The sequence below is a fragment of the Ixodes scapularis genome, unplaced genomic scaffold (genome assembly GCF_016920785.2).
Source record: "Ixodes scapularis isolate PalLabHiFi unplaced genomic scaffold, ASM1692078v2 PGA_scaffold10__122_contigs__length_95168666, whole genome shotgun sequence".
Lineage (NCBI taxonomy): Eukaryota > Metazoa > Arthropoda > Arachnida > Ixodida > Ixodidae > Ixodes > Ixodes scapularis.
Genome location: NW_024609836.1, coordinates 68,405,452 through 68,477,540, shown reverse-complemented (window position 1 = coordinate 68,477,540; position 72,089 = coordinate 68,405,452). Strand labels below are relative to the sequence as shown.

At 45.5% G+C, this 72,089-nt stretch overlaps 1 protein-coding gene and 1 long non-coding RNA gene across 2 annotated transcripts; both read left to right on the top strand.

Annotated features, from left to right (window-relative positions):
- The first annotated feature begins 34,269 nt into the window (after positions 1 to 34,269).
- On the top strand, positions 34,270 to 46,624 carry LOC121834859. The gene is made up of 3 exons (XR_006077362.1): positions 34,270 to 34,350; positions 37,817 to 37,997; positions 46,543 to 46,624. It is a non-coding gene; the product is annotated as an uncharacterized LOC121834859 (long non-coding RNA).
- A 706-nt stretch (positions 46,625 to 47,330) lies between these two features.
- LOC8039253 (probable glutamate carboxypeptidase LAMP1) lies at positions 47,331 to 65,684 on the top strand. Its single transcript, XM_040205738.3, has 7 exons — positions 47,331 to 47,391; positions 49,045 to 49,130; positions 53,163 to 53,365; positions 55,531 to 55,594; positions 57,605 to 57,669; positions 61,707 to 61,771; positions 65,558 to 65,684. Coding segments are annotated over exons 1-7 (612 nt in total). The 5' UTR covers positions 47,331 to 47,389.
- The last annotated feature ends 6,405 nt before the right edge of the window (positions 65,685 to 72,089 follow it).

The window sequence follows — 72,089 nt, the reverse complement described above, 5'->3', positions numbered from 1 at the left end:
TCAAGCAGACGACACGAAGGTTCTCTCTTCGTCGCGCCATTCTTGACGGGACGCCAGTGTTGCTTCAACACTTCCTAGATAAGAAAGCCTAAGTGCTCAATTTTCCCGTTTTCCGTGCCAGTAATGTTTGAAAACAAGTCTCTCAAGCAGACGACACGAAGGTTCTCTCTTCGTTGAGCCATTCTTGGCGGGACACCAGGGTTGCCCCAACACCTCCTAGATAAGAAAGCCTAAGTGCTTAATTTGCCCCTGTCACTAAAGAACGTCACCGTAGGGTAGAGATTGGACACGACTACGGCGTCAGCGTTCAGTCAGGAGTAGTGTCCAATCAGTGAGAACAGGGCGCCTAGCCGAACGCTGACGCCGCTCGTGTCAAATCTCTGCCCTACTCTGGTATTCTTTAGTGACGCAGGAAAACTTAGCACTTGGGCTTTCTTGTTTAGGAAGTGTTGGCTGCCCTCTTCGCTCTCTTCGCACGGCACGGCGGACGAGAATTCTCGAACTCCCTCTCCTCGCGCCAAGAGGAGAGGAAAAAATGGTATTTTTCTATTTTTCGCATATGCAGCGACGGCAACCCACTAGGTCGAAATCTCTCCAAAGAGTCGCCTGTAAAGCTATCACTTTAAAGGGACACTGACACCCTCCAAAAATATTTATTTATATTTTGCCTGGCGATCGCTTATGGTGTCTGAAAACTACCCAATCAATATTTTTCCGCAGCAATATTTTAATGAACTAAAAAAGAAGGCTCGAGTTACACCTAAGCACTTCTTATGAGTTGCGAATGCGAAAGCACGCACGCCGCTCTTCACTCCCTTCTTTAATATGCCGTATACAACGCGCTCACCTTGGGCGTGGAACGGTGGAGCCGCAACCGCGCGGACACGCAGCGCCATCGGGTGAACGATCGTTTAAACTTTCGTGTGCCTTGCGGCGCGAGGAAGGAACAGACAGCAACGTCGTTCCCAGCAGAATGAACCCCTTGGTCTATTCCATGCGCCGTATATATTGCCACGCGCCGCACAACCGATAAGGCGAGCGAACCGCGTGATCAGTGATAACACAACAGTGTGATAACAGAGTCAGGATGACCCCACGCAAACTGACGCGTAGTGGCCAATGGGAGCCTTGTCGACTCCCGCCAGCCAATGGGACCGAAGTGTAAAAGGTGCCGCTGGCTAGCTTTGCGCGTGGTCTCATTAAGGTGCTGGTTTGCATGGTTTCAAAAATGATGACGTCGGCTGGCTCCATGAGACAGTTAATGCTTTCGCATTGAAAAACGACACTGCTCGAAACCTAGACCGAAACTTGACTGGTTCGGAAGAAAAAACATTGGGGAGAAGAAAGTTACAAAAAATCACGTGGCTCTGCAACTTTTTTTTTTTTCAGTCAACGTATTTGCAGCATTTTAGAAGCCACAAAAATGGGTATCATATTGTTTGTCTATTTTTAGAATTGGGTTTGTGCCTTCGATGACACACGACTTTGATTATCTTTGGTGGTTCTGTCTAAATCATTGAAAAAGGCTCGTGACTACGCGTAGAAGACAGTGAGCGCGACTCATATCGGCCAGTTCTCGATCGGCGGTTTCCGGGCAGAAAGAAGATGAATTTCGAGCCGCAAATTGTGTTCTGGGTAGTTGGGCTCTCATATTTCATGTAACAATAAAAAAAAATCTTGGCAAGCATAAACTCCTTCTCAGTGTCCCTTTAAAAGGGTGGTGGCTTGCTCCCGCCACTATTGTACACGTTTTTTCATAACCGGAACGAAAACTCGTTTTTTGTTCCTTCCCCTTTTTTGAACGAGTTTGCGTTAGAAGTTCCAGTGGTTCAAAAGAAAAGTGTTTCCGTTACTTTTCGGCTAAAACGAGTTGTTACATTAGTGTCACATTTGCATGTTTAATAAAACACTGTGCTGATTCAAAGGCTGGTTCAAACCATCGTTTTTCTATACGTTTTCTAACGTTGAGTTGTCACAATCACATTTGGTCCAGTTATTTGATTTTGACTATCCCTGGGACACTTTCCCACCCCTTCAAAGTTGGAGGTTGAAACAATCGCTATTGAAAACCTAAATGCCTACTAAATGGGGGTGAAATTGCAAGAATCGCCGGTCCTACCGCCGTCCTTTCGAAAACGAATGTGAGTTCCCGGTCCAGTTGCACCGACGCAAAATTGAACGGCGGCGTTTGTCGGTTTCTCATTACAGGGAACACGGTCCAGGAACGTCGTCCCTTGGGAACAACGTTCTGCACAGCACTGGTTCGCGCTAGCAGTGCCGGCGAGTGTACTATGGGTTCAGCTGAAATGCCAACAGCGGAGTGTTTGGCCGCTGGTACATATGCTGCGCCTCCTGGAGGCCTCTTGGAACTGATAAAGCTTCTGGTTGGAGGGCAGGGCACTGCGAGGGCGTCCGTCCTACTCCGATGTGCTTGACCCTCGCCCAGAACAACCCAAGCATCGACGCTGCGCCAATGGTGCCCGCTGGAAGTTCCGTCACATCCACTTTCATTGGCTCGGCATGAGCCATGCCAGGAATCTGGCCCCCTTGGAGCAGGAGCAGGCTGCTTGCGCACGCGCCTCGCACGCGTGTCCGAGGAGAATTACTGCAGCGTCATGCTCCCTCTTCACTTGCGCAGTTTTTTATCCCCTAATACGCGTTGTTATTTTCCTATTAGCAGTATAGCAGAAGATCTGCGAAATCCGAAAAAGAATAACAAGAGGGGTCCCAGGACGGCTGCTAACGCCTATGTGTAGTCAATTACTTGGCACACTTGTATGTGTCAGCTCCCAGCGCTCGCCCTGTATCCCCTTTAGTTCTCCTGTCTCGTGTGTGGCACTGGAATTGACAAAATGTAGGTCCGCCTGCTCCCGCATTCATGAAACGTTTTAACGAAATCCAGTAACTTTATTATTGACGTTTTGCACGCAGCCAGAATGTCGTACAGCACGATTATTAGATAATCGTCCAGTGTGTCAGAAGTGTTAAATAAAAGTTAGAGCAGTTCGATCGTGTACGGAAGACCTGTGGAGCATGATTGACGTCAGTTATCAGAAGCACACAGACGTCCTCGTGAAGGACCTAGAGCGCATGGCTCTTGCGAAATGGTGAGACAGCATGGACGGGAAATGGCATATTTTGCTGGTAAGGACCATTGGTACGAACAGAAATAATGAACAACAAGGGAACACGAATGCCGCAACTGGCAAGGGCTGACACCTCAGGCAGCGCCGCAGCAGTACCTGTCTGGGCCGTCTTGCCTTGGTTGTTGTATTTCAGTAAGTTGGCCTTAGTGAGGAGACGATTAATACTTCGTGAAGTTGCCTTCAGTGTGTACAACGACAGCCGTCCGCCGAGGTAGGCTTTCAATCAGGCGGGATACCAGGGGGACACCTGGCGAAAAATTTGGCTAGAAATTCGGCGGTCTTGATTGGCCGGCGCAAAGGTTAAGCGCGGCCCGGCCATCACGGTCCCCGGATTTCTTGCCGACTTCTTCGCCAAGTGTTCAGACTAGAGCCTCAGGTCCCAAGCTCGCAGCAGCTCCAACTCAGCCTCGACCACCGTGACAACGAGTATTAAAAGAGAAAAAAAAAAGAAAAAAAAAAACTCGCCGAAGACATTTAAGATTGTTTACGTGTAGGAATGCGGAAGTATTCGTACACGCAGCGCATTCCTACAAGCAGCGCGCTACGTCTTCCTTTCGCACATGGCACTCCGGCCGTGACATCACGCTCACCCACTACGCAGGCGCAGCGAACCCAGTCGGCTTCACGACGGCTTCCGTGACGAAGCATCTGCGTCGCTGTGCTTTTATTTGTGTTTTATTTCCGAGGCGCGCCCGCTTTGACCTTGAGCGCCCCCGCCGGCTTCCATGACGAATCATCTGCGTTGCTGTGCTTTTCTTTGTGTTTTATTTCTGAGGCGTGTACTTGATAACGTATGTGTGTGGCCATCTTTCCGGCACAACGCCGCTGCTTCTTCGCGTAATAAAACAAATAAAACTTTCGCAAAAAAAAAAAAATGCGCAAGTTTGGAGGTAGCGTGACACTACAACAATGCTTTACGGACGCGTGCGCGGGGCGCGTGCGCTGGCAGTTTGCTCCTACTCCAAGGGGTCCGAATTCCTCATATGGCTCATGTCGAGCCAACGAAAGGGGCTTTGACAGAACTTCGAGCGCATCACTGGCGCAGCGTCGAAGCTTGGGTTGTGCGGGGAGAGGGTCAAACACATTTGAGTAGGACGCACATCCTCGCAGCGCCCTTCTCTCCAACCCGCAGTTTTTGTTAGTTTTAAGAGGCCTCCAGGAGGAACAGCACGTACCGGCAGCCAAGCACGCTCCGCTGTTCGCATTTTATTTGAACCGGATAGCACATATGTTGGCGGAACGGACTAATAACACATCGCTCGGGCGCACAACTGCACCGCGGTACAGGTAGCATGACGTTCGCTTCGCAAATACCAGCTGCCGCAATATACAGAGACCTAGCGTACTGTTTTCGGGGTAAAAGAACAAAACAAAAAGCAGCCCGTGCTGCTTGTAGTCGATGCTTTACTGTATTTACTAGACGTGGGTGAAAGAGCGTGGATTCAATTTGTTTCAAAGTGAACCAGAGCTGGGTAGCTATTTTTTGGTCTAGTTTTGGACCAATCGACCGACGTACCAGCGCCCATCCTCGACGAAGGTAAGTCCGACGGCACACTTCAAGAAAACAAAACTTCCTTTTCGAGTTCCCGGTTTTCACAACCGCATTGCTATAAACCGTGCGCGATTTTTGCTCGTGGGTTTCTGTGGGGCGTCGATACGCCATCTACAGGCTGCATTTTAAGACTATGTTTTTCCTTAGAGTATTCTATGTATTCCATAGAGAACATCTAGACGCTGTACTTCAAAGAAATTCTGCATTCTGTAGAATACAAGGTAGTTACCATAACAGCCGTCATCAAAACGGTGGCGCGTTTAATGCCGGGAGGATACCTTGGGGAGCGAGGGGGTACTGCTCGTGAAGACGGCAGCTATGGGCTGTTACGTAACTGAGTTGATCTAGCAACATTCATCGGCGCCCAATGTACGGAACCTCACGTGCACGCATAGCTGTGCCTCCATTGGCATAGAAAGTTATCCCCAAGTATAATGGTCTCAGATTTATCCTTTTGTCGCTAGAGCAGGGGTCTCAAGCATGCGGCCCGCGACCCGCTGGAACGCGGCCCGCAGGAAACCGGCTATGAGTCCCAGTTCCCATGTCTCGAGCGCTAGAAATGGCACGAACCATAGTGATCTCATCTCGCCGATTCATTGTTGCTCGAGATGTAGCTCTGCTCTTTTCATGTATTCACATAGTTCATAACTATCTGTGTTCATTTTTCCTTCGTTTCACTCTATTTTTCGCTTCCAAGCTTTTGGTCACGTGCAGCAGTTCCACTACTCGGCTGCAAACGGGAGCTTTTCTTTGAAGGACACACATGGGCTGCACGAACTCTCGATCAGCAGAAGAAACTGCCAAAGATCATCTCAAATCTTTATTTTCCACAAAAACTGGAGGGATCGCGAGACGAAATGCTGTTAAAAAAAAACATCTTGAGTGGGTCTGGGATTCCTTTACATTGGCAGCAGCTTTCACACTCAAAAGCACATGCTACTTAAAAAAATAAAAAGAAAAAAGTACAACAATAGCATGAAAAATAAAAATCACACTAAGCGAAGCTACAGATAATAGAAGCGGAGGTCTTTCTTTTATTTAACGAGTATATACTTATGTAGCTTGCGATATACTTGTTTAATAAGCATGGTCCATTTTGAAGGTTTTTTGTGGTTGTAGCCCACACGAGATGACAATAGATTAAATTAGACTGATAGATAATTGTAAATTTGTAGCTTAATGTTGTGGGTAAAACACTTCTACAACGAGCGACTATACCAACAATTCGAGAAAGCTTATCAACTAGATAGCTGACATGAGATTCCTACGTCAAGTGCTCCGAAAAAAATAACCGTAAGTTTTATGTTTTTTTACCAGTTTAATTGCCGAAGTGCCAAGTTGGATTTATAATTTTCCGCGTTTGATTTATTTGTAGCCCGGAATAAGATAGCCTTGTATTTTTTTGCGTTTACGTTGAGCCAATTTACCTCATATTACATAAAAAAACGTCCTTAGAAGAGAGTTTGCATTGCGTAATATTTAATTAGCATAATCACCAGAGAGAAATAGGCTTGTGTCGTCTGCATAAATAATAAACTGCGCTTCAGTATTAATGTTCAATATATCATTGACCAAGACATTACATAAAAGAGGTCCTAATATATTTGCTTGTGATAACGCCTTGTATATTTCAAAAAGAAAAGTAATGACCATCATTAACAACACACTGTTTCCTATGTTATAAATATGATTTCTGGAAAGCAAGTGTACACCACGAACGTCATAACGACTTACATTCGCAAGCACAATTTCGTGATTTAAGACATCAATAGCTTTGCTAAAATCGATGAATACACCTAACGTAATAAGTATCTTTGTTACGTTCTGTAATATAATTTTCTTTTGAAATAACAATGCCCTTTTAGTTGATTTACCTTTAGAAGGACCACACTGATTGTCTCTTTACACATAGTGTTTTACAGAAGAGTTATCGAGACGTGTAAGAATAATTGTCTCGAGTGCTGTAGAGAAAACAGGTACCACGGATATGGGGCTTTTTACCATGTTTTTACATGACCTGTGTATATGATTGAAGCTTTAGCAAACTTTATACTTGCGGGGAACATCCCGGAAGATAATAATACGTTGTATATATCCGCTAGGCATGGTGGAATAATGTCCATTAAAACATAACTAGTTTTATTTCTAGCTTGTCGATATCAGTACTCTTGTTGCTTCGGAGACCTAAGAATATATTAAAAACTTCTTTCTTGTCGGTGGTATTAAAAAAAATGTGTCATAGACATGCCTGACATAACGAATGACACTGTCGTCGTAGGCAGTATTTTGTGCATTTGTGAAGTGGACGTTAAAACAATCTGCCAGGAACGCTCCCAATATAGTTCGACCTTCTAGCGTTAGCTCCCCTGTGCATGAAGACAACTTATTGAGATTAAAAATTTGGTTTATAACTTGGCGAACAACCTTAGGGCGCTGTTTTGTAGTGTCATAAAATTTTTGCTTATAGTATGACGATTTTGCTTTTATCAGTTCTGACGTTAATATGTTTCTAAATATTTTAAAACAAAATAACTTGTCCTGATTTCATAAAGTTACAAACTCTCTATATTAGCGATTTATCTTTTGCTTCATTTTTATATGCAGAGGTGTCGCCCACTGTTTCCTTATGTTCCTGTTTACGGTTACTGTTCTGAACGGGAAATGTAACTCATAAAGTGCATTGAAAATATGTAAGAATATTAGATTCATCCGCATCTAGCGTAGAGCAAATAGGGGTCCAATCACAGTTTAAGACCGCGTCCCTAAATGCTAGTAGGCAATTATCTGACAGTTGCTGAATGCAGAGAGTTCGAAGGTGGTGTTAGCCTTCGAACTCTCTGCATTTCGGGGATATATAAAGAAATAAAAATTGAAATATGATCGCTGATATCGCTGCTAATGGTTCCAGCGACTTTGACTTCGGTAGAAGTATTTGTAATAAAAAGATAAATTGCATTTGATGAGGATAATGTGACTCTATACTCGGCGACAACTTTTCTTGGCAATGCAGTGGAAGTTGACGAGAGCCCGCGCACAGCCTTATCCAGTGCTCAAAATGGGATAGGGAACACGTGCCTGTACCCTTCACTGCATTGCCAAGAAAAGTTGTCGCCGAGTATAGTCGTGGATGTGATAACGTTTTGAAAGCCCTTAGAGTGTAGCGTATTAGTGAGCGTTCTTGTTTGAATGGAATCCTCTAATATGTTTACATTAACATCACACCGTATGACCGAGCGATAGTTGTTTACAAAAAAAAAACGTGATCCAAAAGTCTATTCAAGAAAATAAATGAAATTTCGAAAATTACCGAAGGTGGACGGTACAAAAGAGTAACAATACTGTTTTCACATTTTAGACTTCATAACCACTTGTAGCTTGAGAAAAGGCTTGCATCAACTCATATTTAATAGAACTTTTCACGTGAATAACGACGCCACCACAACGTCGTTCTTTGCGGTTTAACAATAAATGTTTGTAACCCTGTATTATCTGCATATCAGTTACCTGCTGATACCTCGTTTCCGTAAGCATTATTAGGTCAAAGTAAATTCGACACTGATCTAGAACGAATATTATGGAATCATGTTTATTTGTTACCGAACGATCATTTGAGTGAAAGATGTGAGCACAATCTTTAGGAGAAAAATACTGATTGACGCTTTCGGGCAAAATAAGTTCTAAGTATTTCATTGAAAGGAATGAAGGAAGAGTAAAACTACTAAAACAACTTAGCGAATCTTTCCAATGCCTTCCTCAATGATAATTAGAACCAGCGACGCATTCACGGTTTGACAAGCGAAAATCCTGCCTTTTGACACCCAGACATAACTCCAGTTGCATTGGCGCTTTTTTCGCAATCGCTCTACCAAAATCACGTTTCAGTGTTGGGCAGAGATGTTCATTAATGAGAATAAGCTAATTCGTGTCATGACCAAAAATCAACATTTGAGAAACGCTTTTTTTTTTTTTTGCCTTATCAAGAACAGTATTTTTTTCCTCGGTTCACAAACTGCACAATAATGTTAGTTTTTCCTGCATCTCCAGGTCGGCACGCGATGACAATCAGCAATATCAGCTCGAGCAATCGGTTCACCAATAACATCCGCTATCTTTTCCATCAAATCTGGAAGCACTTCACGGTCGCGTTTCCCGACCCTCTTGGTTTCTAAGTTGACATTGCGCGAGTATTGTTCAGACTCCGTCAGGGGGCCGTTCGCGGCAGGCCTTTATACGCCTTTTCATTTCGTCGCATTCCTTTGACAGATAAAGCTACAAGCACGGGATTCTCGCCTCTAAAAAAATATCACCATTAAAATACAAACATTTGCTCAGGGTGTTGTAATAAAAATCGTGACGAAAGCAAAAACTGTCAAATTACCTGATAGTTTTTTTTAAGGCGTTTTGAGCTTGTTTTAATTCCTGAATGAATGAGCGCCTGTCCTGTCGTCCGTGTTTCTTTATTGTCCTCGTTTGTTCGCGCTTTTTAACCTTTTATTCAGAATTAATCAACATGAACGACAGTGTACAGACTCCAGATTTTTTTTAACAATCGCGCGAACGCTTATCGGCCGGTATATCAGCACCCTATCGCGGCGCGAAACAGCAAGTCAGCGAGACTACGCGCGTGCGGCAGAAGGCACAGGCCTAGCCTTCCTATCACATCAGCTCAGGAACCAAAGTAGCTATATAAACTAATGAAATCTAAAAACGTAACTGGAAAAACTGTGAGTTTAGAAAAAGTATACTGCACGAGGCCTTTTTTTTATGCTTCGAAGCCCCTACCCCCCTCCACCCGCCGGAAGGTCGAGGGACCTACATTGCCTCTCGACCTTCCGACGTGCTATCTGGCTCCCACACCCAGAAGTGTTTGAGTCGACTGCGCTAGGAGCTTCGGTTGCCGAGTTGTTTTAGGGCACCACAGATCGGAGCCCTTGGAGCCAAACATCTTGCTGCAGAACCCATGGGTATCCTAGGTTTAATCCTCATGCCTGGCTATTTCAATCTGGATACGCATTGAAACAGCGTGCGGTCGTGTATCGCTACTGCGCGATGCACGTTAAATACTTTAGGCTGGCGGTCGTACTGCACTGGCCAAATTTCGCATGGACGGAGGAGACACCCGACGCCCATTTGTGCTAGCTAATTTCCCGCTGCCTGAAGTATGCACACAGCACCAATACTTTCGTCGATTTCAAAAGTTTCCGGGCCGTTCTGAGTTGGTCAGCTTCCGCAATTTTAAAATATTGTTTGCCACAATTTAAGGCGTATTTTTATTGGATAATTTCTTTTTATTTCTTAGGGGCACACATGTGTGCAAATAGAAAATGGGGAAATAATCTATTTTTGCTTGTTCGGAAGCGCCCGGCAACAGCGTCGAGAAGTAGTGGAGTGGTTATTTTCCCCCTCTCTGGCGGGTGACGTCATTCTTCGCTATATATAACTCAAGAGCTTTGAGCGTATGCTATTTTGTAGCGAAAACTTTTCTCTATCCAACGGCATGTGCCCAACCTTTTTCCGTACAGATACTTTCGTAGCAGAAAGCCCGAACCTGCGTTACGGCAAATTATAACAGTCGAGCAGTCAAATTGTTAGTAACCCAACATGAAAGCGAAAAACGTAATTTCACCTACATAAGAAGATAGAACAGAGGAGCGGGTATTTCATTGCGCATAAACAAGCTTCTGTTTTTTTGTTTTTTGTTTTTTTACTTTTTTTTAGATAGATTTTGCTTTGCAGTCATCCCAACCTTTTTTGGACACCAACGCCTCGGCGCCTGAACAACAACAAGCATCGTAATGCTCCTCGGGAATAATTTGGAAGAGAGTCATAATATATAAATAAGCAGTAACTAAACTTTTGAACCAGTATAATTTTTTTTCCCACGACCTAAATTTTTTTTTTCAATGCATTTTTTTAACATTTGCCAAATTATTTATTTCTGCTTTTCTTGTCAACTAAACGTAATATTCACAAGGACTATAATTTCCCGGGCATCGTAGAACGCAAATCAGTTATAATTCTTACATATATTCGAACACATTTTATGCCGCGTAATGTCCTGGAGAGTTGGCCACGATTAGTTTAATGCTTATCCGAATTAATTGAACTCTGGAGTCCCTCTCATATTTTCTTCACGTCGGGTATATTTCGTATATTTCGGTGCTTTACATTTTTCAAGCCACCATGAAGGCTTTGAAGTGTGTTTGCCAGGCTGCTCGCACTCATTCTCAAAAAACCTTAAAAAATAGCCTCCCTGGAAAATAAATTAAATATAAATAAAATCTACAAACGCACACATCTTGCGCCAATTAACCGTTCAATTAGTTTCAAACCCGGTCAGGTATCGCCCATACCCTTCAAAGGACGCTGCAATATTTCGTTGGAATTTTCTTTCTTTATACAAGCCTATTGGCACCACTGTGACCCAAATGTGCTCACGGTGAGCGACACTCCACAACTTCTTAGTCATAGAGTAATATCAGAAATGGAAATTTGGTATTTATTTTAGTCTCCTTCACAAAGCTCGATGAATTAATCACGGGTATTATCCGTTGTTTACGATAGTTCAGTTCGATTCATAAATGGGACACGAGCACAGCGTGAGCAGTCGACTTAGACCCGTGAGAACTGATGCTTCGGCGAACATTCAGGTAGTGGCTCGAGGCTAACCGCTGCACTGACGAGAATAGCCAAACTGTAGCAACGACAATGAGTTCAGCACGTGCCCCGTGTTTTGCCAAACTTAGCGCGTGGTTATGATGAACACTGGGGGCATATGATGTCAATAAGATCACGGGCCACTTGGTCCGGCTGCGAGTTGAGAAAGGGATCTTCAGTTCGCAATTCTTAATTGTTTCAGCGAGTTACGCTGTGTGAAGAGAGGAATTAATCGGTGTCTTTTTAGATATAAACGTCACAAAGTAATTATAATCGGTTGGTATTTAATTTAGAAAATCGTGTAATGCTTCTTGAAATGTTTGCTGATGTACTTTCCATGACTACAAATAAAGAAAGGAATTATGAACAAGCAACAAGTTAAAGTAGATGAATCACTACCAAACTTCTGAGAAGAAATTACATTCTTTCTGCGACACCATCCAAACAAGTAATGTTGAGGGTTTGGAAGTGGAAGTAATCTTTAAAACATAGTAAGCATTTTTATTACCCGCAATTCCCATGGAGATAACTGAAGTGAAGTGGTCAATGGTTCTTTTTTCAATTTATTCTTAAACGTTGAACAATGTTTGCGTTTTCTACGCAAACTATATCAGATGGAATACTGGATGTGCCCCTTCACAAAGCTTGTGGTCTATACAGACATTTTTTGGTTTATTTGTGAAAAAGTTCAGATACTCGGACCTACGCTTCGCGTTTGAGCCATAACCTGAACAAGAGTTTTCTTTGTTTTTTTTCAAACAGAGTCAGGCATGCGAAAGAAACATAGCGAAAGGTTTACAATAGCATACACTGATGTTCTACCACACAGTGAAAAATAAATTTTAAAGTATGGCATGCACTTCAACTAACAAAACGTGATTGCTTCAGAATAACTGTACAGAACTCGGTTTACATTACGGTAAGAAATAAAGTTCTACCGACTAATTGTTTTTAAGCTAAACTTGATTCGTCAGAATTTAATTAAATATTCGTTGCCCGTCGTTCAATTATGTCATCGCAGTTGTTCAAAATCAGGAACCTAAACTGCATTTTTTCCCGCGTTATTCAATGGCCAAGGCAGGCTGCCTATAGACCGTTTGTTCGTATCGGCCGCGATGTTAAGCTTTTCAGTAGGTGAGTTAGCCCTAAAAAGGGAGTCACCTTATTTCCCGATTGGAAGGTGCTATAATCGAAAGAATTCATGCGAATAGCCCTACCTTTCTCTTGACTATACTTATTTTTATTGCAGTTACACTTATACTATTTACTTTAGCTTTTGCCGCCAAACCCAACTACGTCATGTTTAGACGTGGCAACCGTGGCACGAAAACGGTCTATGGAGTTCGCCCCACTGAAGCAAAGAGAAACACAGCACCAAAATCTGCGCATCCCAGAAGACGTCAGAATCAGGTGCGAGTTTCCTGGGACCAAGTGACCTCTAGATAAGGCGACACTATCTGATCAACTTGCAAGAGAGAGTTTTAGCAAGCGCCGTGCGCTTGCGGTAACGTTTTGTGCCCCACGCGGTGTATTCGCGTCGTCGATGCGCCAATCCAAGACGCACAGTGCTTTTCCGTCGGAGGCTGATCCGTCGCTCCCAAGTGGGATTCGCATTGTGTTAGTTTGGGTAGCGCAGTTTCTCTGCGATTCAGATTTGTCAGATAATAGGGCGAAGCATAATTACTTATCTGAATAGAGCCTCTAGAAAAAGAGCTGCCGCGCTAATCATCCGAGTCTGATATTGTTGTTGGAGCACGTATACTCTGAGCACGCATCGGGCACGAAGACTGCTTAAGCTTTCGGCGTAAACTGACTGCGGAGAGAAAGTCGTCTGCTTCTAGCACAGGAGTTTCGGTGACGTCAGAACGACGCGAAACTCCGATTGGCTTTGATTAAAAGTATAATGGGTAGACTTTAATGCTAGATGCCTTGATGTCTACCCACTATCTTTTTTTCAATAAGCCAATAAGAGCTCGGCGTTCTGACACCATCACAACCCCTGGGCAAGAAACAGACAAACTTGCGCTCCACATTGAACCAATCAAACAGCATCAAAACCGGAAATCACTAGGCCTTCCCTGTGCATGCTTGGCCCGTCAATGACAAAACATCTACATAACACGACAAACACCTTGGTGATGAGCTTTTGACGTTGTCTGATTGGTCCCATCAGCTCGTAGCTTCGGCTGCGTCTGGACCTAAATTGAAACAGGGTATGCATGTTTGTAAGAATGGCTCCTGTGCGCTACCATTCTGAGCAATCCTGGCGCCGCGTAACGCTTCCGCCATGTTGGGGTGCGCTAGAGGCCCGTCATTGGGGTGGGCGATGACAAGATGGCCGCGTCCGGTGTATCGCCGACGTCCCAGCGTTAGCGACACACTAACGGTTTCGGAACGCAGGAGGAGCTATCCACAAGGAATCGTAGAATCAAATATTGTGGGTGAGGGAATGTTCAACAGTTGGAACTGACTTCATAACGATCGCAGTCTTTGCTCCAGCGCGTTGTGAAAGCCAGAGCCGCCGCGAGCCAACACCACCTAGACAGAAGGCCTCCGCATGGTTTCCTCTTCCTCTATGAAACGTCATCACAGTCGGATCGCGCTCGGTCGGCTATTGGACCCGAGTCCGACCTTCGACGCGCTGATTGGCCACGAGCCACAGCCGAACGCTGACGCAGCACTCGTGCCCAATCTCTCGCCTCGATAGATCTGACTATGATGACGCGTGTGGAGGCCTTCTGTCTAGGTGGTGTTGCGCGAGCGCGCCCATCGTTGATGCGATGGTAATGCGGCTTCTGGCCGATTCTAAGAAGCACTTTGAGACTTTAGATATTTAATATAATTTTTCGATGTGTTACTGACTTAGGTATTTTATTTATTTGTTTGTGCTTTTTCGCGCTCGAAGACAACACCTGTATTTTTTTAGAAACAATGGTTCAGTCTCTTTTTTCTGCACTCGGTGGTGAATGCTTCAGCATTAGGCGCTTCATTGAACGACAAGCAGCGAACGTCGTCGCTGGAGGTTAGGTCCGCCTCACCTCGAATGTGTATAAGGTCAAATTTAAATCGGGAACGAGCGCTGCGTCAACGTATTCGAGTCCTCGGTTCCAATCCTACGTTCTCTGTCCAAGAAATGGCAGCAGCCAATGTTACTCTATGGAGCTTTTGAAAGTGGTCTATTTCTCATTTGATTAGACCCTTGCAAAAAGTAGCTGCTGCTCCAAATATTTGAAAGTGCCATTATTTGGGCCTGTGCACATCGCATTGATCATGGATTCGACAAGAAGGTTGCGTCAGAGCTCGGTGTTAGCTCGTTTCAGCTCGTATCGAAGACGAGTGCTTCGTGAGTGTTCGGAGAGGACTCGGACCTAACCACATTCATCGTGCCCAAGAATGGCACCCGCCAATGTCGCTTAATAGGGTTTTGAAAAGGGTCTACTCCAACGACAGTTATGGCTTTTACTCTGGAGAAGGGCGACACATTCCTAATCGCGTATCATGAAAACTAACGGCGAACATTTCAAATGCTGATTAGTGGATTCTTGATGTTTCATTCGGTAATTGTAAGTGTACAGCGTAACCTGACGCCCGTCATGATCGATAATGCTATCTAACGAAGAAATATTTTTTTTAACTAGAGTTTTCTTCTTTTTTTTCTTTTTGGAGTTATTGATACAAATGTTAGTTAACATTTTTGGTAAAATCCAGTTGCGTCCGAAAGCAAAAACCCACGTGAAAACAGACACCGTGCTCCCCCCCCCCCCCCCCCCCAATCGCCGTCGCTCTTTACACAACCACTTCGCCCATGGCAAGAAGCACTATCGCTGTCTATTTCTCTCATACCGACCCCTCTCTCTCGCCGCCGCTATACAGAGCAGCAGCTGCTAAACCACTGTCACTGCCGCCGCCACCGCCTATTCCGGGTTCTGGAAGCATTTCCCGGTGCAACAACGATAAGCAGTTTACCAAAACTACTTTTATGTAAGAGTATTTCAACCAAAAAGAAATAAAATAGTTAAAAAAACACGTCTGAGTGTTCTTTTCTTGCCAAAAGCACATTTCGTAAAAGCGTCCGCCGAAATCATTTATCTCCTGAAGCACATCTCCTACAACCGGGGTGGAGAACAAAAATGGAGATGATTTAAATCGTGATTTAAATGGCGCCGATTTCAGTATAATAATTTAAATCAAACACTTTTCTCCAAAAACTATTCCAGAATTATATTTTATTTGCTCTTTGTTTATGGTTTGCACTTTTCGATGGGCGTTTATTTTACAAGAAAAGAAGGATACAATAACAAAAATGTATACCGGGAGTCAACTTTCCGAGGGGAAGGGGCCCGGTTAGGATGGTGACGACCGATGATGGTGTTCGCCCGATGGTAGTCCCTCGGGAAGTCGAATAAGAAAAAAAAACTAAAAGTTGTTCGATCCCGCTGGACATATTACGACGTTGGTAGGTTTACGGTGGCCAGTGTGGCCACGTTTATTTGAAAAAAAAAAACGACAAGTCAACGGTAATAACCAAACTTCCAAAATTAAAACCCCATATTTTAGTCCCCAGTCTCAAGAGCCAAATTCCCCTGATCTCAAAAGCTGAATCCCCGAAATCCTCTCGGCAGCCCTTTTCTAGACTCGTAGGGGCCTCCTTTCCCTCCAGAGACGGACCAATCATTTCAAATTCCACCACTCCCACGTGGTACACTGTCGTCCAATGGTCGGCGAGCTGTCATCCTGGCGCTCCAACCGCCAAACCTAAATTCCTCGTAGAGTTGTTCTCTGCAATTTTCCCACTCTGACTGGCGCCAACCGCTAAGTTATTGCATCGGGCAAAAAGCGGCAATTTTACACTAAGCGGCAAAACCCTCTATATACAGGCACATTCGGCTAAAAGCCACAACCAGCTGCAAGAAGGGATCTATCCGAGCAGACTCCCGAAAGCCGAGACGTTTCTTAACGACCGCGGGGGAGCCGTTCCCACCTCCCGGCCGCTCTGCCCACGCGAATGCTCCCTCCAAAACGCCGACACTCACAAAGAAAGCTAAAAAAACGATGCCGACGCAACTGTAGAAAGATAGACTTTTCCAAAACAAATCTTACTTATTTCTAACAAAATCCTTCATTACTTAACGCCGGGCATGCATTTTTAGGTACATATTTCGGAACAAAAAGTCGCTAGGTCTTTTAGCTGATGTGACCTAAATCACATAGATCTGATATGTTTTAAAAAATATTTCCCCCTACCTACAACTAATATACTAAAAATAAAGCTCCCGAAGCAAACATCCTAAAGCACATCGAACAAAAGCACATCTTTTTAAGTACATTTTTCATCATCGCAACAGCTGCCTCTGTCACTCGCAGCCCACTTTTGCGTGGTCGTTTGAAATACAAACAAGTATAGTTTCTATCGTTGGCGAAACACCTTCTGCCACCCTCTGACACGCAGAAGGTGTTCAAGGTGAACATCGCCTGAGCACACGGAAGGTAACCACCTCCCGTGCAGAAGGTGAAACACCTTTTGTGTGTTGAATGGTGAAACACCCTTTAGCACAAGGCGAATACCGGACTATGTTGGCTGCAACCCTCAAAGTGTACTTTCTCGTTCAGTATACTGGTGGCGCCGCACAGCAGGGTTCTTTGGCGCAAACTAAAAGCTTTGTTGCATATTTTGATTAAACCATCTCATACCAACAGTATGCACAGAACCACCTGTTATGTTGCTCCGAAGGTGCGTGTAGTTACAATCCCGAAATAAAGCCCCTACAAAACCTATATCGTTGTACGATGCCATCCTTTGAGCTCTGGATGTTTCCAATTATCTGCCTAGTTTGCCATCACAGTCACGCTTGTATTTGCGTCCCCTGTACGAACACAGCTTTGTTGCTCAAAAATAGGTCTTAAAATAGGGTAAAAAACTTCGTTCTACTGCACCTACGCCGACGTTCGCAGGAAAACGGAATGATTTGCTGAAACCGAAACGGCAGCTGCTGTCCTCAGATAAGGCCCTCCATGCGCGCTCGCATTGACTATTTACAGCATGCCCGCATTTTCCGAGCAATGAACAGTGTAAAACCATGATAAAACTTTTCAGGCATATAAAAACAAGATGCGAGACCCATGTGTTGTTGCGCGGCGGTATTTTTTTCTGGCAAATGACCCTGTCAGCGTTCCCCCCCCCCCCCCCCCCCCCCCGCGCTCCTGCCCCTCTTGTGAAGGTACACCATAAACGGCAGGAGCAACGTAGACCGTAATTTGTAGAAGACACAGACTCCACGGACATCATGTCGCTCCGTGCTTTAATTCCGAAGATAGCAATGCCTGACTTTACGAGCGCTAATATGGAAAGAAGATTCCTTGTCCGCACAGTGTACAGAAGGGGTTCCAACGTACCCGGTAAGGTCTTTAGAAAAAGTTCTACGCCCACTGCCGCTAGTTAGGTACTTTTCGTAGATCATTTTCTCCGTCCAGCTACGGTGTCTGCGACACACTACGACATTCGGAACTCTGCATGCGAGGCTATAGAGGCGCGCATGCGCGATAGCGGCGTCTACGTTGTGGAGCAAGCTGGAGGGGGAGAAAAACGGTCTACGGAAATATACCATTGGCGAGATTTTGGAGCCTATCGCCGGGTGTGTTTCTGGGTCGGGTCGTGGCGCGCCGCTTAATTTATCGAAAACATCTTCCCCGCTATATTAGGCTCATAAAAGTTTCTCGCTAAACTTAGCAGAAAAATAGTGTATTCCTCTAGCAGACTCAGTTCCCTGTGAAATTGAGCGGAAAGTTTTGTTTCCCCCGGGAATAGAGAAGAAAATTTCTCCTTCTAAATTTAGCGGGGAAATGCACAAAATACAACAATGTGGTCCGTGCGCAGTGAGCAGGCTCTAGTCGCAGTTCAGCTTGCAAAACACGGCTAGAGGCGTGTTTGTTGTTTTTTCTTGATTTTTTTTTTTAATCCGCACGCACTCCCTTCAGGTGCTCTAAAAAATAGTTGGGATCCCTCTGTCTGGTGGCATGGTCTTAATCTACAAAATGTCCCAAAAAAAATGTTGAGCTTTTTTTTTTGCGTTTTAAATAGGCATTGCCGAATGCTTATTCTCCGTCCTTGTGTAGCGATATCGGTCCGCACCAGAGGCCAGATTCTCAAAACTAACTCTTACCTTATCAAAACGTTGTGATTTTCTGAAATTTTCAACGGGGAAATGGCGGCCAACGGAGCACTTGAACACTTCGAACTCAGTTGGGACCAGTTACCGAAAACAACGTCTGAACAATATAATGGCTAATTCTGGAACTCTGGCATTTGGTCCGGACCACTAGGGTTACGTTTGGTCGCAAAACGAAATTTCAACAATGCCCAATCTTTTTTTTTTTTTTCTTTGGAGAAGGAAATCAAAAGGACGCTCCCATTTTTTTTTTTTGGGGGGGGGGGGAGGAAGGAGGAGAGGCATGCAGTAAGTAAATCGCAGAACCTAAAACGTCGCAAATTACCCCTACGCGACTACGACCTCTATGTACAAAGCGCAGCGTGCAAAAGCAAGGGTTAAAAAACAAATTGGTCACTATCGAACGTTAAAGCTGTGCCATGTGTCAATAAACAAAAAAAAAAGCGACGAAACACACTCCCTCAACGGAAAAGTGAAGTCATTCAAGGGCAGTGCTCAAAGTAATGGACTCAAATCGGTTATGAGCCGTCCGCTTCTGCGCCTTCTTTAAACTGTTCCACCTCATTGGTTGCAGCGTTGGCTTACACTTGGTTGTATCTTAAGAATGCAACCATGTGTAAGGCAGACACAGGAATGTGGACACAATAATGCTGCATTCAGACTGGCGTCAGAATCGCAACCGCGAAGTAGGTCCTCTCATTACCATTATCCAATCCGTGTGAAACAGCACTGAATATTTAAGTAACCGCGTTCGCAATCGCTTCGCGATTTCGGTTCATTCGCCAGTGAATGAGGCGTAAGACTTCTTCTGCCTTAGCATTTTTGCAATGCTCTACAAAGAGCCAGTCAATCCGGAAAGAGCTAGGCGAATAGAAATGCACAGAAAACGGTTCGATATAGAAATGTAATTTGTTACAGTGAGCATCGTGTAGATATAGAACCAGCTGAGGCGTTTGAAGATGAATACATAGAAAAAGGCAAAGAAGCGCTGGTCCTTGCCTTTTTCTTTTTTTTTTCTTCTTCAGCGTTTCTTTTCCTTTCCTTCTAGTTATCTTCAAACGTTTATTTCACCTTGATATATCTCCAATCCTGACCCAACTAGCTCAACGCCAACCCGTCGTTATCTTAATGTAGGTTTTGGGGAACGTGTTCTTTTCGTTTCGCCCTACTCGAAGCCTAATCTGTACACTGTTGTGATTGGGATGTTAAAGGGGTACGGAAATGAAATGACGTGGCCCGCGAGCTCTCTACCTCTCGCTGTAAAATCGGGCAGCGAAAAACGCAATGCGTATCGCGTTCGTGACTTCAATGACACCTGCATGGCCATGGGCACTGTAGTTGCCAGCGTTGCCGCTTGGTGGCATCAACGTGTGACAATCTCGCCTAGTAGAAATAGCAGAGGACTGTACGCCCTATGGCGAACGTTATATAATTACCTCAGTTGTGGAACTCCCGCGGGAGTTCCACAACTGCAACACCCGCGGGAGTTCCACAACTTCAAACGCCTCCCGTCGTTCGAAGCGGCATCTAGGGTATGCGCGTCAAAACGCTTGTATTATTTAATAAGGCTTTCCAGAGAGGGCGCTGACTCTGTCCAGCTGCCAGATGAGGCAAATGGATGGAAAGCAATGGGCACGAAAGGTTTTCAGCTATTTATGCATGAGGAGTATAGACACAAAGTGGAGACAGCGCACTAGGAAATTAAGAGGAAAGTTTTCAGGCTATAGTGGAGTTACGGAAGAGCAGGTCTCAGTTAAGAAGAAAGTTAAGGCCACAGAAAGAGATGGGTGGCTAGAGGGAATGCAGACAAAGACGGCTCTGGAAAGCTATAGATTAAGCAAAACAGCTATTGCCAAAGAGAGCATTTATGACAATTCTACGTGAAGCTCACTGTTGTTTGATGCAAGGACAGGTGTTTTGCGAACCAGAACATACAGAGCGAAGTACCAGAAAATGAATACAGTGTGTGCTGCTTGTGGAGAGGAAAACGAGACGGCTGAGCAGTTGATACCCTACTGTAAAGGGCTTCACCCTATGCCTACCGAAGACAGCATAGATTTAATAAAGTCATTGGGTTTTCGAGTCAGCGAAAGAAAAATAGATTTCAAGACAGTAGAGATTACCAAGCAAAGATTAAGTGAATGGTGGCATAAAGCGAGAGAAAACTAGGTATTTTCTTATTAACTGATGGCAAGGGGGTTTTATAGCCTCACTTTCTTTTCAGTGCGTAGTGAATATAGTTTTCACATATAAATATCCTAAGCTTAAATGGTAAAACAAAATGGCTAGGTGGCGTAAGCTACCGCCCGATCCAAAGGGCTCAGCCGGATTCATCTATCTATCCATCCATGCCTGTTGTAAAGGGAAAAGTCACATCATCATCAGCACGCCCTTGGAGATCCTACATTTAAGAGAGGGAGCAACTCAAGCCATGGGGAGCGTCGGCAATTTAATAGCGGACTTCTCGGATGCAAATTCATTGCTCATGCGTATGCGTCAGTTGGCGTGCAGAAAGAAAGAAAGCGGACATTGAGGCTAAGCAAAGTCAGTCTCGAGCGCCTGGTGAGGGCTCCCTGCCTGCCCAAATTGCCGACGAGCCGAGCGAATTTCCGGTGACAGAGGGAGTGCAGCACCCCCGTGGTGAAGCTTCAGGGGTTAGCCTCGATGTTGGCCGGGCAGCGGTCTTTGCGAAAGCGGGCCTTGATGTCTCCCAGCTTACGGTCGAGCTTGTAACCGAGCAGCTTGAGTACCCTGTTGATCGAAGCCAGGGTGAGTGCCACTGGCCCGGCTGGCTCCCTGACGATGGAAAAGACGTGACTTAAACCCAGTTGGCTTCCTCTTTTCGCGGTTCTTTTCCCGGCGCCGATATATGCACTTACATCTTTACCTAGTCTTGTTCTTGTCATGAGCGACCCGTCGTGTCCTCACGGTTCCCGAAATGCCATAGAGGAGCGAGATGACGACGATCCCGACGGACCTCACCGTACAGCATTACGTACTCCATATCCAAGTATAATCACTACAACGGCCGCGTCTAAAACAATGGCGCCTCGAACGACGAGAGGCGAACTGCGGTGAGAGAGGTGGGGTACTGCTGGTACAAGCAGTTTCTAGGAGTAGTTCTGTAACTGAGTTAATCTAATAACGTTGCCTATGGCCTCCCTATACGTAGCTTGCCTGTAACGTCATTCGCGGCCATGCTGGTATTTCATGCGCCACGAACGTTCGACTCACCGTGTTAGTTTCACACCGCAACTCGAGAGAGCGAGCAACTAGAAAGGACCACTTGTACCCACCAATGGCGACATCTGCAAACAATGTACATAAGACTTCTTTTACTGTTTACAAACATAAACAGCTGCCTGCGTCATAAGCGACTTCCGGTCACTCGTCTTCGCGGGACAATTGAGCTTGTTTATGTCACCAATACTAGAAAGCATATATGCTACATGGACAGTTTGAGATTTAATTGGGGCCTTCGGCTGTGCAATTTAACGTCTGGGAAGAAGACAGTTGGTTTGCAAGAATATTCCAAAATTTTAACAGATCTCGCGCTTCTTCGTTCTTCGTTCTTCTGTCTTTCACGTGGAAAACTGGTGGTTAAACGTTTCATTGGCAACGTGGCAGCTTTGCCGTAGTGCGCTGTAGTGTGTGTTAGTTTTATACGCATTTCATGCAGCGGTGTTAAGGTAAGCTTTGTTCGTTCTTTTTTACGAACCAGAGGTTCTCTGTGACGTCAAAGACTGAAGCACCGCCTGGTGGCGTTTGCCATGAAAAAACTCTATTTAAGTTATTTACTGGGTGTCATATTTGAGCGCGTTGTTCACAGCGCACCCCCGGGGTGCGGGGTGAGTGGTAAGTTTAGCCGGGAAGAGGTCCTCGAATTCTCCAGAACTGGCTCCTACCTACCATCTGCAAAGGACGTCCAATTAGATGGTGTCGAATTCACTTTGCGGAAGCACTGTTGAAGTTAACACGTATGACGTGGTTAGCATGCTCCGCCAAGTCATATTTGTGACTAAGTAACTCCACGAGAGAGGCATACTGCCGAGAAATTGCGCTGCTTTTTAGAGGCCGATGACGTGGGCGGCATTCCAGCGAAACTTCACAGTCCGCCACCAGGCGCAATCTTGAAATATGTTTATTCGTTTTAGAATTAGGTTTCCTGACTTTTCTGCCGGCCGCCCAGAAACAATAATCTAGATTAGTGTATTTGGGCTGCCGCCACAGCAGAGGCCATATCTAAACAAAGAATTAAGAGCAAATATTACGTTTCCGTGCCCCTTTAGGTGCCCTTCAAAACAATTAAAAAACAACACCTCTTTTTTTAGGTAAGAAGTTTTTTAGCGTCTACTTTCCGCAGAGCATTCAAGAAGTCAGTGACACAATGATAAAAAAAAAACTATCATTCTTAATGCGACGCTGGAGCGTCGTGTTAACTCTACTGTCGTTAAACAGGCGCTTCAAAGTAACGACAGTCGATTCCTCTCGGTGTTTAAAATCACTGTTGACAGTAATCTGCAACTTTTTCTGAACTCTCAGGGAATGCCTTTCTGTCCTCCAGAAACGTTACAACATTCCCTGACAAAACATATTGATGCCGCCTGAGGTTCCTGACACGTTAGTTGAAAAAGAGAAATGAAAATTTACATTTACAATTACCCTTGGTTAAAAAGTATTCATTTTGACCGCTCGATTACTTACGAATAAAAGCAATTTGACATTACTCGAAAATATAACCGTTACTTCCCCAATTACCTTAAATTTAAGAAGACGGGTATTTCGTACTGTATTGTTATTGAATTAGAATCAAAGAATTTAAAACGACTCACCTTCTCAATTTACCGATTTTGGTAAACCTCCCTCTGTTGAAAACTTGGCTCAAGTATTCTTTGGTAGGGAACTTTTAGAAACAGAGTGCGCCATTTAATAGGGGAGGAGAAAATGGTAACGGTTACAAGTAATTTTAGTACTTCCAAAATAATCAAATTGCTCTTGGGACGACTACTAATGAAAGGAATCGAATGATTACAAAATCACTCGAAAAAGTAATCGATTACGAGTCGTCTCATTACTTGTAATGAGTATCGCACGAGTCTCCTGACATTAGGGAGTTTTAGGGAACCGTTCTGACACATTCGATATAGTACGATGGGCCCTCTGGTACGAACTGCGCATGCGCTATCACAGAAGACTCGCGCATGCGCAGTTCGTACCGGAGGGCCCATTGTACCGTATCGGGTGTGCAAAAACGGTTCTCTAAAACCTCTTTAACGTAGAAGAAGCTAAGAAAATCGCATTTGAAATCCTAACTATCGCCACTTGCACCCGCTTTCAATCCGCACCAAAATGGCCGCGCCCTCGAGAAACTCGCGTAATGGGGAGTCAGTACCTTCAGTGTCTTATCTACTAGATCTTAAGTGATGACATGTAAAATATCATGCAAACTACCATATCGTAGATTCCGTGTTTTTTTTTTTGTTTTTTTTTGTATGTGTGCGGTTTGGGGCGGGGGGGGGGGGGGGGGGGTCGAGTTTTTACAGCATATTCGTCCCATGTGCAGATGGGCCGTTTTTAGCAGGTTTTGTGCCATTTCTGAGCCAGCCGGTCGAAGTACGAAGTGAGGTTTTGGCTTCCTGATCCTAAACCAGCCTGGGAGGGGAGGGAGGTTGCATTGCAGCTGTCACAGTGACGAAATTAGCTTTAAGTATAGCTTGCAATGCCTTAACAAAATTTCTAACCGAGATGCCGCGTTAATCTTGTGGGACGCTTTATACTGCGCGACACTTTTAATGCAGACACAACATCGCCGATTTTTCGCAGCTTACTTCGAAAAAGTACTGGCGGACACCAAAAATGAACCACTTAGTGTAGCACCAAACTGAGTCCTTTCCACCACTAGTGACAACAAGCTCGACCAAATCCGTCGGTGTAGCCGCCCTTCTATGATTCGCCGAACACTCAATATGACGTCTTGAGTACTATGAGTTATACTTTTATTAATGAAAATAAGAGGAATGTTTGACTGTCAACTTTGACGGTATCTGTTTAAGGATACGATGACTACAAGCTTCCATCGTGCTTTCTACACACAACGTCCAACTTGAACCTGGCAATCAATAACCCTGGTTGTGCCGTCAAAGATTGGAACCATAAGAGGTAGCCACAAGATTAGCGAGTTTTAGAATAGGGGGCCCCAAAGCTTTGGGTGCCCCAAACAGCTCTGGGCATCGCAGTGGGCATGCGCAGAAGTTTTGCGCATGCGCAGTGGGACGGCCTAATCTCTTTGGGGTACCCAAAGCTGTGGGGCCCCCTATTCTAAAACTCGCTATTATCTCATCTCCAATAGTAATTTAGTAATTTTGATGAATCTTTAAATACTGAGAAGTACACAAAAAAAAAAGAACGTCAACGACAATTATTCGCGGCAACAGTGTTTCGGAATATATACACTCATGCTATTCGTGTTTTAGGGTGAATTCACGGCTACCAATCAGTAATACTTCTGGCAATGCTTGCAGAACCATCCGCAGTACTCGAAGCGGGGGAGACACCTCAGAGTAAAGACGTGAGCATGGACAAGACCCGGGTGACCTTGGTGTTGATGGGAGCGTGTTTGGTGGTCGCCTTGATCGCCATTCTTGCCCTCTCCGTCGCCATCATGCAACGTGGCTTCCCTCATCCGAAGCCTGAAGTGAGATGATCTATACTTTTTTATTTGATTTTGTTCATACTCAAATCCCGTACGTAGTTCGCGCTGTTCCCGTGGGCGCAGGTGGAATTCAAATCTATTATTATAACCCTCGAATTTTCTTAATACAAATCTTAACCCTATAATACGAGATGACCTATTAATTTAACTTGATTGAAAAGCTAAATTTAACTTTATTTACGTTATATTTTTTGTCAATGTTATAGTACTTCGCTTCTTTTGTGTTGGGAAAGCAATAAAATGTACAATGTTCAAATATCTTCGACAGTGGTTCAATGGGTCTAACCAAATTTTGGAGTGCGGCTTCTTTTTCGTTGCGACATTTCGCAGTCTCATCTTGGCTCAGCCGCGGTATTTCCACCGTTTTCTTGCAAAAGCCTCTTTCCACTTGCATTCAAAGAGCCGCCTAGTATACAGGTGAGGGTGCACTCGTAGTTTGCTCTTGACAGTTTCAAAACGTCTCGAGAGTTCACTTTTGATGATAAATATATTTTAATTTAAGAGTCAGCTAACGTGCTGTGTAGCTAATTTTGTTTCTATCGTAACAATTGGCACAGGTGCTTAAAGCACCTGTGCCAATTGTTACGATAGAAACAAAATTCATACGTATTACAGTCCACTGTTGAGCGTCACTCTATTTATAGTTCATTATTTCCCACTTTAAAATGGAACACTAATCTTTCCCTCTTTTGTTGTGGCTTGTGGCTTTTGGTAGAGGCAGGCGTTGACGTATACAGGCCTAGTTTCTAATGCACGTGTGGGTTCATAGCTCCCTCGTGCGTACCTTTGTAGACGGGATCAAGTTTCGTCTTCGGAGTGTTTAATCCACATAGTAAATGTGAAACAACTGAACATAATATAGAAAGTGTTATACAATATCTTACAACCGCAGCGAAATATTTATCAAAAATATAATATACGTCCTAATAAAAACATACTTTCTGAGAGGCGTCGCTACTTCAGGAGCTCGACGTAGCTACTCGAAGCTATTTATGTTGCCAAATTAGGCAATTTTCACTAGTCTTCAACTTATAGGTTTGAATAGTTCCCAAACAACAAAGTGTGGCAGTGGATAGAAGTTACTGTGTTTAGCTGACACAGCTTAGTAGTCACTGCTGACTAAAAACTGTGCTAACTCAATAGTCACAGGCATTAGGTGCTTGAACGTATAAATCCAATTTCCGAATTTAATACACAATAATAGAATACCTACATTAAAGACATGAAAGCATCTTTCCTAACTTTAGACCTGCTTTGTTAAAGACTGCTCGATCGCGAATGGCGTGAACGCAGACAGATCCCTATACCTCCACAGCATACGCCAGTCAGTCTCTAAGACATTCGATACATAATAGAGCATGACGTAAGCTTTTGCTCTTCAAATCTTTCCTCTTCATTACAATCTATATTCCAGCTTCCATAACAGTTCATGTTTTCCAGCTAGTTTACTTCAATTCTGCAAGGGTCAGAGTTTCAGCAAAGTCTTACGTATGCGGAATATTTCCCACTCTACCCTTTCGTGAGAAGTAGTCGCAATCTAAATGAAGTCCACTCGTGCTCTAGCACTTCGACGTCATCATAGTGAGATCTATCGGCGACGCAGATTGGGCAGGAGATTGGCGTCAGCGTTCGGCTGGGACTCGTGTCCAATCAACGCGTCGAAGCAGCTCGGTGTCGGACTCGGGTCTAAACTTCCGTGTTGGCGCCATTCAGGTGCGACGACGTTACGCGGCGGTAGAGGACACTTGTCAAAGGCCTTGACTGCTCAAGTGGCGTCGGCACTGCACACTACGCAGACCTTACTGCATCACAGATGCGTAGGAATCGATTAATGAACAAACCGCTTTTGTATTGCAGTATTGCGACTCGCCGATACCGCCGCCGTTCGAGCTCCGGGACAGCGTTGCCGTTACCGAAGGCCTCAGAGGAATCCGGCGAGAGAACCTGAAGGAGTACCATCGGTAGAGTATGCCTTGCTCGTTAGGTTTTAGCCGAGACTTTTTTGAACGACACGTACAGGGTAGAATCACACCTTTTCTTACCATAAGTAGAAATAGCAGTCGTGTAAAAATTACCCAAGGGTGTCGTCTAAAGCAGCTCACGCTATTTTTTACGTTGCATAAGCTATCAATAGATATACAAGATTCGACTAGCCTAATGAACGGCTTGGTAACCAACTGGAGACGGGTGGGTGTCTTCACCGGCAAGTTCTCTTGTGGGTTTGTTTTTAACGTTTCAGAATGCTTAAGCCACGGTCACACTGATTATAGACTCTTTTCGTCGCAAACGCCACCAGGCGGTGCTCCAGTCTTTGACGTTCCAGAGAACTTCCGGTTCATAAAAAGAATGAACAAAGCCAACCTTGAAACGCTGCTTGCGTTGTCTATGAAAGGTTTACGCAATAATTCTCCAGGTAAATGCCAAAAGAACGAAGAAGCGGGAGGTCTGTTTAAAATGTTCCGAATATTTTTTTAAACCTACTTGAAGACCCTCGTTAAATCTATATTGTTGTTGCCCGTGTAGCATTTATCAAGCACTGGTGACATAAGCAAGCATGACAGTCTTGCAAAGACCGAGTGACCGGAAGTCACCTGGGACACAAGCTGTACTTCATGTTTGTAAACTGCAAAAAGTGTGTATGCATCACACAAAAAACAGTCTTGCAGACATCAGTCACCGTGATATCCGTGGTTCGAACGCCGCGCGCCAAGTGTCTTCTTGAACTCGTTGCCATGCGGCTTTCGAAGCACTGACATCGTGTGACTTGCGTTCGAATTTGTTGGCAGTGTGACTCCCGGCTTTAGGGAGTTCGTCGCAAATGCTGGATAGTGCTTGTGTCCCTTATGCAACTTAAAACTTTCCTTATATTAATAACTTTATGGAGGCAATACAGATGCAATGTGATGTATTACTTATACTGCCCGAGGAACCGCAAATTTTTCGGAGATCGTGTCCGAGCTGATGCATTATAGGTAGAAGGAAGTTTCTATCCATGGCCGCAATACATAATAATCTTTTTAAAAAGCGGATACCAAAACATATGGAAGTTTGGGGATAAGTCCTCCAGTAAAAACATATGTAACATAGGAAAATCTTGGTAGTACAAACCTGTATATATACAATAAATTAATTTACGAACCGGGATCGTTCAATGCAGTTTCGCGTGAATCAGAATGCTTGACGCAGTGAAAAGTTTTGATTGAGCTAAGGTGGTGCAAATAGGTTTAACCTTCCTTAAAGTCTAAAAGTCCACAATTTATTCGCGCACGCCACACGCTTTTTCTTAAGGTGCCGAATAGAAATACCTATTCGTTACACCTCCTATGCCATGAACCGGTATCTGTACCGCATACAGCTGAAGCGACAAAGATGTTGGACAGCGCCATACAAACTTGGAACAATCAGGAGAACGAGCAAGCAACTTGACTTTACTTTGGCGGTCAGAAGAGCCACCCTTTTATGTCGACAATTTGTGTTTCTACACCTCGTGAAGCACATGCATTAAGTGAGATGAACGAAAGCACATGATGAAAAACCTTTAAAAGTGTCTTTATTTTTGATTTGATTATCGCTTTTAGGTACTCCCGTTTTGTTTCTTTGTCTGGCACCAATAAAGTGTGCCAAATTGTAATTCTCTGTCGAATTTCCTCGAACGCTGGTTTATATGCGGCCTATTGCAGATAATTGTTTTTAATGCTCAAAGTTCAAAGTTAAAATATTTTATTTCAACATATACAATAGTGTGGCCTCTCTGTAAAAAAGTTTGTGAAAAAATATTTACAAGTAAAAAAAGTCAAACAAGTCAGAGTCCAGTCATAAAAACGCAAAAAAAAGACTATTAATATTCGCGTTTTTTTTTTTTTTTTTTTTTTTTACTGGACTTTGACTCGAAATTCGAAACTATGCTAATTTCTAGCCTCTGTAAAGAATACTTTGCGCCGACAGATCAGGGTTTAACGTGCCATAAAAAACAATTTCAAGAAATGCGATTGAGCGCGGACGTAGCTATAATTACAAGAATAATTTCAGAACGTGTCTCATCAATTTTTCGCACCAGTTTCCTCTCAGAAAAGCCTCATCGTTCCGGCAGCGAGCGTGATGGGGTCGACATAGTCGACTTTCTTGAAAATTCACTCCGAAAAAGCGGCTTTGACGAAGTGAAGAAAGTGCCGTACCTCTTGGCGCACCCTCAGCCCGATCCCGAACATCCAAATAGTGTGAGTAAAATGTGAAGGTTTCTCCTATCCAACGCAAGTGCTTTAGTCGCTAGGTGACACTTCGCAGAAAAGATTAATGTTAGCTTCTTTTCTTTTTAATTCATAGTCGCGTTTTACTAGGGAGTTTTAGAAAACCTTAGCCGTGTTCCGCATACCGCACTACTGGAGCCTTTGACGTATGATTAAGGGCAACTCCGCTTATTTTCAAACATTTTGAGATAGTGGCCGATTTTGCTTTTTGAAGCACTCAAAAACAATCCCCGATCCTTTGTTTCGCAAAAAATAAAATATTTTTCGTGTAATTTTACTCTAGCCATGATCACAAACCGAAACCGAAACGGTGGCAAAGCCGGACAACATTGTATATTCGGCATCACTAAGCATGTACACCCACGTGATATACAAGGGGAAGAAGGAGCTCCCCTCTTATCAGGATCCTCCTTTGTGCCTCCTGGATTAGCACAGGCGTCGCTATTCTCCTCCCAGAAAATTACAGAAGATTAACCTGTCACTCAAAATTCTTACAAAAGCAGCTTCCCTCTCCTCCTTTTCCTTGGTGTTCAAAAGTATGCGCACTGAACACACAAGCCGCGCTCAACGAGGCGATCGGCTTGTCAGTAGTATCAATAGTCGAGCGCCGGGCCGGCCGAGCGCGTCACTCACGTCTTTCACGGCGCTGGCGCCACCCGTGCTCTCCCCGAGAAAGAAAACAAAATTGAAAAAAAAAAAAAAAAAAGAAGCTGCACATGTTTGATGACGTCGCGGACGTGGCGGGAGAAGGAATTTGGAGGAAGCGGAAATGCAGCCGGGCAGTATTGTCTGGCCCGCACATCTCATCCAAAACCAGCGGATTCATGCTTGTCAAACTTTGACAGCGATTTTAATGAACTTCTAGACGGAATTCCGTTGTAATATTTGCCATGGGGGTTTTGTAGATGGTAACAAAGAGAACTGTATGGTTTTGCACTACTGGAAAAGAAGCGGAGTTGCCCTTTAAGCGAGCGCCCTGAATTCACTATATCACTCTGGGCGCGCGCTTAAAAGCATGCTTTAGAGGCGCCGGTAGTGCAGTACGCGCAACACGGTAACGCTTTGCAAAATATCCTTATTAACTTTAGGTGCGTAGTTTGGGGCTCGTGCCAATATACCGTGAACACCAATTGGTGCGTCTCTTGGCATTTGTGGTAGCTCGAGTTTGTATCTCAAGGTAACTCACTGCAGCGTTCTCAAGGTAGTCAAACAAGATATATAAGACTTAAAGCAGCAAAACAAGTATTCGCTTTCGGGACACTTTTTCTTATATAAAATGTTTTTACCACCTTGTTTTTCTGCTTCAACATCACAACTGGCCACTACAGAACATGCTTGTGAGCATGTGGTGTTGCAGAATCGTGAACCGCAATGCACAGAAAACCATGCTGTCCCGTGGTCGGTATGGTACGCTTGTTTTAGTCGATCTTTATCAAATATGTTAATACATGAATCACACTAAAGATTTCGGCAATCGGGAGATTCGTGGGTCGCAATTTCTCTTTCTTCCCCGGTTCTGATCTTGTATGTACAGGAATTTTCGTTCGATTATGAGCTCTTTCGATCGTAAACCGGTTCATGGGCACATTCTGCGAACGAATTCAGTTTCTTGTTTCGGTAGTTACTGACGTATACGAGATAAAGAGCAGAGTCAACATTCCTATTGCTATCGCTCACCTTGGTAAGACCCCATAACTCAAAGTCAAAAAACAAAAGCACTAAAACATATCGTTATTTTTTACGCTTTAGTTTTATTAACAGGTAACAAAATAACACGTTGGTGAAGAAGCTTTACTGGTGGAGATATCTCATGTTGCCTGCAGCTGTGCGCCAATAGCTTTGACTGTAGGGATCCGGGTACCGTAGCGGGTTCTTAACTCTCCATTATCCTCGGCCGTAGTAACTTTTTTTGCTCATGCGAGACGAGTGCTACGTGTATCACTACAGCGCGATGCACGTCAAAGACCCCAGGCTAACAGTCTTGCTGGCTAACTTTGTCATCTACATCGGCGACACCAGACGCCCATCGAAGGCTGGTTAACTTCCAGCTGTCTAAACACGGAGACACACAACAAAACTACACTTACAACTAGACGGGTACATCGTGCGAATAACAGCGTTAACGCCTAGCAAGTTTCTGCTGTGTGTGATGTCGGTATATTCTTTAGTGCGCAAACAGATAATAATTCGTTTATCTCCATCTACATTGATGATGGAGGTCGGGGGAAAAAGCTGTAAAATACAGCTTGACAAGGACCTCGACCCCCTACATAAGCACAACAGCAGAGGTACAGAAAAAAAAATAAAAGCTTCTTCATGCGAAAATACAGAACGGGTGGATAATATACGAACACAACACACAAATAAAAAATATTGAAAAATCCTGGAAACATTAAACAAACCGCCAAATCACTGGTATTTTACCTGTCTAGCTTTACAAAATATTCTCTAAGTATGTTCTCAAGTATGTAGTTTAAAGTTTTGCACTAATATTTCGTGCTGATAAGACTTTGTTGAGTTCTTTCAGCAAAGAACAAATGTGGCAACATAGCTACGCAGTGACAGAAAATACAGGATTTTTTTGGTTTTGTTTTTCTTACAAGCATTGTTTTGTTTTTTTTTTTTTTTCTCGATTCCATCTCAGCGATAATTATATACACCGGCGTTTCACTCTTAGCTTTCTGCTTTCCTCACTGGTTATTGGGAGAGTAAATGTTTGGGAAAAAAATATTGCCGACTAAATGCCTTTCTAAAACCTTGGCAGAGGTAAAAAGTTAGCCAGTTAATGGGATATTTCTCCACTCGCGGCGAACGATATTTAAAATGAGAGCAACGTTGCGTGCTCGGGACGCGAGCGGTACCTCAGTAGATAGTAGCGAGTTTTAGAATAGGGAGCCCCAGAGCTTTGGGTGCCCCAAACAGCTTGGGACATTGCAATGGGCATGCGCAGAAGTTCTGCGCATGCGCACTCGGACACCCCAAGCTGTTTGAGGCACCCAAAGCTGTGGGGCCCCCTATTCTAAAATTGGCTAGTATCAGCGGGGAAAAAGTGAATATTGGAAGGTAGCATACGCGTTTCTACACCTCAGTTTATACATAATTTTGGCTCTAAATGTTGTTTCAGGTCCGACTGATTCATGATAACGGAACGGTGTTACTGGAGGCAAAGATGACTGAAGACAAGATTCCTGGGATTGATACTGATATCGGTCCGGCGTACCTGGCCTTTTCTGCTCAGGGAACAGTGGAGGTTTGTAGAGGCGCGACGAGTGCTTTTCCTTTTTTTTTTTTCTCTCTCTTCTGGTTATGTTTGTCGGTTGTGCTGACTAGGTAGTGCCCAGAGGTCTTCAATATCGAGTTTCCTTCATGAAATATTCCAGCGGAGTTTTATCACATGCCTATAAATGGTATTTTCCGGGCTTTTGTTTCGAATATTGAAAAAAAAAAACGATAATATCCGGGGAAAAAATAAAAGCGGGAGAAATGTTTTCGAGTAATGTTTCTACACGTATTAAAGTTTAAGACGACGTATAAAATGACGTCAAGCACAGCGTCTACGACCTCTCGGGCGACGTCAAGGACGACTTCTAGGGCGACCTCTAGGACGACCTTAGGGACGGCGTCTAGGACGACGCCGAGAACGACGCCTAGAGGAGGACTCGTAGGACGATCTTTAGGATCACGTCAAGAACGACGTCTAGGTAGACTTCATTCACGACGTCGAAAACGATGCCTAGCGGACGACGTTGAGAATGACGCCTAGAGGCGGACACGTGAGGAGCCTGTGGCGTGTTTGCGTGGTCGGCCACGTTTGCCTGCCGGAGCCGCCGTAGATCTAGACGCTGCTGACAATGTCGAGCCCGTAGATATAGACGCAGTCGCCTCACAGTCTATTGCACGAAGCAAACAACGAGAAACAGATGAAGTCCGAAGCGCACCTTTTGCACATGGCGCTCCTGCGGTGACATCACGCTGATGACGTATGATGACGCTTGATGACATCACGCTCATGACCTCGCTTGTTGACGTGTTTTTATGGCCATCCTTTGGTCACAACGCCGCTTGTTTTTTCACGTACTGTGACAAGGGAGGTCGTCCTAGAGGTCTAGGACGACTTCGAGGACGGCCGCAAGGACAAGCGTCGTCCTTCAGCATGCGATTAAGCGGCGCGTGCCGCTCATTCGCATTTTCATGGCCATTTACTCTGATTTGTCGCTCAATGGCGTTCGCCTTAAAAAGAAAAGAAAAAAGCTTCCCAGAAAGAAAATTTATTCATACAGTTTTATTTTGCGCTTCCCCGGAGCACGGCCCCGACTGAACTGTCCCCGAGGCTGCTTCTTACTGATTGTCTCGTTTCTTTCTCTTGTCGGTATCAAAAACGACAATCCCCCAAATATATATATATATATATATATATATATATATATGTGTGTGTGTGTGTGTGTGTGTGTGTGTGTGTGTGTGTGTGTGTGTGTGTGTGTGTGTGTGTGTGTGTGTGTGTGTGTGTGCGCGCGCGCGCGCATGTAAGTGCCAAAAATTTTACTTTACCCCCAGAAAAAAATAATTACCCCAAAATTTACTTATCGAGATTCATTTCGAGTAAGGAACGCACGCGTGATTCCGTAAGATATATTTTTATTTCCATGTTGAAGTCTCTGTGCCATTCTGTAATGTCGCTACCGTGAGGATTAACTAAAACATTATTACAACAAACAAAATAAAACACTACGCGATTCCTTTTTTGCAGGCGGAGCTGATATTTGTGAACTACGGGACATACGAAGACTTTGACAAGCTCGAAAAAGAGGGCGTCAGCGTCGCTGGGTACATCTGCCTTGCGAGATACGGCAAGGGAACCCGAGGAGATAAAGTAAGGAAGGCTTTGTCGTCTTTCCTTTTAGGCAGTCAACTTAGAAACAAAACTGTTTTAAAGAGGTGAATGAAATTAAGCTTCTGATTTCTACCGGTTCGCTTTGCATGATTCAGAGGCCTCCTCTCTGCTGTTTCTCCCTCTGCCCTCTCCCCTGCCCCCCCCCCTCAAAAAAGAAGTAAAGCAAGGAACTTAGCCAGGCCATTTAGCCATATCTTATTGTGGTATCAAGTAATAAGTTTTCTTTTTTTTAAGTTATCATCAGAAAATCTATAAAAGAGTTGCCATTTCCAAATTACTTTTAATCTCATAGGCGTAGAATTTTAGTCGACAACGAATGATCGTATATCCCAGAGTTGCTGAAAGAGTTTTGTGATCGGAGACTGGTTTCATGTAAAAAAAGAAAAAGAAATCGGACCAATTAAGCCCAATAAGTAGAGCATCAGTATAGGGACTGGAACGCGTACCCGACTGTTGTGTTTTTCGTGTCCAAAAAAAAGTGGTCCTTCGATTTCCGCCTGATGAAGTCACAAAAGTGTCATGCTATCGCCGGTCGCGATCCTGGCGGCGTCCCAACAGCGGTAGTGGACGCGGCAGACGCCTGTTCGGCTGCAGGTCGTTCTCCACCTTTGCAGACCACGGAAGCTTCGGCAGTCGGGAGTTGGGACACTGCGACGACAGTGACAGTAGAGTTCCCTCGGTTCTATTTTATTTGTATCTTTTTTTTTTGTCTAAACCTTGTACGCCTAACCGCCAGAATCGCGACACCCAACAGGATGACACTAAGGTTTTTGTGACGTCATTTGTGGCCACTTAAGGACCACTTTCAATCCATGGGCGAAATGGGACGCCGAACACACCAGTCGGAGACGCGTTACAGTCACCGTAGATACCACTGTCGAACACTGATCTCCACTCATAGAGTTATTATAATGTACGCTAGAGGCTCAACTGGCGCTAGTGTGCTGCGGTAAATTGAAGCTGACAACAACCAATCGGAAATTGACTTGAGGTAATGCATATCTATGGGAAAAAGCGAGTGCATTTTCTCCCTGTGCTTGATTATTATAACAAATATCACGAATCATTCGTGCGTACTATGTATATTGGAAAATTTCTCAGTCACGCAGACAAGAGAATCGTTCAGTTACGGCTTTTTTTATTTGATATTCGTGGTATGAAAAACGGTGCTAAAACCGCTTCGTAAATTTTTTGTGTGTGCAATGTTGGACACTATTAGCGCGAACACGGAGGAGACTCTTTCCTGCATAAGGAATACGCGTGCCACGAAGAAGAAAAGAAGTACGAGTCAAAAACCAAGAGAGACGGAAGAACTGCGGAGTAACATTGAATAAGTAACTCCTTGTGCGTGCAGACTATCAAAATTAATTGAAAGCTACGTATGGGGTCTAATTGGCAATGTATTGCTTTATTCTTTCTGCTCATGAATGTCTGCCAAGATACTTGTTCGGCGTTCAAAACATCGCCCACACGCTCGATAGCTTTGAATATAGGGAGCAGTCAGAAAGCAGGTTCCCTATAAAAGCTGCCCGACATAGGAAATAATAAAAGACACGCCTTTCAAAGCCCACGAACTTTATTCTTTACATTTCGAAAGTTTTTTTAACCGCTTGTGAAGATGCGCGACGGAGTCATTTTCACATCGTGACAGGACGTGCGTATTAACAATATATAAGAATCACCAGAATGCTGGAGAACGTTGAACACACTCTACATTCCTTCAGATTGTTATTTTCCTTAGAATCGTCGCTCATTTTTACATACCTTCCATGAAACAATGGTTTGGGCGTGAAATATTGCGAAGTTTAACATCGTTCAGTGGTAAAGAAAAACTTGTAACTAAAGCAAATACACATTCACAATGTTAGTAGAGGTGCATACTATTCGGTACAACCCAAATAACAAAGGTTCTCTATACGTTATTTTCCGTCGAAGAGAGAAAATCCACGTGCGTTTTCCTATAGGAAAGCACAGGAGCACCGCAAAAGTAGACTGGTTGCTGTCAGCTTCAATTTGCCTCCGGAATGTCCCATAAACACTAGCACCAGTTGAACCCCTAGCGTACATTATAATAACTCTATGCATCCACTACGGGGGGCCGGATGACGCATTGAGGAAACAGGTATGAAACTTCTGCAAGTAAGCGCGCACTAAAAAAAGCCCGCGCGTCTGCTTTCCCGCACAACACTCGGAGAGCCAATCACTCCAACTTACGGAGGCAGCTCAGCGAATGACAATGCCGAAACATATGTTTAGACCAAAAAACGCAGTCTGAGTTGTGACATTAAGCTAAGGTACTTTGCGCAAAAACAATAAACATGACGACTTCAGGTTTCGCATAGTCCCTGTGCACATCGCATTTTTTATTTAATTGTATTCTGAGCCTTATGATTCGCTCGATCCTTCTCGTGATTGGCTGCCTCCCAGTTGTGGAAGAAATGTGAACTCACAGACGCTGTGCAATGTGTGAAAATACCAAATGCAGACGAAAACGGACGTAGCGTCAATCTCGAAATAGAAAGTCCCCGCCATAAAATAGCTCGGGCGCAATCCTGCATAATCCATCGGCTCGAGCCTGAAAGCTTTGAGAATTGCTTTAGCCGTACGGCGATTTTCATCACGTGCTTTCGAAACTAATTTCAGGGCTTCGTGCAGAGACCGCCAGGCGCAGTGAATATATGAATCGCTCGACAAAGCTTGCGAGAGAACTTGCCGCGACAGATGGCTGTTCTAGGCGCTAGGCGCCGTTTAGTATATTCCGCAGCAATCGCTTATGGTAAAGAAAGAAGCACAGGGTTTAAAAATCATAAACGTTCTGAAAACAATAAACCCAAGGCGAAGGAAGACAGCGCTTCAAACTATGCACCCAAACGCCGAATTGAAAATTTTGATGAATCAGAGAGTTGCTCGTACTCTCAGCCGTCGGGTCACTCAGCGGTCTCAACACCTAGTGATCGTTGGAAAACTAGCAGATTGCGCAGTTGCCTTAATCTATCCGTCTTTAAAACCCTAATTTCTTCGTAAAAAGCGCTTCCTTAGATAATAGTTAAGCTTTCAAATGTTTAGAATTTTTCAAATACACTTTAATACAAAAGCATAATTGACTGCAGTGCCTCTTACAAATCGTCTCATGACCGTTCAGACATACCAGTGAAATTTTATACGGTACTAAACGATAAGAAGATGCGTAGGAATTTCATAGGTGTGAAAATGATTGGAACACAAAGAAGCCAGTTATTGTGTATTAGTGATTACCTGTAGGGAAAGATAAGTATTAAATTACGACAAGGCAGTAGGCAATAGTCAGGTCAGAATAGTGAAACTGGGTATACCCAAAATGTGTACATTGACCCTCACTACTTTTTCCATACTTTCATCAATAATCTAGTATTTCTCCCGCCTCCAACTTCTCTAATTGATTCCTTTTCCACACCTACAATTTTAGGTCCGCATTTGCAAAGAGCGTGGCGGCATCGGAGCCATACTCTTCGGTGATCCGATGGACCTCGCTCCGAAAGGAGACGATTTGGTTTACCCGAAGAGCCAGTTCGTCGGCGGTTCTGCCATGCAGCGGGGAACTCTGGATTTTACGCAGGACGCCGAGACCCCCGGGTACCCCTCAATACGTGAGTGCAGCTCGCCTATTTATCAGCCACAAATATCGAAGAGGGAATCTGCTTACAACGGTTTTCCGAAAAAGCTCAAAATATAAGGTGAGCTCGAGTAAAGAACAGCAACAGCATTTAATTTCATATTATTCATTTATTCTCAGGGTAAGGGAAAAACAATGGGTTGCTATTGAAATGAGATGGGGGAAAAACAATAACCAGCGAAATCAACAAAATCGGGTAAAAATACGAATTGACGCCTTCTTAAAAAGAACACTCTCCGTAATTGAGACGATGGAGGCCGGAAGGTGTTTCCATTCAAGGGACCTGCATTGTTATAAAAGAATAGTAAAAGAAAACATTGCTGTGCAGAGAGCAAGTCCACGATAAGGAAAGAGGGACATTTAAGACAAACAGACAAGACAGGCTTTCGACTTTCAACAAAACGTTTACTGGCTCGACTTCGCCTCCTGAAGCTCGACGAGGGCTGTCGGGGAGGTAGAGAGGGAGGATGGTGGGTGAGAGAAGCGCGAGCCCGCTCGCAGCTGAGCGTGCATAGCAGAAGGGGGGGTCTGCTGAGTGTCAATCGACACGTCGCCGTTACACGCAGCCCCGAGTGCGGGCGGAGCCCTCTTGGGGAAAGAAGGGAGGAGGGGGGGGGGAAGGGCGACGGAGAAGAGAAGGAGAAGAAGATGTGCCGGCGGTGCTCTCTTGGGGAAGGAAGGGAAAGGGGGGGGGGGGGGGGGGGGGAGGCGCTGAGAAGAAAAGAGAAGAAGATACGCGAATTTAGACTTTTTATGTCTTTGGAGGAGCCCTCTCGCCCCGCAGGAAGCGAATCTCTCGATCAGAAAGAGAAAGGGATGGGCTGGACAGGTTTGAGACTGAAGATTTGATGTGTAGGGACTCAAGGATTTCCCTGCCGAATCGAGATTTGTGCCCGCCGCGAATCTTGGTTTTCGAGAACTCGGGGGTGCACGAGGGGCAGTCTTTTTTGGCGTGAACCACAACTGGATGGAAGGAGTCCCGAGAAGGAGACAAGATCTCCTTGGCGTGCTCCCGGAGACGGTCATTCACGCACCGCCCCGTCTGGCCGATGTACTCGGCCCCGCACACAAGTGGAATACTATACACCTTTTCCCTTGTGCAGGGCCGGAAGCACTGCGCGTGTTTTTTTGTGCATGTGGGTGGGGGCTCTGGGTTGGTTACTCGCCTGCACAAGCCTCCCAATTTAAATTTACATGTGAAAAGAACTCTGGTGCCGAATCGACGTGCAAGCGCGCGGAGTCGGTGTGCCGTGTTGTGGGAGTACGGGATGCACGCAGGGCGGGCAGACCGGGTCCCGGAGGGAGCCTCCTTTGGGCGGCTCCTCGACTGCAGGATGAGTTTCTTGCTGATGTTATCTAAAAGGTCCACCGGGTAACCCGCCCTCCTGAGCCTGGTGGCCTGCAACGACAGGCTCCCTCTGATCTTATGATCGCAGGACTTTTTGCACGAGGAGGAAAGGAGAGACTGGACAATTCCGGACTTAACGGTTTTTGAATGATGGCTAGAGAAGGGAAGGACAGGTTTCTGGGAACGCTGTTGAAAAGACCAGCAAAGACCGTGAGACGAGTGGGTCAGTCGAAGATCGAGAAATTGAAGACCCTCCTGAGTAGGGTCCTCCCTTTTGAAGGTGAGGCCACTGGCGTGAGTTTTGAATGCCTGAAGAATGGGAACATCTGAGTTGGAGACAGGATGAAGAACCAGATAGTCGTCAACGTACCGAAAGATTCTACATTCATTACCCGAGCGAGCAAGATGCTCCTGCACCGCGCGATCCACAAAAAAGAGATAAATCTCGCTGAGGATCGGCGCGAGGCAGGAACCGATACACACACCCGATTTCTGAATGAAAACCCTTCCCTCGTGCTCAACCAGAGTGGATTCCAGGTAGAGCCGGAGGAGATCGAGGAAGCCTCCGACCGGGATTCCTGACGCGTTTTGAAACGTCGTGAGTCCATGTAGGTCAATTGCCTCAGAAACAGAGCTTAGAAGGATTTTGAGGTCGAGATTATAATACATGTCCTCGACATCCAGCGAGAACATGTACTGGTCCTGATTTGAATGCAAGGGTCGAATGAAATCAGTCACCTCAAGAGAGCCCTTAACGCGGAAGGGGTGGGGAAGATCGATAGAGGAAAGGTGCTTTTGTAGGAAGAGGGCGAGAGGTTTCTGCCAGCATCCCCCCTCAGAGATTATGCTTCGAAGGGGAATGTCTGGCTTGTGTGTTTTTGCCGTGAAGAAGATGGAAAGGTACTGTTTTGACGGGGCAGAAACTAGCGTTTTTAAGAAAGGGAGGCTGAGAGATTCACAAACAGATTTGACTTCGGACCGGAGTGCTCCCGATGGGCGTTTCTTTAGGGGAACAAAGTTCTTTTTTAGTGCCTCATCCACTTTCTCTCCGAATTTTTCTCTGCTCATTATGACGAATCGGCCCACCTTGTCCGCCTCCAAGAGCACCAGATCCGATCGGCGAAGTTCCTCCACGACGCAATTCACCTCCGAGCGCACAGGTGCACTCCCGGCACCGTGATGGCAAACCACACCAGCCGCCGCCCCGACAAAGTCCTGTCGATCACTCTCCGGGACTCTCGCCGCAATCTCGTAGACAGAAGCCAGCTGGTCCACTCTTGATGATGGCGCAGGCGGCGCGAACTTGGGGCCTTTAGACAGGAGGGCAGTCGCCTCCGCCGACAGCTTGGTGTCGGACAGGTTGATGGGGGGATCCAGGCCTGCCTTGCGGCGGGAGGCAGAACCCGCGAGGATGCCCTGGAGCACGCGTCTCCACGATGTCTCAAGGAGGTTGTCCGAAGATTCCCGTAGAAAAACAAAGGCGGGGTGCGTGTTGAAGCAAATGCCAAAGCATTCAGTCATCAAAGGGCGCAGCCCAGTCCTCATCACGAGGATCTCCCGTGAAACCTCCTTCCTTGTTATCTGCATTATCCTGTAAGAGGAAGGCCAACTTGAAGGTTCAAAGCCTAGGAGACGGTGCACTGAGGAATGGGCCACGTTCTCCCGAAGGCTGACTCCCAAGGCTCGCAGTTGCAGGCGAAGAAGATTCATCCTTGACACGAAGATGGCGGCCCGGAAGAAGGAGGATGGGTCAAACTCCAGGTGGTTCGGTTGTTTGCCAGGAGGACAGCACATAACATGAAGCTCGCGGAAGTATAATGTAGGTGGTTGAGCGTGTTGGTTATTAATTCATGATAAGGAAAGAGGGACATTTAAGACAAACAGACAAGACAGGCTTTCGACTTTCAACAAAACGTTTACTGGCTCGACTTCGCCTCCTGAAGCTCGACGAGGGCTGTCGGGGAGGTAGAGAGGGAGGATGGTGGGTGAGAGAAGCGCGAGCCCGCTCGCAGCTGAGCGTGCATAGTTAATAACCAACACGCTCAACCACCTACATTATACTTCCGCGAGCTTCATGTTATGTGCTGTCCTCCTGGCAAACAACCGAACCACCTGGAGTTTGACCCATCCTCCTTCTTCCGGGCCGCCATCTTCGTGTCAAGGATGAATCTTCTTCGCCTGCAACTGCGAGCCTTGGGAGTCAGCCTTCGGGAGAACGTGGCCCATTCCTCAGTGCACCGTCTCCTAGGCTTTGAACCTTCAAGTTGGCCTTCCTCTTACAGGATAATGCAGATAACAAGGAAGGAGGTTTCACGAAAGATCCTCGTGATGAGGACTGGGCTGCGCCCTTTGATGACTGAATGCTTTGGCATTTGCTTCAACACGCACCCCGCCTTTGTTTTTCTACGGGAATCTTCGGACAACCTCCTTGAGACATCGTGGAGACGCGTGCTCCAGGGCATCCTCGCGGGTTCTGCCTCCCGCCGCAAGGCAGGCCTGGATCCCCCCATCAACCTGTCCGACACCAAGCTGTCGGCGGAGGCGACTGCCCTCCTGTCTAAAGGCCCCAAGTTCGCGCCGCCTGCGCCATCATCAAGAGTGGACCAGCTGGCTTCCGTCTACGAGATTGCGGTGAGAGTCCCGGAGAGTGATCGACAGGACTTTGTCGGGGCGGCGGCTGGTGTGGTTTGCCATCACGGTGCCGGGAGTGCACCTGTGCGCTCGGAGGTGAATTGCGTCGTGGAGGAACTTCGCCGATCGGATCTGGTGCTCTTGGAGTCGGACAAGGTGGGCCGATTCGTCATAATGAGCAGAGAAAAATTCGGAGAGAAAGTGGATGAGGCACTAAAAAAGAACTTTGTTCCCCTAAAGAAACGCCCATCGGGAGCACTCCGGTCCGAAGTCAAATCTGTTTGTGAATCTCTCAGCCTCCCTTCCTTAAAAACGCTAGTTTCTGCCCCGTCAAAACAGTACCTTTCCATCTTCTTCACGGCAAAAACACACAAGCCAGACATTCCCCTTCGAAGCATAATCTCTGAGGGGGGATGCTGGCAGAAACCTCTCGCCCTCTTCCTACAAAAGCACCTTTCCTCTATCGATCTTCCCCACCCCTTCCGCGTTAAGGGCTCTCTTGAGGTGATTGATTTCATTCGACCCTTGCATTCAAATCAGGACCAGTACATGTTCTCGCTGGATGTCGAGGACATGTATTATAATCTCGACCTCAAAATCCTTCTAAGCTCTGTTTCTGAGGCAATTGACCTACATGGACTCACGACGTTTCAAAACGCGTCAGGAATCCCGGTCGGAGGCTTCCTCGATCTCCTCCGGCTCTACCTGGAATCCACTCTGGTTGAGCACGAGGGAAGGGTTTTCATTCAGAAATCGGGTGTGTGTATCGGTTCCTGCCTCGCGCCGATCCTCAGGAAGATTTATCTCTTTTTTGTGGATCGCGCGGTGCAGGAGCATCTTGCTCGCTCGGGTAATGAATGTAGAATCTTTCGGTACGTTGACGACTATCTGGTTCTTCATCCTGTCTCCAACTCAGATGTTCCCATTCTTCAGGCATTCAAAACTCACGCCAGTGGCCTCACCTTCAAAAGGGAGGACCCTACTCAGGAGGGTCTTCAATTTCTCGATCTTCGACTGACCCACTCGTCTCACGGTCTTTGCTGGTCTTTTCAACAGCGTTCCCAGAAACCTGTCCTTCCCTTCTCTAGCCATCATTCAAAAACCGTTAAGTCCGGAATTGTCCAGTCTCTCCTTTCCTCCTCGTGCAAAAAGTCCTGCGATCATAAGATCAGAGGGAGCCTGTCGTTGCAGGCCACCAGGCTCAGGAGGGCGGGTTACCCGGTGGACCTTTTAGATAACATCAGCAAGAAACTCATCCTGCAGTCGAGGAGCCGCCCAAAGGAGGCTCCCTCCGGGACCCGGTCTGCCCGCCCTGCGTGCATCCCGTACTCCCACAACACGGCACACCGACTCCGCGCGCTTGCACGTCGATTCGGCACCAGAGTTCTTTTCACATGTAAATTTAAATTGGGAGGCTTGTGCAGGCGAGTAACCAACCCAGAGCCCCCACCCACATGCACAAAAAAACACGCGCAGTGCTTCCGGCCCTGCACAAGGGAAAAGGTGTATAGTATTCCACTTGTGTGCGGGGCCGAGTACATCGGCCAGACGGGGCGGTGCGTGAATGACCGTCTCCGGGAGCACGCCAAGGAGATCTTGTCTCCTTCTCGGGACTCCTTCCATCCAGTTGTGGTTCACGCCAAAAAAGACTGCCCCTCGTGCACCCCCGAGTTCTCGAAAACCAAGATTCGCGGCGGGCACAAATCTCGATTCGGCAGGGAAATCCTTGAGTCCCTACACATCAAATCTTCAGTCTCAAACCTGTCCAGCCCATCCCTTTCTCTTTCTGATCGAGAGATTCGCTTCCTGCGGGGCGAGAGGGCTCCTCCAAAGACATAAAAAGTCTAAATTCGCGTATCTTCTTCTCTTTTCTTCTCAGCGCCTCCCCCCCCCCCCCCCTTTCCCTTCCTTCCCCAAGAGAGCACCGCCGGCACCGCCGGCACATCTTCTTCTCCTTCTCTTCTCCGTCGCCCTTCCCCCCCCCCCTCCTCCCTTCTTTCCCCAAGAGGGCTCCGCCCGCACTCGGGGCTGCGTGTAACGGCGACGTGTCGATTGACACTCAGCAGACCCCCCCTTCTGCTATGCACGCTCAGCTGCGAGCGGGCTCGCGCTTCTCTCACCCACCATCCTCCCTCTCTACCTCCCCGACAGCCCTCGTCGAGCTTCAGGAGGCGAAGTCGAGCCAGTAAACGTTTTGTTGAAAGTCGAAAGCCTGTCTTGTCTGTTTGTCTTAAATGTCCCTCTTTCCTTATCGTGAATTAATAACCAACACGCTCAACCACCTACATTAGAGAGCAAGTCGTCTGCTTTTTGCGCAGGTATTACGGTGACGTCAGAACGACGCCGAGCTCTGATTGGTTCTGATTAAAAGAATAGTGGGCGGACCTCAACGCTAAATGCTTCGAGATCTACCCACTATTTGTTTCAGTAATCCAATAAGAGCTCGGCGTCCTGACGTCATCGCCACCCCTGTGCAGGAGGCAGACGGATTTGATGCTGATCATTGACTCGTGACAAAACATAGCAAAGAAGTTCGAAGGACCTATCTGACAGAGTAAGGTTAGCGGTGTAAGCTCTGTCAAATAACCTTAACGGAGATGCTTTTTTGCAGACCGTGAGGTGTGGGATCATAATCGGTGCAGCTCTTTTTCCTTTTTATTTCTTATTTTTTTAACTCGAAACTTTGTGTGTTTAAAAACTCGGAGAACACACATGAACAAATAGACACCCGAGTAAAAGCCACCCGACTCGGACAAAAAAATATATATATAGCTTCTGGCATTTTAGATAACACAGGCCGTTGGCGAGCACCCATAGCTCCAGAGTCAACGATATTTGAGCATAATGCAAAAAAAAAAAAAACACCGTGACGAACAAATCACGAAGGAAGAAGCTTGTAAATATTAAACCACACCCAGGATTCCTGCAGATGTCGGCCGCCACAATAAACGGCAGGCTTACAAAAATCAAAAAAAAAAATTTAAGTAATATGTTTAGCTGGTTCAGAGACAGAGTCGCTTCTATGAAGACGCGTTAATGACAACTACATACTCACTGATAACTTAAAAAGTGCCGAGACTGGGGAGTCACGAGCATCGCATTACCAGTCCTCAGCCAATCAGAGTGCGGAAATTGCCGATAACATTGCCGAATAACCAATCACGACGCAAGAAGCGTGGGCCTATAATGAGCCACGCACTGCGTGTTTTTAATCTCTCAGTATCTATGCGGGGTGCAAGGTCGTCTGCTTTCTGCGCAAAAGTGGCGATGACGTCACGACGTCGAGCTCTGATGGGCTCTGATTGGAAGGATAGTGGGTAGACCTCAAAGCAGCTGGCACTGAGATCTACCCACTATCCTTCAATCAGAGCCAGTCAGAGCTCAGCATTCACTCTCAGAAAAAGAGGCTGTATTCTTACGCCCCCTGTCCCACATAAGACACTCCCAAATTTCAGTTCGACGTACAGCGCGCTGACGTCGAACTGACGGTGCCAACTTTCACGAAAGGCTCGGTAGCCAGTGGTACAACTTATCACAATAGCTGATATGCGTGTAACTGGCTACAAAAAAAAAAAATAATCGAGATTTTCTTGGTCAACTGCGAAACCTCAGTGTTTTCTTTTTCCTGTAGTCTTTCATATGTACTTTAGCTGTTTAATAAGGTATATTGCACTGTTATCAAGCCCCTCGTAAAAATTGGGGCCGTCTGTTCCACGTCAGTGAGCTGTACGTCGAATTGAAGTTTTGGGATGCAGTATATGAGACAAAAGTGTGGAAGACGACACCCTTTTTGTTAGAGTGTTCTGACGTTACTGCAACCCGTGCGCCAAAAGCAGACGAACTTGCGCCCCACATAAATGATGCGCGAACGCTCATCACAAACACGGAATTGCTTTCTTCGCCATAAAGCAAAGCGGCATAACCTAGAAGCAAGAACCTGCCAGTTTCTAATTTCATGCCCTTTTTGTGCTCGGAGCAGTTGGCGTCAAAAATACTCCAGACAAAAAACCTTGACAAATGCAAGGTTGATGTTCTTAGGAGGGTTTTGTTTTGTTCTTTGTTTTTAGTTCAAATACTAGACGCAATGAGTTTATTTAGAGCATGACTTGGTGGTCCTGAAAAGAGGGCATCGGAGTACTGTATTCATTCGAGCAATAGACGCATGATTAATATACCAAACTTGCGCGTTCACTTTCACGCGGGGCACGTGCGGAGAGTTTATCATCGTGATTGACAAAATAAGCTCATCGAACTATGAGATAGAGATGTCGATTTCGCGGGAAAAATATCCATCTACGCAGACCACATGTTTGCGAAAAGTCGTTTGCCAGATCTTGTTATTTGCTACGTTTCTCAAGTAGAACAAGGTGATTACCTGCATCTGCGCTCTGTGGAAATGAAGTCGTTTGTTTCTGGTTCATGACCAGCTTGTCCTCTATTCGAGCGAAAAATACATACTACGTTGCTTTTCAAACAGGGCACTGGATGTTTGGTGTTTTGTCCCTTGAATTTATGTTATATAATCATTTATTCTTCTTAGCGGAAGCTATGAGGATCATGAATCCGCCCGGTTTGCCCAAAATACCAGCGCAGGTCATTGGATACAACGACGCTCGAGTTTTGCTCAAGTAAGTAACATATGATGGTCATTTTGCAATCAAAGATAACACTAATATTTAAACGCTGTGCTCACGCCTCAGGTATTTAAAAGCGATATGCGACACCAGCTGTGTTTGATCGTGCTGATGGTTTTCGAATTTGAACTTGAAAGTTCTTCACTTCACCTTCATTTATTTTATTCTTTTAACCGCCTTAAAGAAAAAAAAACGCGAATAATCACAGGCGTCTGCACTATATGCGCAGTCTGCTGGCAGTTTTTGTAGTTCTTCGGTATTTTCTCTCAATCTCAAAATAGTATCTCAGTCTCACCCATCACGCACATCCAAGGAGCTGTGCTTTCTCGTGCACAAATCGATTAATTTTATTATGTTCATGTAGGCAAGCGGATATCTTCAAATCATCCAAGGAATCTGCTCGCTGCTGTTCTTGTGCACGAAAGACGCAAAATAATTATCTTTCCTGTTGTTTTTTTTCCTTGTTTTTTTCTTTGAGATATTCTAGTTGTCGGCCGCATACTATTGCATCTAGATGACGAAAACCTCACTGCAATTTGGAGAAGTGGAGCGCTTGTTGACACTTTGAAATTTCGGACATGTTTCACGTCGGAGGAGACAAGGAGTTGATCTCTTCGTACAATCTGCCGAACCACAACCGGTTCTTCTGCGATGATGCCCTCTTGCAGACTACTAGGAGGGCAGGAGTGGGCCGTGGAGGGAGGCTTCAATTTCACATACAAAACAGGACCCTTCTCACCCAACCAAACGGGAATGTGAGTAAATAACAATCAAGTTTATTCGTCTACTCGTCTGCAACTGTTTCTAGAATAAGGGGCTCCGATGGCTTTGGATCACCCCAAGCAGACTGGCGCGTCGCAAAATGGGTGCGCAGAACTTCTCCGCAAGCGCAGCATGTCACCCAAAGATTCTCGGGGCGCCCAAGGTGTTGGAGGATAGTGGGTAGACCTCAAGGCAGCTTGCTTTGAGGTCCACCCACTGTCCTTCTAATGAGAGCAAACCAGAGCTCGGCGTTCTGACGTCACCACAACCCCTGCAAAAGAAGCAGACGAACTTGCGCTCCCATATGTTCGCAATTTCGTGGATTTGAAAATAGGGCATATATATATATATATATATACAACCACGAAGGGTATTTTTTTATACTCTTTTACCCGCTGTCAGGAATTAGGCGCGCTGCGCGACAAAGCTAGTGCTATTAGTACCTTGAATATGAACACTACGTGAAACTGTAACCAGAGCGTGTTAAAATCGCACTTTTTTCTTCATCTCTGCGAGCAAATAACGTGCCATGCAGCAAGCAAACGTTTAAATACGCAAAATGTATGCAAAACCATAACCACATATACACATGTTGAGACGTTTTGTGTGTTGTCCCCTTCTTCGTCCGTCGTCTCCGGTTTTCAAAAATGTCTAACATCAACCAGCTCGCCTCCCTACTTACTTTATCTTCACAAGATGTGGATCAGAGTCTGTTGACTTTGCTAAGCCGGATGCGAAGTCTAACTCATTCAAAGTGGACAGTTGGACCAGTTGGTTCATAGCTTTGAAATGCAGAATCGCCGAAAAAAGGCAAGGACTAAGACGAAGAAATACAACACAAGGCGGCTTGTGTTGTATTCCTTTTTCTTAGTCCTTGTCTCTTTTCGGCGCTTTTACATTTCAAAACTAACTGGTTGTGATGCCGCGTGTCGTTGTCCCAGCGGCATCAGGCACAGGAAAATTATTACTAAAGGCTTTCCAGCTTTTAGACGTATATTCGCGACGTAATTCGTTTTAAATAGTTGGCGTCTATATTTCTCACTTGAATTCAACATTTATTTTGCACGCTTGAGAAGTAAACGTAAACCGGATTTATTTCGAAAAAATACGTACACCGATGGCCGCCGGGCATGCAGCGGTCCTCTCGACCGTTTATTATCTCTCCAGAGTGTAGTGACGTCATTCACGGCTTCCCCGAGCCAGCTTAACGGCAAGCAAGGGTCACCTGACCCTAGTAATGACGTTACTTTTGCTAGTTCTTCTCTCCACTCTGGCGCTTTCATACCCTCGGCGCGCCTCAACGGGTGGGTCTACGCCGAAATTTTTATTTGCTATTACAACGATCCCACTAATACGATCAAAAGGAAGCGTAAGACACGTAATTGTTAAGATGTCTAAATTACAACTTTCACTGATTGTTCAAATTGAAGGATTTATTCAGCTTCCCTTTAAACAATTGCAGTTAGCGCATTGTGTTCTTTTGTTCGCCCCTCTTACCCGTGTCTATAAGCGCGACCGTGCTTTCAAAGATTCGGCATCGACTCGCCCGGAAGTCAGCATTGAGCGTACAGGCTACGTTTGCAAAGCAGAATCAGTGAATATTTTTTTCGTGTCGTGAATTAATTGTTCATGCTTGCCTCCGACAGGAAAGTGCGCTTGAGTGTGAACAACATTATCAAGCGGTTGGTGGTTCATGACGTCATCGGGGTGATCCGAGGAAGCGTTGAACCAGGTAAGATTCTGGTCAGGACTGATGAAGGCGGCGTGCGTCAGTGCTGCACCGGACCCTGCAATAGATTGCTTGCGGCTCTAGTGCCTGAAGCGCGTGTGTTTGCCACGACTTTTGATTCATATTTTTTTTCGCCAGGTAAAGTCACTACTATATAGTTACTGTCAGAGTGAAAACGACAGCACGTGCTCAGTTCCTTTTGCCGTGTCATAGCCTCCTATAATACCGACAAAGCCTGGAAGATTCCCACGAGAAGCGGCCGCCGAAATGGAAAAGGTGGAGGGGCAGACAACGGATGAGAGAAGAGCCACGTGTCTGGCGCCCCGCTGCGGCGAGCCGTCGAAACACACTTCTCCCGAGCGAACAAGTGTGTTTCGGGTCCTTGCCGCTGCAAAAGCTGTGCGCTGACGTCCAGGTTCCCCGAGAAATGGCTCTTTGATGCTCTGTGCTACCAGATCCTCACGCTCCAAATCTGCGACCGCTATGGCTCCGTCGTCGAACAGCCAGGCTTTGTGAGTATAGAGGAGGCTTTGGCCTTGCCTTGGCTGCGCGCGCGCGCGCGCTACGACACAATGAAGAGTTGCAGATTTAGGAAGCCCTCGCTGGAGACGGGACAACTGAAGCTCCTTTCCTGCTGTTCTTACCTTGTGTGTGGCTGTAGGAAACGATGCGTTTTGGCCAGATCCTGGCGAAGCAACCGCGCCACAGGTAAATGAAGCCGCGGTCAGGCATTAAAACATCATGTCTAAGCCCTTCTACCCTGTTAGTTGTAGCGCTGTGTTAAAGAATCCCCTTAGTGTAATCGTCGCGCTTTTTTTGTTTATTACTACGCTGTTTTAGTTAAAAACAATTTATATTATTGTGGGATTTTTAATATCTAACTAGTTTAACATAGCTTTTAAACGAGCCAACCAAATTCCCACTGACCGATGTCAGCTACCATAGTAGCAGTAGCTTGTTTTAGGGAACTGTCTTTGCACACCGGATACGGTACGATGGGCAATCCGGTACGAACTGCGCACGCGCTACCGCCACCGCAGAAGACTCGGACATGTGCTGCTCGTATACCGGAAAGGGTGGAAGGGGGAGGGGGGGGGGGGGGGGGGGGGGGGGCACCGTCCTGTGTCGGATGTGCAAAAACGATCCTCTAATACTCTCTGCTCTATTTGGCGTGTTCCTTGTATGACGGTCCAGTCACATCGTTCGTACCAAAAACTGTTTGCAGGCAAGTTCTAGGGGCACATATGTTCGAAGCAAACATGCCGTCCAACTTATTTGGGTCGGGTCCACCAATGATTCTCTCGTTATGGCTGCAGCGAGTAACGCGTCTTGTATACGATGTAGCAGCGGGACTGCCCATTGTGGCAGACGCCTGTTCCGCTGCAGGTAGTCTGCTTTGCAGGCAGCCGATCGACGGAAACTTCATCCGTCGACAGCAAGTCGAAAGTTATTTTGTTTACCATTCAGTTGAGTTCCCATAGCCAGTGCTGCGCAAATGTGTGCAAACATATTTTTTTTTTTATTGTCAGGACGCCGTTTTGAAGAATATCAGTTAACCTTTTTGCATCTTGGGACAATTTAAAATCGGCAGAAAGTTTCTTGACTTCGTGGTTCTAAACCACGAAGTCAAGAAACTTTCGTGGTTCGTGGTTCGTGGTCTTTCTGCTGCTGTGGTAGCTGACGTCGGTCAGTGGGAATTCGGCTGACTGGCTTAAAATCTATGTTAAACGAGTTAGATATTAAACATCCTACAAAAATGTAAATTGTTTTTAACCAAAACAGCGTAATGATAAAAAAATTTCGCGACGATTACACTAACGGGATTCGTTTAGACAGCGCAACAAGTTACAGGGTAGAGGGGCTTAGAGCGATAAACGGGTATCCTGTTCACCAGGCAAATGTGACCCCCAATTAGCCGTCGCCATGTTGCACATTTTTGACCACTAGAAACGTAACCTTATAGTTTTAAGTCTAGATTTTAACGAAGTACCGCGCACAAATAATTGCTTATCGATATTTAATAACAGTAATGACGAGATAAGTCAGGTTTCGTTTTGTTTAAGTCCCTATTGTGCTTTTACGACAAAAAATTCAAGCAGCTTCGCCATGCCTCTGCTAGATGCCGTAGGTCGCGGCTCTCTATTTTGGGTTTTATCTGGGACTAATAGTATTGAAAAAATAGTTTATTACGTTTTAATAGCGATAGCACTACAAATATTGGCTCAGTTTTTCGTAAAAACCTCAGGATGTGGTATAGTAACGTGTCTAGTGGTTAAAAATGTGCAACATGGCGGCGGCCAATTGGGGGTCACTTACAGCTGCTAGTCTATTGCACTAAGGCCCTCTACCTCGTTAAGACAGCGACAGCAAGGTCGTGATGTGTATTATCGCCAAATTTAGCTTGGAAACTGAATTGGTGCATAGGTCACGTGGCCTAAATGTTTCCGCTAAATTTAGGGGGACCTTATTTGTCTACAGGGCCCGTGACGTCATGTCCCGTGGCATAGATTTCCCCGCCAAATTTAGCGGGGAATTGAGTTGCTGCATAGGTCCCGTGACGTCAATTTTTCTGCCAAATTTACGAGGGAAACTGAATTGGTTTACACTCCTGCCTTCACGAAACCGGGGGGCGGGCCACTAACAGCTGTTGCTGTAAAACGGCTAGCATGGTCCGCCTTGTACTAATAAAATGAACTGTTGGGCTAGTTGATTAAACATTATGGACACAAACAGCGCTAACGACGAGGACTAGTAGAAAGAGTGCACAAGGTCTCCTCTTTCTTATTTTTGTGGATTCAAACGTCAGTTGCTTGTCAGAGTCCATCCTTTCCACTTCTACTAGTTCTCGTCCTTAGCGCTGTTTGTGTCCATAATTTAATCACATGTTAGAAATATTGTCAGCTCGCTTCTAAGAGTTTTTGGTGTTACACTCGCGTGTATTGAGTAATTTTAAAGATCCACTCTGTCTTCTTTAATGTGATTTCGCTGCATTGTGCAAAGCCGCCTCGTATTTTCCTCAACTGTATAGAACTGTATTGGAGAGTAACTCATCTAGTATTGAGAGAGAGTCCAAAGAAAATTTATACATGTGTTTTACGATTGCTACTTGCAATCCAAGGTGTTTTATGACTACCAGATAATATGTGGGTAGATTGGCTTACATTTTTTTGCATAATAGACGAATGATGCGTGATTTCATGTTCTTGCATATGGTTGTTAGCGGTGTAGTCCATTGCGCATCTTTACTAAACTGTTCATGTTTATGCGTTCCTCAAACGTCTAGTCCTGTACTCTCATCGTTTTATCCTTCCATTCTACACAAGACTGATTCCATTACCCGTGTGCAACTGGTTTTTAACAAATTGGATTCAAACTTGTTTACATTTGACATAGGCATTTTTGGATCCGAGCTAACATTTAGAAAGGTCATTGACATCTTCCTTTCAGTTTGATATGTCAACGTATGATCCTGATATGTGAACTCTGATTATTTCGACGTAGTGAACAACTAACAAGGCATTAAAGCATTGTTATCATTAATATTATAACGTCTTGTACTAAGTCGTGCACTGCGCCAAAGGGACAACGTGCGTGCCCGTCTGATGCCGCTTTAACAGATACACTTCATAAACGAAAAGGTATTATGTTTTATGTAAAATATTGGATGTTGCTCTCAATGGCGGAGCGCAAGTTCGTCTTTAAATCGTCTGCTCGAACTTGAATATGCGCTTTCGCCTTCCTGTTTCTTGCACGGTGACGACAGAACGCCAAGCTCTGATTGGCTCCGATTGAAAGAAAACGGTAGATCTCAATGTTATAGCTGCATGGCCAGCTGCCTTGAGATCCACCTACTGTCTTTTCAATCAGACTCAAGCAGATCTCGGCGTTCTGACGTCGCCACAACCCCAGCAAAAGACGCAGATGAACTTGCGCACTGCATATATAAAACATTCTGCCCGTAAACGCATTCAGCGCTATAACTAGATTCGGAAAAGAGTAGTTGAGTAGGGCGAAAGCGTCTTGGGGATGGTGCAGATCAGTTCAGCGTGACGGGCAACCACCACGACGCGTGGGGTTTCGGAGCCAGCGACCCGTCATCGGGAACCGCTGCACTCCTGGAGGCGAGTCGAACCCTGGGTGACATGGTGAGACGCGGATGGAGGCCCAGGCGTTCGATCGTCGTCGCTTTCTGGGCCCAGGAAGAATTCGGCATGGGCGGCTCCAGGGAATGGGTGGAGGTGAGTCACCAGCGCCAATAAGGCCCTGTGCTAACTGTTTTATATATATATATATATTTCAGCACTGGTATTTTCGCGAGTTCAAACACAAGTCTCGTCCACATTAAGGCCAGACGCAAATGATGCTAAGAGCTGATGAGACTAATCCTAAAGCGCCAAAAGCGCACCATTGCGGTATTCGTCATGTTCGTATACGTGTTTTATCATCGCTTAACCAATCATGTACAGAGAAGGCCCGGAGACTTGCGATTTTGTCGCTGTCTGATTGGTCCTATCAGCTCGTATAGCGCCAGCTGCGTCTGGACTTAAGGTAAAGCAAAGCAGAGGGGGTGTTGGTGCATACCATTGTCTCACATGTTGCGAGGACTATACTTGTTTATGATGCTTTTGCGCTCCAGCCAGGTTCTACCCTTACACGGACTCGTTTATTTATAGGGTGTCCCTTTCTCATATATCAAATCAAATATAAGAAAGATGCATCGAACATTTGATTGACTGCCGCACGGGCATTTCAAGTGCCAGTAAACCAATGCTGATACCGAATCGCCGAATGAGCACACACCGAGTATAACGCGCGGAGGCGAGATCGCGAGCTGGTTCTCCGATTGCTGAATTGGCATCGAGAGAAATATCATTTGAGATGCCAGTGTAACAGTGCTACGGGTTTTACTCTTGGTTGCGTAACCACGTAATAATTCGTATGATTAAACCCACCCGTCAGGGTAGTTGTCCAGAGCCACTATAGGTGAACAGAAAACAAACGTAACTTGAAAAAGTGCCAGATTCAACTCGCTAGCAATATGCCGCTTACGCTTGAGCCACATCTACTGAAGTTTTAATAACGTGTTTTTAAACAAGGGGCGTTAAGGTTAAGATTGCTCGAGTAAAAAAATCTGCTATTGCTTTTTAAGCAAGCAGTGTTTTTGTTCTTTATTTTTGTGGGGTGCTGCTAGGTCATAAGCCTGTTTTAGAAGAATGTGGAGCGACTGAGACCACCATATTGAAGACGTCACATTTAAATTGTTTTATGTTCGTATTCCCCTCAATCGCCGCAGTAAAAAAAGTCCGGCTCATAGCAGAACTTTAGTGGTTTCTCCCTTCAAGTGTTGAATTAAAATATATGTGGGTGAACCTGATATTAACTTTGTCATTTTGACAAGACCTACATGTTTGAAAGGCTACAATCATCGTTTCTTCCTTCATCAACCAAGTTTTGTACGAACTACATCGCACAGCGCGTGAATAATGCGCAACACGGCTTTTTTTTTCTCTTGATGGGAGAAGTATAGGCGGACCTCTGGTTTTATGCATACGGTTGTTTTTACTACGCCATTAGGATATCCGTCAACGAACATTGCTTGATACTAGTAAAAACAACTATGATTTATGAAGCCGATCTCTGTCAAAAAGAATGGTCGGAGAGAAGAGACCGTGAGTGATACAGTGCTGAGGTATTGCGCATAATGAAATCCAGTTCCAAGTTTAAAATTCTAAGCTATGTTTTTATTTTTATGCAAGAAAAACGATCGATGCCCCATTAATGTAGCAAAAGATGTAAAGCTTGATACCAATCTAGAAATCAAGGAAATCTGCGTGTGTGTCTGTTATCCTATCCTTCACTACACAGAGGAAGTCTCAACAAATATCGATTTCCGCATTGCTGTAAAAGAGAAAGATGGAGGGAGAAATACCAAAAGTTCCCATATATGCGCCGTGCCAACGCCGAGTTTTCACTCTCAGAAACACATACTGTCTTTGCCAAATGCATTTCGAAAGATTGTTAACATGTAAGACGCTGGAATTTCTTAGGGCCAGTGTCCAAATGTTTTGTCTCCTTCCGTTTCTGTAATCTTCTTTTTTTTTTTTCAACAATAATTTTTCTCAACTGCTAGGTTTGTGCAGTATTGAGGAGGTTGTTGTATTACGCGTTACCAAGTGAGAAGAAAGAAATTCTTTGTAAATTTTCAAGGTTTTCAGCCACTCTCTTTCTAATTTCTCGTGTAAAGTGAACATTGTGAAAAACGTGTCCTGGCAGCCTTCGTTAGAAACAAAACAAAAAAAAACGCTTTCATCCTTTACTAACTCCCTAAACAATAGTGTTACCACGCAGTAACGGGCTGTAAGTTGTTTTGTATTACAGTTGAGTTTTTTCGTTCTTTTTTCAGGAAAATATTGATCTTATAACTCACGGTGCGGTTGGTTACGTCAACCTTGACATTTGTGCTCAAGGTGAGCTACCATCGTAATTGTTTTCTTTATAAAGATAATCTCCCTTCGTTTTTTTTTTTTAAATTTATCTTCATGTATTACTTGAGCAAGGAAAGATTACTCAATATAAAGAAATAACGTGCAGTCTAATGAAAGCAAATGAAAGAGATGAATGTTAATCACCTCTTTTTGTAAGCTTTTAGCTTGGATCACTACTGCGTGATGGACGTTAAAATCGTCAGATGAGCGTGTCGTACGGTACCGGCTAAATTGTTTCCAAGCAGCGTATACGGATGCCGAACGCCATTTTAAGGCCACAGACTTGTAACGAGTATAGAAAAAAACTGCATGAAGTTCCGGGGAGCACGAACAGACGTTCATGATGGGGGAGTTGGGGTTAGGCGGATCAGAGAGGAACATCTGTTGTGACTAACGGTCATGTATAACTTAGTTTGGAATGACTGAGTTCCCAGGCGGCAACCTTTTTTTCGAGGAGGGCATTCAACAGCTTGTGCCACTTCATGATAATTGCTCATAGCTTAGCGGGGATTGAGGGGAGAGGAAGCTACAGCGTGCATATCAATTCTGTCTGAACTGAAATATTTTCCTGCACCTCTTATCTTTATTTAAAGGGCGATGCAACGATTTTTGTATTTTGCGCAAATACCGCTTAGGACGAATCCCTGGCGTTGATGACCTGTAAAATACCCGTTCGTTTTTCACCACACGCAATCAAAGTCGCAGAAAAAAATAAAGAAAAACGAGCAAAGTTCACCCCCTCAACTCGCAGCCGAAACAAGCGGCCACGTGATCTGCAGCCGATTATATTCCGCCACTGTTGATCATAGCCATGCGCTGGGATTGGCAATGCACAAAACACGCGCTGCGTTCCAGACATTGTTATGGTTCGGCTGTTTTCGTCATTGCAGCGACTGGACACGGGTCACTACCCGAATGCTTCTCGAGCTATAGATTATCACGAGCCCAAATCGAGTGCCCACGCAATGCTCGGGTCCAATCTATGAGTCGCATTCAAATATCGTCACTGGGCGGTACTGCTACCACCCAGCTACGTCATCAGGTTTTGCGAAGGAGAGATTGAATGAAAACGCTCGGTTTTGTCCTCGAAATTACAGCGCAACAAAAATGTTTCTTGGTCAGGGGCGTTGCGTGCCTTGAGTCCCACTAGTGACAGTAAACACATGTAAAGTGAAAAACTTTCCAATTGAATATCGTTGCACCGCCCCTTTAACTAATTCATCAGAAGTTAAAATTTAAAAAAAAAAAAATGACCCCTCATAGTTGTCCTTTAATGTCTAGGAAACATTGTGTACCTGTGCACTAGCAATATCCCCTATATTACTCTGTCGCTGGACGAGAACTAAAGGTTTTTAAAAAGGTTCGTGCGTTATAGACTGCTACAATATACCGGCTGTCTGGGTTACGATAAACTGACATGTCGCACCTGGTTCACATACGAAAAGCGTAAGAGTGAAAATTACTGACCCGTAAAGGCATACCCTAGTAACAATTCTTATATGAATAAGACATTTCTTGGTCCAATAAACACATATGATAAAATAAGTTATATGATCTTATAAAGTTCTTGTATGCTCCTATATGATCCCACTTTATTATATTCGTTAACTAAACCAAGACATGTATTATACTTACAGCATTGTCACTGGGGGTCGACATTTTCATTTTAAATTGGCAACTGTTAGGAGACCGAGTGATGGGATCAGGTACAGTCAGTGACACGGTTACAACGAAGTCAGCATGGGCTTATTTTTTCATGTTATATCGAAGGACTGTTGGCGGAAATCCAATTTTACCGTTCATGCTATTACCTTTAATGAACACTTTTAACCACACTATGTACTTGTTCTCGTGACAACCTTCGATTCTAAAAGATAAAGAACAAACTCTGAAAACCGGCGTTTGTTCATTCGCTCTAACTGTGTCGCGCTGTGCACAATAATGTTCCTTAGATGGTGACGCATACTAAAACTCTTACTATATTTTTTTTAGGTTCGCTGTTTGGAGCCGCGGCATCTCCTTCGTTGCGCAACATAATCTACAAGGCAAACGAAGTGGTAAGATAAATACACCATTGAATCGATAAATACACCTCCCTCCGAGCCACACCACCTCTCGCCACTCAAAGAATGAGAACTGCATGGCGTCTCTTTCGGATGCCCCCTCGCGTGCTCGTTGCCTTCTATTGTGCTCCGGCTGCACGTGCACGCTGAAACCTGAACGAGACGCCGAAGTGCTCTCGAAGGCGGGAGGGTCGCGTTGGAGGCGGATTATCTGAAACACCACCCTGCCGTATATCCTGCCAACGACTACGGAAGATAAGGCCCGCGTCTTTCCTCCTCTAACGCCATCACCGATAAGCGTAGAAACTGGGGGAGGGGGGTGAAATGCGAGCCCGCGGGAATGCCAGGTCGCCCCGCTCTAGTTTGAATAATTAGGTGGTAGACGCAAAGCAAGCTACCCTTGTCATTAACCACTGCCTCAACTCGCTCGAACGCGAACGCCGAACACCGGACGACGGTGTTAGGCGTTCCAAGACGTCCGAAGAGTGAATAGAGACGGAGGCAGCCGCCGTTGCTAATCATTTCCACTAATCAGTCCAGACAGAGCTTGGCGCTTAGGTGTCCCAGCGTGCTCTCAGTGGCGTGGCTTTTTTGAACGCCCGGCGCCCAGCACACGAACTATGGCTTCGCCGTGCTCTGGCTGCGCGCGCTGGTGTTCGAGGTGCGCGAGGCGTCGAAACGTCATAGAAGGCAGAGCGCGAGCGCTGGAGGGGAGGCAACTCAAACTCCTCTCCATTGTTCTCATCCAGTCAGTGACTGTAGACGCTTTACACAAGCACCTGACTACAGCCGTCGTTGCCGACCTTCTTTTGTTTTACCGAGATGCCGAGCCAATGAATTGGGCGTTTATGAGATGTTCACAAAGTTCAATGCTGTGGAGGACACAGTAGAACCTAAGATTGCAATGCTCATTATCAAAATCACCATGATTTCAAGAACGCGTTTGCCAACATGGGATAGGTAGGAGCCTATTTAACCATTATCTAACATCTCCACTTTTTTTCTTAATGGTGTTGTTGTAGCCACTCTTCTTTCTGGTGCATTCTTGCCCTGTGATGGTTCGCTTGTATGTTGTTACTTTGGGCCTGCAAGGTTGAAGGTCGTTGAAGTTCTTTGGAGGCGATGGATACTTCGCCAGTTTTTTGGTGAACCAATTTATTTTACAAACTATGGACATCTGTACAAAGTAAGGGAAGTTGGCATATTGGCATCGAACAGGTCTAATAGATGAACAAATTCAGTCAAAATCGCCCTCCCTCGCCCCATCCGAGGCTGTTGAAGACACTCCCTCGCCGTCAGGAAAGCTTCAACCAATAGTTTAAAACCCTATCAAAGTCATGTGGCGTCCACCCTCTACTGGTCGGCTTGAGGCCGACTCGGCCCAACATCAAGTTTGCAACGGCAACGGCAACGGCTGACAGCTCCGTAACATTGGCAGAGCCTTGGGTTCCAGACGGAGTGGCCCCACGCTAGAGCTCCTGGTCCAAAACTCGATCGTCACCGGTCTACCCTGTGGAACACTGAAATATACAACGTAACACGCGCACATACAAAAAAAAAATTTTTAAAAACCTTCGCGGAGGAGACATCTTCGCCGCGGGGTGCCTGCTCGTGAGGACCGCGCGGTCACCCGTCAAAAATTGAAAAAACAAAAACAGCCGGCTTGCGCCAACCTCCTCGCACCACCGCTGAGCCTAATAGTAGGATACCCTCAAACACCCCCCCCCCCTCCCCCCCCCCCCCCCCCCCACCACCTTTCCGGGCAGGCCCTGAGGGTGAAATACCCTGAGAGTATTTTGATAAATATATAAAGAACCTTTCCTGCTATTGATGAAGTGAAATGAAGAGAATACAGGGAAACAAAAGCTGAATGTCGTTCATGGCGGCGCCCAAGCTTAGCTGCTGCGCTATGGATGATCCGCGCAGCGCAGCACGGCTCCCATCTGCGTCGCCAAGCGCGCGTCTTGCTGCGTCCCACAACGAGTGCAATGCTAACACACGGTGACGCCAGCATTCACACATGTGCCGCTTGGGGCATAGTTCAGTCCAGCATCGGCGTTTTTGCCGCTTATGGCGTAATTCCGCTTACGTTGCCCTAATGTTCAAGCCTTCTCTTTTATGTGGCGTCGCTTTAAAGGGACACTGACAACGCCCCCCGCCCCCCACACCTTAAAAAAATATTATTAGGCAGTTTGTTATAGAGTTAGAAAACCACTCAATCAATAATTTTCTACAGCGTCACGCATATTTTTAATAAAGCCAAGTAACGCACTTTTCTTGAAACCGAATCCGAAACTGGACTGGGGAAGAAGAAGATATATAGAGGAAAGTTTTGCCAGAAATCACGTGGCTGTGCGACATGTTTTTAATGCAAAAGCATGAACTGGGGGGTCCAATGGAGCAAAGCCGCCAGCTTGTGTAACGGCGAGAAATGAGACCTAAATTCCCAACCTTCTATTGGCTGCGACGCATAATATATTAAAGTCCCATTGTCTACGACGCGTCATATCAGATGCTTCGTCACGGAAGCCTGAGAGGCCGCTCCAGGTCAAGGCGGGAGCACCTCAAAAGTAAAACACAAAGAAAACCACAACAACGCAGATGCATCTTCACGCACTCCCGGTGCCGCACCGAGATTCGCACTCCCGCCGCTGCTTCACCCAGCAGCGCAGCGGTCACCAGGGAGCCAGGACGGTCTGCGCGGCGAAGCGCCGCACTCCTTACGGGCGCTGCGGCCGTCTCTAATCCTTTCGGCGCTGAGAATGCTTTCGCATTCACAACTCATAAGAAGTGCTGAGGCCTCCTCGGAATACTTTTCAGTGAACGTATTTGTAGTCTTTTAAAAGGCACAGAAAATGGGTATCATAATCTTTTTTTTTAATTATTTCTAACGTCGAGTGTGTACCTTCGATGACCCACGACTTGGAATATATTAGGTGGTTGTATTTAAACCATAAGGAACGTTATATGGCCATAGAGACTGAGCGCGACTCAAACTCGCCAGTTCTCGATCGGCGGTTTTCGAGGGTAAATAACATAAATTTGGAGTCAAAAATTGTGTTCTGGGTAGTTGGGTTCTCATATTTCATGTACAAATAAAAACACTGGCAAGTATAAATACCCTGCCAGCGTCCCCCTAAAGGCTATAATTGTGGGAGCAAGTTGTATGCTAAAGTATAGGTCTATGAAAGCCTTTTCTTCTTAAGTGTTTTAGTAAACTGTCTTAAACAGCAAATCAGTACCTGTATTCATGCCTCAGCTTCGAATGAAACAGTCGAAAGTGATGCCGAGACTAAAACCGTGACTTGGGAAAGTTACAAAACCTCTTTGAAATTAAATTTGTGTAAGAATTTGTATAAAATTTACTGAAGTACTACTGGTTGAAGCGTTTGTGATGTCTTGGGGACGCCAGCAGGATACCGGCCTTCAGAGGTGACAGTATAAGTTGCTGGATGAAACGAAAATCTTCAGAGTGGCAACCTGCCTCACGATTTAGATTTTCAAAATTACAGGGCCGCTTAGCAGCATGTTAAACGTAAAATAGCCGGTTCTTTCTTTTTTTAAGGCCTTAAAATTTGACGCGTACTATCAAATGCCTTTACCCTAACCTATGTCGTGTATTAATAAAATATACTACCAGAAACGCCGCATTAGTACACCGTTTTTTCGATAAGCTAAGAGCTCCGGACAATATGAGTAGTAGATGGCTACCCCCATCTTTGAGCGCTACTTTTTTCTTAGAACTCTAAGTGGCATTGCTGGTTAGCGTAGAATCTGAACATGTTTCTCTTATAACTCGCGGTTCGCAGCTGAAAATAAATAACATATTATAAGCACGCTCAAGAAGTCTGATGTATAACGTATGGGCTGCGCCACTTAACGATTTAGTGGCCAGTTTGTGCATCTACAAGTCATATATTGTCTAGATAGGACATCAAATTATATCCTAGCTTTCTATTTACAATGGTGCGTCCTGCTGAACTTGTAAATTTATTTTTAATATTTATTATTGTTATCTCACTGAAACGCAGTTTCCTGTCGCCGGGAACAGTTGTGGACATGCTACGAACGACTGCCAGAGGGTTGACATTTCAAGGTAAACATCAGACGAAAACACGAAAGAATAAAACAGAAAAATAAAACAGACGAAATTGTCTAACGTATGTGGACAGACATTCACGAGCTTTTAACTATACATCGAAATGTTATTATGTTCACTGCAACTCGGCAGCCATTTTCGGTTCATATTTTCCTTCAATGTATACCTTTTCTGTGCGTTACTTTTTTGTGTAGCAATGTAAATGCTGTGAAATTGCTATGAACATCATTATATTAATTGTCTTGCTAGTTGAGTCATGAACTTTAGAGTTGTTTGTCTTATGTCCTGTGACTATTATTTCGTACGTTTGTATGCCTAATACCGTTCCCTCTGTTTCGCATACGGTTTATATTCAGCCAGAGACGAAGGAGATCTGGGAACAGGCTGTCAGGTTACTCAAAGCTTAGCATGAAAATACAACTTGACAATTTAGGAAGCCTCTGAAAGGAGCCAAAAACGTTCCGTTTTACCCAACGTAGTAGTAAAATCACGGATTACAAACGTCAGCTTAGTTCTAAAATAGGCGGCGTTGAAGGCTCCAAGCCTGATAGAGAAGTATTCACTGGATACGTGCATACGAGCGAGCCCCTATGCAAAGTTTTCTTGTAGAAGTCTTCGTGTGTCCCCCGATGTGTGAACAGTCGCGGTAAAAGGCAATACAGTATAGGCAACATAGTTGAGCACTACCGCTGGCTACGCAGTTGCCGCCAACAAACGCGCATAATTTGTAGCTAGAATAATAGAATAATTACGGGAGGAGTATCTACTAGGGGAAGCATGAAGAATGCAAGAAATCACTCTTCAGATTTCAGTCGTAAAAAATCGAGTTTACTGAGAACTCTATGGAGACCATAGGATGGTGTCAGCATATGTAACGTAAACCCATGCCGTTTTGCGTCCATGATCGTCTTTCGTCCCAACGGACTTCGTCACTGTCGGTGCTGTAGCACAACCGCTAAAAAATAACCTCAACTCGAGTGCCTTCAGCCTGGAACAAGACTCCGAGTGACGTGTTTACCGCGTCGTAAAAGGTGGCCCACAATTTTCACTTGATGACATCATAGAAGTGGCGCGTTGTCGTCTGCCGCTACCCCGGCCAACACCTCCTAGCTAACAAAGGCGTAGCGCTGAATCAGATGGCGCGCCATCAGCGAAGGCCAACGCTCAGAACACATTGGACGCGACGATCGCGTTAACGTTCCGCTCAAACTTGACTCAAAGCCGAGCGCTGACGCAGCACTCGTTTCCAATCTGTGTCCAGCATTGGCTTCTCTGCTGACGTAAAAATGTCAGCACTACGGCCTTGTCTTCTAGGCGGTGTTGCCCTGGCGGTGTCGCAGCAGCGGTTGTTGATGTGGAAGACGCCTATTCTGCTGGTGGTCGCTCTCCAGCTTGTTAATTTGCGGAAGCTTTAGCAGCCGTGGGTTGGGAGGCCGCCACCATAAGGACACTCACATTCATTAGTGTTTCTTTACTGAACTACTACGTCCAACCACTAGGATCGCGCCATCCGAAAGCATGGTACTCCTGCTTTTGTGACGTCATTTGTTGCCACTTCGTAACCCCTTTCGATGAGTAGTCGTCAAATACATTGGATGTAAGAGGGCGAATTTCAGATATTGGTTCTAGGCAACGTTTTTATGTCCATCAGTTGACAGGCTACACGGAAGAGCAGCGTTCGAAAGCAGTTCTACTCTGTTGCCTGCATGCGAGCAGGTGAGGCAGGATAGCGTTACTAGCGCCACCAACCACAACGCCACCACGGGCAACGGAGAAGGACCGTTTTCGAACGACGCTTTTTTTTTTTTTTTTTGCGCAAACTGTAGTGCGATCTTAATGTTTGCCAGGAATACCACACTAGAAGTACTTTGCACCGCAGCCAATGTGCATCGAACGTTCCACCGTTTCCAACGGTTCCGCCGCTTCTCTCCATAGTGCGCGTTGATAGAGCAGCGAACACCACCAAGCGCACGCGCCACGAAAAGGCGCCAGGGGTTCTAGGCAGAGCCGTGTATACAGAGAGTTTGGTCAATGGGAGGCGCGCGCAGAGCCAGGGCGTGCACCAGACGCAGGAAGTGGGCTTGGGATGCTCTCTTGGCCAACCAGAGGCCTAAAAGAATCCCCTAGTAGTGGTAGCAAGAAACATTTTTGATCAAAGGCATATGCTCGTATATAGTGCACGTGATGTTTCAATCACGATCATCCAAAATCATGGTGAAAGAGCGCGACTAGCGGAACGATCGACATAATCCGTACGCCAAGCGCCGAGGGCCGGGAATCTGCCGTCCGAGCGGTCGCATTCTGCCCGAGCAAAACTGAGTTGAGCGGCGCATTCGTTTCTTACATCTTTCTGCGTGATTCTGATCGAAACATTACGTGCACCTTACTTTCAACCACGAAGGATTACTTCGTAAGAGTGAGTGTAGAAACCCTTCGTGGTTGAAAATAAGGTGCACGTGATGTTTCGATCATGATGTTGCAGAAAGATGTAAGAAACGAATGTGCCGCTCAACTCTGTTTTGCTCGGACAGAGTGCGACCGCTCAGACGGCAGATTCCCGGCCCTCAGCGCTTGCCCTACGGGTTATGTCGATCGTTCCGCTAGTCGCACTCTTCCACCATGATTTTGGATGACCGTGATTGAAAAATCACGTGCACCATATTTTTAGTCACAGTGAATTACTCCGACGCCCTTATTAATTTCGTCTCTCGCGACCACCGCCACGGTATTATTTCCGGCTTCTGGTTGGCCACATTCGAATTTGTAAAGACGCCCTGGAACACGCCCAGCCCGCTTTCGGGCAACGGCGCCTCCTCAGTTGTCTCCTATACTCCCAATGAATGGCCAAACTCTCTACATATACGGCTAAGGTTCTAGGAAGCCTGTCCACGCACTTTGATCTAGTAACGTTGGGTTCTAAAAAAGGGGGGAGGGGGGGGGGGGTTCCTAGGTGGCAGGAGAGATTATGAGAAACATTCGTGGCGACCGACGCCCTGGAGATTATGCCGGCCTTCGCCGCCGTGTCACATGAAGCGAAAAAAGAACTCAAAGCTACGGCTAATATTCCTTTCCAAAAAGACAGAAACATAAAAATAATTCGTTAAAAACAAAACGAGCGAAAAGGGTTTAGGGGAAGGCGTCCGCCCCCCCCCCCCCCCCCCCCCTTTAAGGGAACCAGTCGGAGACGCGTTTTAGGACCCCATTACCTTATTTTCTTCATAGCTGCATTCCCTTATGCCACACAAAAGGAACCAGTCGGGACAAATACCCCTGGTTTACCTCACTGGCATTTCCTCCGTCATCTGTGTTCCTCGCCTTGACAAGAAAAAATGTTTTAAGTTCTTTGTATTATTTTGAGGTAGAAGTAAAAAATCTGCCTCAGGCACTTTCAGTTTGTGAATTCTATAGGGGGGCTCGGTTCGGGAAACGTGTTGTCCACCTTATAACCAGATTCGTACAGAAATGACATATATGGTCATATCAAGAATTTGGCAACATGGCTGAAATGCCATTTCTGACCCCATATATAAGATATGGCTAAATATGACCCCATATATAAAATATGAATAAATATGACATTACTTGCCCTATCCCGGGTGTGGCCATTTATAGCATTTTTGTGCGGGAGCTTCTCGTAGAGAATTCGTCACCTTTACTTGTTGTCAACCAATCGTTAGAGCCAATCGCCACCTTTAGTAAAAGTGTCGTTAAAGAAAAACGCTCGTATTTACAGTATTGATCGAAGCTCCTAACCATCTCTTGTTGTACTCCTTAATCTCTCAGCTACATCGGATTGTCCGGCGCTGGAAGTGACAATATCGCGTTCAACCTTTTCGCTGGAGTACCTTCTGTGGACTTCTATTTCACGCCAGACCCAGTAAGTAATTTCACGTTTATATATTTCTTTTAAAATTAAGTCAAGTTTACAGGTGAGCTGGTTCAATATTGACATGATAACCCAGGCACGGGGAAAAAACGGGACGGACAACACAAAACGAACTGAGATGTTCTAGCAACGTTGTCCATCGAGGAGAAGATGAGACCCTGGCGCCCCAAGCAGCTAACTTTAGAACTACATCGATGGGGACAACAAATAACAATGATTCAGCGCTCGGCCGACGCAACCGAACGCCACGTGAGCTCCGAACTCCAAAACATGTACGAAGCCAACAGGATTCGAAATTTTTCTCTATATTTCATATTATGTACGAATAGTGTATGCGTATAAAGGGTGGTGTATTTTTTTTTTTTTTCTTAGTAATGTTTGGAACATGGAAACTTATCCTAGCGATCTAGTGGCCTTCACTCTGAGTAGGATTCGTGAACCTGCCGAGGTACGGTTTCGACCCTCTTCAACATTTTCAAACTTTTAACGCGATGCTTGACGAAAGTTTGACATGACTTGAACTATTACGACAATCCGCGGAAATAGAAAAGCAAGCAGACGCCGCCTGATGGAGTAGGGTGCGATATTTGTCGTGATAATATTTCTTCGCATTCACGGATTAACTAAATGAATCGTATTACAATGTATACACGGCGATAATTCCATTTTAAAATGTAAAATGAACTACGATGTAACAAATTTATTTCCCGCGGTGTAATTGTTTCGTGTACAAATAAGGCAACACCGCATAAGAAGTAAAGATATGAGTTTTACCAAAAAAAGTTTAAAGTTTGTCAAACTAGTCGGACATTGAGGTTTGACGTCGAAGCTCGCGTACAATAAAAAAAAATGTCTGACATCCCGTGTTCCTAGCGAGACCAGGCAAATGTCTCGTTCATTTTTTTGTGCCACCTTTCGTTATTTTCCTATAACCATACGAAGTCGGACATTGTTTGCAGCAGACATTATGACCGTATTATTTGCGGACACACTCAAAGCATGTTCTAATCATGTTTGCTTCGTACACACGTATGCTTCGAACAAGTCTGTGTAAAGTTTTTTTGTATAACAAATGTAACAAACCAGTCTTACACACACAAAAAAAAAAGAAATTGAGCGGTCCCGTGTTTATTCAAAGTACAGTCCCAGCGAGAGATGCGACACGTCACGGCGAAGTCGTTGGTGGGCATCGGGCGTCGCGTTCACGAACTGTGGGGTGCGTGCGTGTGAACGCGGCGCCAATGTCTGCAACAAAATAGACATCTGACCACTTTGCTCCGAACGTCTTTGTTTCTCTTTATGTTCCTGAGCGCGTGAAAGAGCCGCCTCTTAGCACGAGCCCCTCGCATTGACAGTACTGAGACGGCATCTTGTTATTGTCTGCTAGTAATTTTTTTAGAGAGCGCGAACAGCGAACATCGGGTGCTCCGAAAAGTCCTATCGCATAAAACGGGTTGTTAACGCTGTGGCGTATGGCTCTGTGGTAACGCCTTCGTTTCGCCCGCAGCGAACCCAGGTTGGATTACTGCAGGCGGCGGGCGATCCTTCTTTCCAGGATTTCCCAACATCGGCGAGGGACAGCCTAAACACTACTGCGGCAACTACAACTTCAACAGCGACAACTATAACATTATTGCCCGAGTCCCATTGGAAAGACAAACAAAAGCTACCGACACGCGCAAGCCTCTAACACGTGCCGCGTGCTCGTGTAAAGTATTACTTTTGGCGGGTGTTTAGTCGTTCGGTGCTCCTGTAGTAAGCACTAAAGTCACTAGATCCTCGGAAAGTAGCGCCATTGCCTTTCCAACCTGCTAGCCGCACACAAACAGATACTAACATACAGACGACAAAAGAACCTCGTAAGGCAATTGGTTACTCCGTCTACGTTGCAATGGAAATCGCCATCACGGTCCATTAAAATCTTCGAAGCTTCCAAAGGGCGTTCTAAATCAGTTGTGCCAAGAGCACCATGGAGCGTCATCGTACTGTAAGCGTTCCTCGCCAATATAAGCGTTTTTAGCACTGTGCACGCAGTCAACGTATCAATCATCCCCATCTCCAAGTATCTCTTACAATTATATTGTTCTTACGGATTTCAAAACAGAAAGGTTATCTTTCAGTATCTCCAAGCACCGACAGAGCATGTGGTGGTGGTCGGATGATGTAGCCTTGGTTCGCCGGTGCGTGGAAAACTAAATTTTGGTATACAAGAAACGTTTCTATAAAGCTACCCGCCACCAGCGAATTTAGATCGGTTCGCCAAGAATGGAAGGGTCAAGGAGAAATTGCTTATTTCAAGGACCAACATGGCGACCATACGAGAGCTTGGCGCTACTTTCCCAAGATCCTGTGACTTCAGTAAGCACGAGTAATTGCAAACCTTCAAAGATATGCCCTCGCGTGCATAATGCTCGTCCTTCAGTATAGCCTCCTTTATTCTACAAAGACTGTCCAATCGCGAAAAAATCTGGTTTGAGGCTTGTCGCTGTCGGTTGTTTCTTTTTGTCGCTCTAATAGGGCTTGGTCACAATAACTACAACATCAACAACGGACGCCATTTCCGGTGGTGGGAGGAGCCATAACAACTATCGCCGTAAAAAAAACACGCCTCACACTGTATACTGTGTCTTGTCTGATGCACTAGCAGTTTGACCGCGTCTTAATGTAGATGGCGTTTTTTTACCATAGGCTTTCTCTAAAACGCAGAAAGTAGAGGGAGTATCCTCGTCGCCTTCTTACCACACGGCCTACGAGACGCTGGATCTCTACCAGAGGTTCGTGGACCCGGACTACGCCATAATGGAGCGGTGCTCGCAGCTCGTCGGTGCTTTAACCCTGTCCCTGGCAGAGGCCGAACTGCTGCCGTACAACATGACGGACCTCGGACAGGCTCTGCTGGAAGGCTTCGGAGATTTCCAGACCCACATGGAGGACTTCCAGATGCACAATGTTTCCGCCGGTGCGCGTTCGCATCTTGTGCCTGCATCTTACACCGCCTATCACCATTTGACAAACAGCAAACGCTATACGAACAGAGCGAGTCAGTTTTAGTAGCCGGAGTGCAAGCGTCCTCGGAAGAGCTATCCGGTGCTTCACTTGATCGCTCGAATTGGCTAATTGCCTCACGAGGGCTGTAAGGTTCGTCCATTTGCGAAGTATGCTTAAACTGAGATTAGGTTTCGTCTTGTCAGGTATTACTACACATTTATCGGCGCGTGCACGCGCTCGAAAATGCCAACGTGCAGGAGTGCTGTCGGGGACGGACTCGGAGAGCTAAACTTATTTAGCATCGTTTTACCAAACATTTTTTCGCATTCCCCAACATCAATTTTACCACAATGATGTCGGCGAGAAATATCGTGTTTCAATGATGATGCAATCTCAGTTGCAAACAGAAGTCCAGTTCCATGGGTGGTTGAGACTCCGTAACCACTGGAGTATAACACTTACTCTACGAGCTGAGATAATCATCGATGCGCCAACCCGATTGCGACGCGATCTAGATGCAAGTATTTACGAAAGTAAATCCTGTGAGAAACAAGTTTATTCGAAGACTACTGACCGTATATTTCAATGTGTTTTACACAGTCTCAGTTGCAGGAATAAAGGGCCCTCTTACCCGTTTGGTGCTCAGAAAAAACCTAAGTCACGTCCGCTGTTCTATCACTGCACTCACTAAGAAACGTAAGGCATGGCCATTCTCGAACATTTCTTATTGGTCGAGCACCCGTTGAACTGCGCCATTGTTAAATAGGAACGGTAAAAACCGAGTCAGCGAAAAGAATCGTGAAGGTTTTATAGTGTAAACATATATTTTTAAACGATTGGTAGCTTAATACGGTCGGGGCACAGCACGCTCAAGCTCCTGCCCTAGTAATTTGTTCTTCGGCATTCTTATAGACTAACGCCGCAACCTCGATGGCGGTAACAGAGGCCATAGAAACTCTCAACGACCTGCCTTTTCCTACACTGGCAATGCCTATACATGGCGTACCTCGGACTCTAGGAGTGTGTATTCTGCATAGGATTATGCCTTAATGGGGATAGAAAAAGAGTGCGTAGATTCATTAGGCCTTCTTGCTCGCAGGTTGGCTCGAAAAAGAAATTGGCCTGTTTGTGCAAACAGCCGATGTTTGGCACAAGTGGATTTGCGACCGCAAATCGTTCGAGTAAGTGCTCGAAAGGATTTTCTTTTTTTTCAAAACATTTTGATCATTGGAACGCAATATCTGAAACAAGACGGCTTTTTTTTCAGCGCGGGGACGTTACGCGTTATAAACAAACGAATGATGCTGGTAGAAAGGGCATTCATCAAGCCGGATGGGCTAATGGGAAATCCAATCATAAGGTAAGTGACTTGATAAGTCGTACATCTGTGAAAACATGTTTAACTCCAACACCTCTTTCGCTGGCTATTATTCCGATGTCCTTGATCGCACTCAACATGTATGACCTCCCGTGAACGTTCAAAGCCCCTTCTAGATGACAGTGTTAACCTCGATCGAGAACGAGTTTATTTAATGTAATTTTATTTTAAGTTGTTGCCGTAAGCTCTGGGCTTCAAGGGAAGCTGTAAAAAAGTGTGACGTCGTGATTCCTAGGTCGTACGTCATTCATCGTGTCTGCGTTTGCTGTTTCTGCGCATGTGAGAACTTAATGTGGTGCCTGCTGCTTGTAAACGTTTAGCTGCTAAAACATCTTCCCTAGAATGTTACTAAGATAGCAGGCATCTTTGCCAGTACTCTTTTTTAGGATGTTTTTCCGCTGCCTAAGGATGTGGCTGTAACAACCTTAAGGTGTTTGCCCTTGGACAGGCTGATTTACACGCTTAAAGGTGTAAATTGTTTTAGCGTGTGCACCAGTCTTACGCATCTCCATGTCAGTAACTGCTGCTCTTCGCAGGAATCTTGCTTTTGGCGTGTCAATAGAGAACTCCTACAAAACAGTGGCGTTCTCAGCTCTGCGCCTCCAGCTCTACCAGGTGTCCCGTATGAAGCCCGGATCCGGCGAAGCGGCTCAGGCCTGGCTCGACATTCGTGGAAACGTCAACGACATCGCCCTTGCAGTTCGATCTGCTCGCATGATGCTTGACCCAGACCGGGTCGTCTAGCTCTGCGGCGAAAATAGAAGTAGCTCCATGTGACATTGTTCCGCACAGACATACCAACTGTACACCTTTCCAAAAAAAAACACTTCTAGGCCACCGCCATGTTGCTGATGCTGTTGCGGCTGTTGCGAATCTGACGCTTCCTATCAGCTAGAAAGTTTCTGCCCCTCCTTGGACTGTGGAAACCCGCTCAGCGCGATTCCTACCTGTGTTTTCCGGTTTTGCATTCCACGTTTTCTGGTCCCTCTTGAAAGTTCTCACCTAATCTTTTCTTCTTGATGCATGCTGCGTACCCTTTCTGTGTTATCTTCCACTGTGAGAAATAGGGCTGGTAAATGCGTGCCATTCAAGCGTTTTTGATCGACATTCACGGAAAACCATGTTGAAGAAGGACGCCGAACGGCCTTCGACGCGATTTTGCGACAATGACAACTGTTCTTCCCCCTCCCAGAGATAATCCGCGTAGAGTCCTTCTCGGTCATAGCCAAAAATAGTTGTTCGGGTTGGAGTCAGTCGCGCCCGTTCCTTTGCCTTAGTGTGGTGTGAAAAAAGGAAGCTTGCCGCAGAACGTGTTTCAAAACGAAGTCATCTTGGATTCCGTCCGATCATCAAGATGTGAGTGTCATCCACTGTTACTGTGCTTTTCTAGATATTTCTCAAATAAATTCTTATTAAATAACGCTGTAATGGGTAGTACGCACAATATATTATTCAAATGTTAACACTCGCTAAATGTCTTGTCCATCAGTAAACGCGCTATAAAAAGACAACTGACATTTCAGTTGCACTCGTTCTGTCGCGCACGTACACAACAAACATAGTTTAGTTTTCTTTTTCTTTTTCCTTTTCTTGCTTGTTTTGTTTCTGTTTTTTTTTTTTTATGTGATACAATGCTTCTTAATGCTCTCAGGAAAGTACATACACCATGAAATACAAAATACAGCGGGAAAGGACGAGAATTTACCCGCCAGCATTGTTTAAACTGCGCCTACGCATGCTGCGTGTATCAAAATCACTGTCCACTCATCAGTTAGAGTTCGCAGGGACGCCGGATAAAGTTTAACCTCAAACCCAGTGACTGGGCTTAAAAAGGAATTGTTTCCCCTGGGTTCGAGTGTTTCTTGGAAAGGTGTATGGTTACACACAACTTAGGAAGCGCCATTGTGTTCACGCTTCTTCTTGTCGCGCCATTCTCAATTCTTTCTCTTACAGAAGGTCAAGGTAAGCTCAGCCCCCGGACCAGATCGCATACAACAGTCAAAGAAAGAATAAAAACACTTGGGGACAAGGACAGACAGCACAGCACGCTCTTTGATCTTTAC

What these genes read in the sequence shown, in the direction of transcription:
- LOC8039253 (XM_040205738.3), top strand. An exon ending in TCTACAAGGCAAACGAAGTG is followed by an intron (nt 57,670 to 61,706) that starts GTAAGATAAATA and finishes ACTGAAACGCAG; the next exon opens with TTTCCTGTCGCCGGGAACAG. An exon ending in CAGAGGGTTGACATTTCAAG is followed by an intron (nt 61,772 to 65,557) that starts GTAAACATCAGA and finishes TTAATCTCTCAG; the next exon opens with CTACATCGGATTGTCCGGCG.